This window comes from Dendrobates tinctorius, unplaced genomic scaffold, assembly GCF_039654945.1.
Source record: "Dendrobates tinctorius isolate UK_male_01 unplaced genomic scaffold, ASM3965494v1 ptg000086l, whole genome shotgun sequence".
NCBI classification, from domain to species: domain Eukaryota; kingdom Metazoa; phylum Chordata; class Amphibia; order Anura; family Dendrobatidae; genus Dendrobates; species Dendrobates tinctorius.
In genome coordinates, this window is record NW_027361754.1 from 20,132,612 (window position 1) to 20,204,700 (window position 72,089).

The window sequence follows — 72,089 nt, forward strand, 5'->3', positions numbered from 1 at the left end:
ACTTTGGACATAGAATGCAGAATTTTGGATATGGGTGAAATCTGTGGTTTGGCTTGGATACAAGGTTCAGGAAACACAATAACAAAGTACAGAATCAGTGTGTCCAGGAATAGCAGAGGTGAGTAAGTAGTCTAGTATAGCAAATCACAGTTTATTACATACTCATATACAGGGTACCGGGAAAAACATATGGGTCGCCCTCCCAGGGCTGTGGGGTACTCGGTACCGGGCCGGTCTCTCAGAAGGGAATGTCACAGCAGCGGTGACCCGGTCCGTGGCCCTGGGCGCCCAAGTAATGGGGGAATTGAAATGGTGGAATGTAGTTAATTGAATGAATAGTTTGTGACGCCACCTGTGGTGTTCGGCAAGTGAGATGTTAAGCCAACGCTGCATGCAGATCCTCTGGGACTGGTGATGTGTTGCAGCCAAGATGGTGAAGCTCCCCACAGGTGGCGCTGTAGTCCCAGGGCAGTGAAGATGTAGGGGTAAAGGAGAGGTGCAGGCAGTGTAGAAGCTGGTACCCAGATGTAGCGGTACAGGGTGTGTTGGCGCAGGAATAAATGGAGGACACCAGGGCTTGTAGTTCCAAAGCTTTACTCACAGTCTGTAGTACACACAGGTGCCTGCCTCCGTGCTGTGTCCTCCGGGTCAGGGACTCAGTCAACCTCCAGGTCAGATGGAATGCTCCCTTCCAACACTCCGCCAACATGTGCCTTTCTGAACGTCTTCTCTTATAGCTCCTTTGGTGTGAAGTACTCCTACTACTGAGTTACACTGGAGTTCCTCCTGACAGATGTTCCCAAGAACTTTCCTTGTACGGCAGACAGCTGTAGCCTGCTTCGGGGACTCCTTGCTCCTGAGTCCCGGCTCACTATCAATGTTGCTGTTGTGCCCCCAAGTCTGAGATGGAAGTAGCGCATTTACAGCCTGCTACTCCTCCGGTGTCTGCTGCAGGACCATTAGTGTCCATACAACCTAAAAGACCGGGCCCCGGCCTTGCGCTTAGAACTTCTAGGCAGGGTTCTCTCCTAACCCACGTCCTCTGTTCCCTTTTACTCCTACGTTCCGTACTAGTCTTTCCTTCTCATGGAAGATCAGATTTCTGTTCAATGTCTTTCTCTTTCTTTCCTTTCCCGTGCCAGCAGACCCAGGTCACTGAGATCTGCTGAAGCACCTCCTTCCTCCATCCCTCTCCCAGGGATCCTCTCACTCTCCTCACTCTCTGACTACTCCATGAAATCCTAAACCTTCCTGCTCTTTTATGTATTCTAACTCCACCCGCTTCCCAGCACGTTTCGTGTTCCAAGCAGGGAGCCACCAAAGGTGCTCTGCTACACTCCAAGCAGGGAGCCGCAATGTGGCTTTGCTGAACTACTGTGTTGTGTGGGATGCAAGTGTTGGAGCATAGTCAGTAGCCTCCAACCTACCTGGATGGTGGGGTACCACACCTCAGGAGGAGGTGCAGTACCTCTGTGGCAACTGAACCCTCAGGGGCGCCACACGTAAAGTTTAGGTTGTTCATCTGGATTACAGACAGTAGAAAAGAGTTTGCAGCTCAGGAACATGCACCAGCAGCGGAGTCTCATAATAGAGTCAATGGGAGCTGAGCTGCAGTGCCACAGAACAGCTTGATCAGTGAACGTGGCAGATGTCTAACTCCCACCGATATTATGCTGATGATCCATCCTAAGGATTAATCAGTATCAAAGTAGTGGACATCCTATTTATGATCCACCAACAGCAAGACATCAAGGCAATCCAAAACCTTTTGGAGTGCGCAATATGCACCCAGATTATTACTATTTATTGTTATAGTATCATTTATTCCGTGGTGCTTTACACGTGAAAAGGGATATGCATAATAAAAAACAAGTACAATAATCATGAACAATATAAGTCCTCGACTGGTACAAAAGGAGAGAGGACCCTGCCTGTAAGGGCTCACAGTCTACAAAGGTTGGTGGAGCAAGGGTTACTGCAAGTTGTAGGCTTTTCGGAAGAGACAGGTCTTCAGGCTCCTTTTTTGAAAGTTTCCATGGTAGGCTGATATGTTGGGGTAGAGCATACCATAGTAGCGGGGATGCACAGGAGAAATCTTGTATGCAATTTTGGGAAGAGGAGATCTTGTGAGGATCGGACATTGCATGCAGGTCAGTACTGGGAGACTAGGTCACAGATGTATGGAGGACACAGGTTGTTGATGGTTTTGTATGTTAGGATTTTGAACTGGAGTCTCTGGGTAATGGGAAGCCAGTTAAGGAATTGAGAGAGAGGAGAGGGCGGGGAATAGCAGGGGGACTGGTGGAGTAGTCAGGCAGCAGAGATTAGTGTAGATTGGATGGGTGCAAGAGTGTTAGAAAGGAAGCCACAGAGCAGGAGGTTGCAGTAGTCAAGGCAGGAGATGATGAATGAGGCGGGAGATTCCAATGAATATCACAGGATACAGCCTAAAGTGTACCGGGGTTATATAATGCAGGTATAAATTCACAGATGTATTTACTAGCAACACCAAGCCCAAAATGAATCAGGGATCAGATATCAGGGCATATGAAAAGGCAGAGTCAAGGTCAAAGGTCTCTGCACTCCTGATGATGCATGCAACAAAACGTCAAATGGCCGTTGCTATAGTTTATAAACATTAGGTATTCCTGTTCAAGATGCTCCACTAGCAGCGGCTTATCTTTCCTAAAAACAGATTAATTGGGCATTGAAATTCCACCTGCTTGATCCTTTTCATCAATTGTCGGGGAACCGTCAGGAGTCCCCCATATATGTCGGTTGGTCAGCCAGATTTGGCAAAATAGACCGATTTGGCTTCCTTTCATCTAAAGACTATGGGTTCCAATGTCCATAACCCCTGAAGCAGCACAATCCTACAGTCACACTGATTAGCAGAAAAAAAACTCTAAGTGGTTGTCGGCGTCCAGTGTATATATCTTCACATCACTATTGCATCCAGAAGTTATTGACTAGAGCTTGCGTGGAATCTGTCATGGTCCTACTTTTAATTTTTGCTCAGAGCAGTTAATAGTTTCCTAGAGGTGTGTATCTCTTCTCCAGTACTGGCCTATGGCATGTATTGCTTTGTTATTGGACACTTACAGTATAAGAAACAACCGCAGCTCCCACTTTTAGCTTCTGCACATACCCGAAATATGACCATGGTTTATATTCATCCCTCTTTAAATAGTATTTATTGTTTGTTTTCATTCAGTTTCCTATTGTCCGTTTCTCATAAAGAAGCATCCAGCTCAGGATTTCCTTTCACGTCAAGCCATTTGGAAGAGTAAACCAACTGGACAGTGGTCAGGAAATTGTGAGCATCAGTCTTTCTTCACCAGAAATGAAAGCATGCCTGAGAGTCAGAAATCTATTATGGGGCATATTTAACCCAATATGCTTTGTAAAAACAACTGGATCCACTGGATCTGTGATAAATCTAGAGCTTATCTTATCAAAGTGTGTATGAAGGCTGAAAACGAACTGTCAGTAGCCGAGAAAAGCCATTATTGCACCTCCCAACTCAGTAATAATGCCCCCTTCAGAAGTAATGATGCCTTCCAAGAGTCTCCTCCACCACCTTTGTGCCACTGCTAGTGATCAGCGAATGTGCTGGGATAAGGTGTTATCCTAGGGTTATAACCGAGTGTCTTGGCCGTGCTCGAATAATATGTTTGAGTCACCGTGGCTGCATGTCTCATGGCTGTTCGACAGGCTAACAAACAGGAAATCCCTGCATGTATTGCTGCTGTCGAACAGCCGTGAGACATGCAGCCCCGGGGACCAGAGTATATTCGAGCGTGACGAAGACACTCGGTTAGCGCCTTTTTCGAGCATGTGCACTCATCACTACCCACTACACAAAAAAAACAGAAAAAATGTCAATTCAGCTCTCCATTCCTGTGTTAGTAATAAACCTCCGGTGTGGACAGTCGGTGATCTGGGTGTGGAGCTTGGAGTATGCACTGGTCAAATAACTCTCAATGGTCCAAAAGAGGATGTTCTCCAGCACCAAAGGGAAGTAGTTAAAACTTAGTCTTCAATCAGATTGGATGGATAAATTAAATGTTTTTCTACCCAAAATGCATTGGTATTATGGCTTTTTTTATATGAGCACATTCTGCCAATTATTTTATTCTATATGATTATGATTTAAGGCTAAGTTTTAACTGCTTTCGATGGTGGATAGTATCTTCTTTTTGACCATTGAGAACTTTCTATTGCTGCCAAAAAAAAAAAAAAGTTCATACACGCCTTAACCGTGCAACCCAGTCTTCTTGAGCAGGCGCACTGGAACAGAAGTAATAACGCACACGTGATAGAATAAGATTGATAAGAATCTCTATAATGATATGTTATGTTCAATTAAATAATTCAGAGCATTCTATGCTTCACCTCTGCCTTAGTGTGAGGTTATTCTGCCCTCTGGACGGTCCTAAGTAACAGCTTCAAGGGAGGAGAGCCCAATACTCTAAAACGTTAGCGATGCTACTTCTCAGAAACGCAAGATTGCAAAAGAAAAATATAAGAAAGTAGTACTACTGGTCAGCGGTCACCCTCTTACAAGTGGACTGGCCCTTCTAGTTGCCCTGTTTATAGCCCATCCACCTGAAATACCAGTTTCCACCCAATTGCAGGGAGTTTAGTAATTTGCTTCAAATAAGACTCGGCGGGTATATATGTTTTTATTAGGAGTAGTAGATGTGCAGTGTATTCAAGACCCAGGTGATTTAAGTAACAACTTCCCGCCACTTGGGTCACTTGCAGAGGGAACAAACAGTAAGTGAAGCTCTAAGCCCAACACTATCCTGTAACTTGTAGGTGAACGATGCGTGCATCAAGCTATATGTTCCATGCTTTGAATAAGCAGTCAGACCGCAGGCGGGAGATGTCAAAGAAACCAGAGGCAGGCAGACGGGAGACGTCCAGGAGACTGCAGGTAGGCAAGCGGGATATGTCGAGGAGACCACAGGTAGGCAAGCAGACGGGAGACATCCAGGAGACCGCAGGTAGGCAAACGGAAGATGTCAAAGAGACCACAGGCAAGCTGACAGGAGATGTCCATGGGACCGCAGGTAGGCAAGAGGTATTCTAGAAGCCACTGGCAGGTGGGGAACGTCAAGGAGACCACAGGCAAGAAGGAGATTTCCTGGAGACTACAGGCAAGCAAGCATGAAACATCAAGGAGACCACAGGCAAGCAAGCGGGAGATGTCCAGGAGACTACAGGCAAGCAGGTGGGAGACATCCAGGTGTGGGGAGCAAGCCACAGTCTATCAACACTGAAGTTTTAAAATCAAGACACAGGTGTGTGTCTCGGTGAGCCTTGTAGCATAACAGATACTTCTCCATTTAGATTTTGACTTCTCTGTTTTAGGTGGCCGTCATGATGCATTAACCAGCATGAAGTGAATGTTACTCTTGGCAGTGGTTTCTCTCTTCCTAGTCCACCATGAATCACATTTATACCCGGCCTCTTTCCCATTGTACAGTCATGGACACTGAAATGTGTGAGGCCCATGTTTTTTTATCATCTTCTCCATGAACTTTGCGATTTCCTGGTTGAGTTATCACCAAGTCTTTGGATTGCTTTTGGCAAGAAATCACTTATGGGAAAATCCACAACTGCTCTTAGCTTTCTTTGCCATTTTAGTAGAGCTTCAGAAAAGTCTCGTCTGTGTAGGAATTCCATTTAAAGAGAACCTCTCAGAAAAATTGTACTAATCAAAATAATTATAGGTCATAGAATAACAGTAAAAATGATTCCTATCTTGTCGTAATCCAATTTGCCAGTGCTGAGAAATCAATATTTAAAATTATATGCCAATTAGCCTGGAAGTGCAATGGGGGCGTGTCTGTGTACTCTTTCGATAATTCACTTCCGTGTTAGCTTGCATGTGGCTCATAAGCCTGATTTCTCATAGGTTATGGCTTTGCACTGGGCAGTGGTGTCAATAAAGTATGGCATATGGCAACTGTGGCTACTGATTGCCCGCAGCGGTCACATGCTGGCCGCTGGCAAGCAAAGATAAGGTAAGTCTGTAACCAATGGTGATTAGTTTTTTACTGTTATCTTCACATGGATACAATCACTTTGGCTGGCGGAAAGTCCCGTCTCCCTGACCCAGACAGCTTCTGTCAGGAGAGTCAATTGCTGCTGCATCTGTAATTGCTGTTTTAGCTAATGCTGCTGCACTTGAACCAATTTCTTAACAAACTCCTCCATGCTTTCAGACTGTGTTTTCCATGCTGTGGCTGCCTTTACCTAGATCATTCAATCTTTATACTGGAATCACGCATGCTCTTTGGGATTACGCCCGCACACTCCACCTATTGTAGGGGATGCAGGCTCAGCAGTAGGAAGCATTCACACACTTACTGGATTCTTCTGTCAAAACAGTGTTATGTCTATATCATAGGTTGCACAGTACTGAAAAACAAAACCATAAACACAAAATCGCTAGCCTTCTCCAAGCGCTAACTAAACAAAATAGGCCCTGGCTACTTATGCACAACTGAGCTAGTCCCAGTTTGGTCAAACAAAACAGCTATTGTCCATAGGAATCAGTGATACTTGCAGTTTGATGCACATGGCCTGTGTAGTGTCTTCTCAAAGAAAGACCTGGATTGTTTCTTCAGCTCCAATACAATTCACTCTGGTCAGTTTCCCCAGCTGACTGGCTAAGGTGAAAACCTAGCCTGGTTATATGCAGAGCTAGCCGGGTGCAGCTAATCAGAAGCTGTAGAGCTAGGATTTAACCCTAGCCTACCTGGCTTTGCTACAGCTTTTAATGGATTTCTAATAAGGAAGACCAGTTTTTTGGATTGTCAGTGGTTGTGTAATCAATTCCTTTTTCTTCAAAGTTCAGGAGGACCACTTTAGTATCATTGTTTGATCAGCTATAAAAAAAAAAAGAGGTGAGTGGTGTCGATTTTTTTTTTTAATAATTTTTTTTACATGATTTGCAACTGTTTTTATATTTTTTCCCAGAAGTTGGAGAACTCCTTTACATAAACTAATTGGAAGTTTTGCTTTATGATGTTCTGACAGTTAAAAACTTTTTGAAGCATTTTGAATGGACACCATGAATAGCTCCTTTCACACTCCCATCCCCGCCGCTTCATCAACAGCAGGATCATCTGCACTCACTCTGTTTTCTGGCTTCACTCCGCAGTCATTCGCTCTGCAGCAGGGGAAAAAGGAAATAGTGTTCCAGCTTATGAATATGCTCAGCCAAAGATAGAAAAAGAGAGGATTGCAGGGTGCGGAGACATTCGGCGGGTCCTCCTGCTTCCTACCACACTCTGCATGAGATCTGCTTAGCCGAGCTCTTAACATCTCATTTCTTAGGATTTCAGGGCTTCTCTCACCACCCAGAAGCTTCGGGTTCATGGACATTTTTGCTGAGTAAATCTTCCATGGAGAAAAGTTAACAGCCGGTGTGTTCACTGTGGCTTTCAGCTGACACAGCCCAATGCGGAAAGAAAAATGGCCATTTTTTGTAAATGCTAAAGAGGACCAAAGGATCAATATCTGTCTTCATCACAGAGCAGCCGCCTCAAGATTTATTTCTTCTAGCCCAAGGATGTGATGATTTAATGACTAGTAGCTTATCTAGTTAGAGGGGACGATCATTCTGTATCTGCTGCATCTTCTTAGAAACTCCTGCTCTGTAGCAATCATTCAGATGTACAGATGTAGCAGAGCAGGACACCAAACCCAAACTCTGCTACACCGGATCATTTTTGAGAACAATAAAAGCAAGCTTGGCTCTGCTGCAACAACTAAATCAAACTTGGTTCTGCTACATCAGCTCATCTCTTGAGAACAAGTGCAAGCTTCACTCATCTATGGTGGTTCATCTTTCGAGAACAACAAAAGTAAGCTTTGCTCTGCTGCACCAACAAAATCAAACTTGGCAAGACTACCTTGAGTTATTTTTCAAGAACAACAAGTGCAAGCTTGACTCTGCTACACTGTGTAATCTTTCAAGAACAAAAAAACAAGCTTGGCTCTGCTTCCTCAACAAAATCAAGCTTGGCTCTGCAACCACAACAAAATCAGACATTTCTGTGCTACCTTGACTAATTTTTCGAGAACAGAAAGAAACCTGGCTCTGCTATGCCAGCTCATCTTTTAAGAAAATTTTAGATAAGAAATCAGAGTGTTCGATTCCAGCTCTATTTTATGGATCAATTTATGTTTTGTCCAATATCTCCCGGCCTAATTTCCAGTAACGTCTCGAGATTTAAGGCGTAATCGATAGTCTGACCATTGATAAGAACAACGTAATCAATAGATTTCTATCACAGACACTAGAGTCAATGAGCAGAACGTGGATTCTCACTACCTTATATAAAGGAGGATTATCATCTAGGAACCAGGAATCACCTGTACGTTGACGTGAGCGGAGCGATCTTGATATATCGTGCATGTCAGCAACTCCACCAAGCTGCTGCTCGGAGGAATCAATCCAGATTTAAGAAGTTGCTGCTTTCAAGTAATTAAAATGACAGCGCTCAGCGGTGCAACTCCTGACAAGGGCTTACTCTAATGAAGCAGAAACAACCTGCTTCCCCGATTGGTTTGGCCGAGGTTGGATCCTGCCCCTCCAGCAATGTGTCACATATACTAGTATTGATCACCCTACAGCGGCGCTCTCTTTATTCGGTGTCGGGGCTAGTGTGCACACTGCCCTGCAAATCACTGCATCAATGCCAGGAGTGAAGGAGGATGAGCTGCCTGTACGCCACATCTGGACTCTCTGAACATCCGCACTCTCCACCTGCTTCTTCTGGACACTTTATACTCAGGACATCAAACACAAGGGACCAGTAACATGATGGATCTGCTCCGAGCTCTCCTCACCATTGTCTGTGTCTATCTCCACTGGTGTAGAGGAACCAGGCTGCAGAGCGGTGAGTGCAAAGGAATATGGACAGGACTCATTATATCTATTATCTATCTATTATCTATTATATACTGTCTTTCTATTATCTATCTATTATCTATCATCTATCTATTATCTACAGTGGGTACGGAAAGTATTCAGACCCCTTTAAATTTTTCACTCTTTGTTTCATTGCAGCCATTTGGTAGATTCAAAAAAGTTCATTTTTTTTCTCATTAATGGACACTCTGCACCCCATCTTGACTGAAAAAAAATAGAAATGTAGGAATTTTTGCTAATTTTTAAAAATGAAAAACTGAACTATCACATGGTCATAAGTATTCATACCCTTTGCTCAGATTCTCATATTTAAGTCACATGCTGTCCATTTCCTTGTGATCCTCCTTGAGATGGTTCTTCTCTTTCATTGGAGTCCAGCTGTGTTTGATTAAACTGATAGGACTTGATTTGTAAAGGCACACACCTGTCTATATAAAGAGGCCAAGGTTACAATAGAATTTCTGCTGTACTCAAGGTTCAAGATCAGCTGTGGCAAAGGATGCTTAATACCACATGTGCAACCTCAGGGGTTAAATGTCAGTAGCTTGGAGGATTCCCATTCAAAATAAAACCTTTACTAGTTCATTAAAACCTGAGACATCACACAAACAGACATAATAGTGCTCGTGCGTATCAGTGCTTATTTAAAAAATGGTTCGGTCTCACCATTACTCATGGACATAGATGCCCCGGCGTATTTTTCAGAGGTCCCCTGCCGGGTATTCGGGTCCATATAGCAGCACAAGACAGCGTGTGGAAAAAGAGGTTAAAGGGTTACAGGTGTGCAGTTTTCCCTATCCTCCCTGTCGTGCCCAGGTATTACTCCTGCCCTTACAAGGACAGGCCCCAAATGGATCCTATAGTGTCACCCCCAGTCTTCAAAAGGGGTATTTTCTCCCTAGGCGTTTCCTCCCCAATAACGGGGATTCATCAGGGGAGTTATACAAATAGATATAAGGGGGTTTAAATATATTTGTCCATAAAGAAAAAGAGAAGGCCCCGCAATGGCTGGGTGCCTCAACTAGCAGAGTGACTGTCCATATCACTGCCAAAAAGTAAGTCCTCAAGGTTCCTAAGAGCACAGTGGCCTCCATAATCCTTACATAGAAAAAGTTTGGGACCACCAGAAGTCTTCCTAGACCTGGCCATCCAGTCAAACTGAGCAATCGTGGGTGAAGAACCTTGGTGAGAGAGGTAAAGAACCCCCAAATCACTGTGGCTGAGCTCCACAGATGCAGTAGGGAGATGGGAGAAAGTTCCACAAAGTCAACTATCTCTGCAGCCCTCCTTCAGTCGAGCCTTTATGGCAGAATGGCCCAACAGGAGCCTCTCCTCAGTGCAAGAAAGCCCGCATAGAGTTTGCTAATAAACACATGAAGGACTCCCTGACTATGAGAAATAAGATTTTCTGGTCTGATGAAACAAAGATAGAACTTTTTGTTGATAATTCTAAGCGGTAGGTGTGGAGAAAACCAGGCACTGCTCATCACCTGCCCAATACAATCCCCACAGTGAAACGTGGTGGTGGCAGCATCTTGCTATGAGGGTGTTTTTCAGCTGCATGGACAGGATTACTGGTTGCAATTGAAGGAAACATGAATGTGGCCAAGTACAGAGATATCATAGATGAAAAGCTCTTCCAAAGTGCTCTGGAACTCAGACTTGGCTGAAGGTTCACCTTCCAACAAGACAATGACCCTAAGTACACAGCTAAAATAACAAAGGAGTGGCTTCAGAGCAACTCTGTGACCATTATTCATTGCCCCAGCCAGACTTGGAGAGACCTGAAAATGGCTGTCCACCATCGTTCATCCAACCTGACGGAACTAGAGAGGATCTGCAAGGAAGAATGACAGAGGATCCCCAAATCTAGGTGTGAAAAACTTGTTGCATCATTCCCAAGAAGACTCATGGCTGTACTAGCTCAAAAGGGTGCTTCTACTCAATACTAAGCAAAGGGTTTGAATATTTATGACCATGGGATATTTCAGTTTTTATTTTTTAATACATTTGCAAAAATTTCTACATTTCATTTTTTTTTCAGTCAAGATGGGGTGCAGAGTGTACGTTAATGAGAAAAAAATGAACTTTTTTGAATTTACCAAATGGCTGCAATGAAACAAAGAGTGAAAAATTTATAGGGGTCTGAATACTTTCCGTGCCCACTGTATCTCTCTATTATCTATCTATTATCTATTTCTCTATTATATATCTGTTATCTATCTATTATCTATCTATCTATCTATCTCTATCTATTATCTATTATTGTCTGTCTATCAACATCTGTTTCAGTAATTACATGGCCATTATAGAGCACTCCTTGTTTGTATCATTATTAGACCATTGGACAGAGCAGAGACCCCCAGCATGGGCTCCCCCTGTAACACCTAGCATGGTGCAGCTCTTTTCCCTGGTGGGCTGTCAGCATCTGTAGAAATCCCTCTAATCCCCTTGCAAGGTGATTGATGCCTCATGCCTCAGCAATTTTATATAAACCATGCAGTTTAGCAGCAGTTTCTCATGTAATATTAGATATTTGCTGCAGGACCCCGACAAGCTCTGTCTCCAGAGCCCCCCAGTCTATACTGTGTCGTCCTAGCCAGACAGTGAAATCCTCACATCCCGGCACTTTATATTCAGGCCTTGGCCTCTTGTGAAAAGGATCTTTTATTCGCCGGCTGAACTCTTGGCCTTGGAAGAAATGTAATAATAAAATCTGCTTCCTACTTCACGGTCTGAAAAGTCATCAGTTTTGGAAAAATGTCTTCAGGGTCTTTCTATGGGAAGATCTTCCATCCGGTCACAAAGGAGCTAAACATCTTGTGCAGAAAACAGACGCCTGCAAAGACTGAGGAATCGGGAAGACCCTGCTGAAAAGTGATCTGTGCTCCTCCTGGGGTCTGCAGACCAGATGTACTACAGGGTAGGGATCCGTAATCCCTACATCAGTGGTCCCCAATCTTCAGCTGTTGTGATTTGCTGGAGGTAGGAGACGCCTGCCCCCCATATTATAGGTTACAGAAGGTGTAGCTCTAACTCTTATCACTCTAGGTGACCTCTGACCAATACGCTCTGTGATTGGCAGCTTGGTAACCTGAATGGGACGTCAATGGATTCACATCTGATGATGGCCCCTTCCGGTTTCCTGAAGAGTAACATCTGATGATGGCCCCTTCCGGTTTCCTGAAGAGTAGGACATTATCACTCAAGGTGCCAGCAGACACCACTATGGTGACTGCCCCCCGAGTGATGGGGGTTAGAACCGGTGAGTATCGCTCATTCATTTTGTAATATTCATTGCCTTAAAAAAGTCAGTTGGACAACCCCTATAAGGCCCTTATGCACAATAGATTAAAGTAAGCCAGACCCATCGATTTCGGTGAAACCTACTGTGGAGGTCTCCTGATTGTCACCCGATAGTAATGATTATTAGGGAAAAGGAAGGATTGGGCATGTAGAATTTTCAATACCTGATCCTTTGTACTCCCTGGAGATTAGCTGCTGCCAATGGTGTTTGGCCTCAGCATTCCCCACACTGTGCCGAACACATGCACACTCACAGATCCTGTGGCTGTGTCTGATCCTGGAGTTGTCCTGCCTTGTGTCTGACCCCTACTGCACTATTAAGCAGACTGGTAAGAAGTTACAGACAGATACTGGGGAGTGCGATTTCAGGATCTGACTACACAGAGTTTATTTGTTGTCTGTTTCCATGGAGACACATGGGTGTGCAAAGGAGCTGTGGAAAGAAAACAAAGATTTTTACATTGCGGGGTCACCGAGTGCTGAGGAGCAGAAGGTAGAAAAGGCACCACTGCTCTGCTGACCCCATAATTGCAGAGTCTAGACCACCTCTGGCACAACATCAGCACAAACACTGTGCCCCCTCCAGGAGCTTCATGTCTGAGCAGCTGCATGAAGCCGTACATCACCAAGCATAATGCCATGCGTTGTATGAAGTGGTGTAAAGCCACCACCACTTGACTCTGGAGCAGTGACGGATCGCACTTCTCTTCCTGCGTCTGACAGACGTATAATTTCAGACAGAGTAGCTTTGTCCCCAGTAGCGCCCCCTAATGCCGCTTGTTAATACTTTGTGACATATGGGAATGATTACTGATACTAATGTCATACATTCTCTGTCTCATTGCTTTCCATCAGTGGATGTGACGCATAGACCAGGTGGGTGTCTTTTTGCAATTTTTTGTTTAATTTTTTTTATTTTATTTACTTTTATATTTTCTCATTTTGCTCAATCTCTTCTAGTGATAAAACAATTAAAGGGAAGTTTCACAGGTTACTTCTTAAAGGAGATGCCTCATCCGAGACAATTCTTTTAAATAGGCAGAAAATGATTTCTTTGGAATACAAGGGCGGCTTGAGTCTGCCAGAATGGGAACTGGTTGTGCAGAGTTGATCTTCATTGTGATTTTTCCTGAGGAATCCTGAGTGGGAGATGTATGAGACAACGCCTTTAACTACCTCCACGTTCAGTGTCTGTCAGGTGCGAATGTTGTCAGCAGCTCATGTATTCACATAAACTGTGCTGCCGAGAATATGTACAGTGTATGAGCACCAACCGACAGTATCAATGATTGGTCGCCCCCCTACAATCCACATTTGCTCTTTTAATATCAGCGATTGATCTTCTTTACGGACCATAATCTGCTGGTGAAATCCCAACGTAAAGGAAAATGATAATCAGAAAATGACTTATTTTTCTGATCATGTTTTTGTGTTAAATGTTTTTGTTTTTTAATTTTCTACATTTTTTCTCTCAAATCACGATCTGTATTAACAATAAAAATTAGAAATCTTGCATTTTTAAACCAACCACTGCTGCTTTTTTAGACTCTAACTTCCTTTTGTTTCAGGAAACAACACATGTACTGTACATTAGCAGCAATTAACAGACCCTGATTCTATCTTTTATATTGAAATTGTATCTACTGTATATAGCTGTGTTTTCTGTCATTGTACAGGAGGAAGAGGTGAGCGGTGACATTTAGGACATAGCGACCACAATATTGTACAGTTTCACTTAGCTTTCACTAGCAGGACTTGTCAGGGAGTCACAAAAACACTGAACTTTAGGAAGGCAAAGTTTGACCAGCTTAGAGATGCCCTTAATCTGGTTGACTGGGACAATGTCCTCAGAAATAAGAATACAGATAATAAATGGGAAATATCTGAGAACATCCTAAAGAGGCACTGTAAGCGGTTTATACCTTGTGGAAATAAAAGGACAAAAAATAGGAAAAGCCCAATGTGGCTAAACAAAGAAGTAAGAGGGGCAATTAACAGTAAAAAGAAAGCATTTAAATTACTAAAGCAGGATGGCACCGTTCAAGCTCTAAAAAACTATAGGGAGAAAAATACTTTATCTAAAAAACTAATTAAAGCTGCCAAAAAGGAAACAGAGAAGCACATTGCTAAGGAGAGTAAAACTAATCCCAAACTGTTTTTCAACTATATCAATAGTAAAAGAATCATAAGTGAAAGTGTAGGCCCATTAAAAAATTGAGGAAAGAATGGTTGTAGATGACGAGGAAAAAGCTAATATATTAAACACCTTCTTCTCCACAGTATTCACGGTAGAAAATGAAATACTAGGTGAAATGCAAAGAGACAAAGAAAACCCTATATTAAGGGTCACCTCACCAATCTAACCCAAGAAAAGGTGCGAAATAAGATTAAAATAGACAAATCTCCGGGTCCGGATGGCATACACCCACGAGTACTAAGAGAACTAAGTAATGTAATAGACAAACCATTATTTCTTATATTTAGGGACTCTATAGCGACGGGGTCTGTTCCACAGGACTGGCACATAGCAAATGTGGTACCAATATTCAAAAAGGGCTCTAAAAGTGAACCTGGAAATTAAAGGCCTGTAAGTCTAACCTCTATTGTTGGTAAAATATTTGAAGGGTTTCTGAGGGATGTTATTCTGGATTATCTTAATGAGAATAACTATTTAACGCCATATCAGCACGGGTTTATGAGGAATAGCTCCTGTCAAACCAATCTAATCAGTTTTTATGAAGAGGTAAGCTATAGACTGGACCAAGGTGAGTCATTGGATGTGGTATATCTTGATTTTTCCAAAGCGTTTGATACCGTGCCACACAAGAGGATGGTACACAAAATGAGAATGCTGGGTCTGGAGGAAAATGTGTGTAAATGGGTAACTAACTGGTTTAGTGATAGAAAGTAGATGGTGGTTATAAATGGTATATTCTATAACTGGGTATCTGTGACCATTGGGGTACCGCAGGGGTCGGTGTTGGGACCTATTCTCTTCAACATATTTATTAATGATCTGGTAGAAGGTTTACACAGTAAAATATCGATATTTTCAGATGATACATAACTATATAAAGCAGTCAATACAAGAGAAGATAGTATTCTGCTACAGGTGGATCTGGATAAGTTGGAAACTTGGGCCGAAAGGTGGCAGATGCGGTTTAACAATGATAAATGTAAGGTTATACACATGGGAAGAAGGAATCAATATCAGCATTACACACTGAACGGGAAACCACTGGGTAAATCTGACATGGAGAAGAACTTGGGGATCCTAGTTAATGATAAACTTACCTGGAGCAGCCAGTGCCAGGCAGCGGCTGCCAAGGCAAACAGGATCATGGGGTGCATTAAAAGAGGTCTGGATACACATGATGAGAGCATTATACTGCCTCTGTACAAATCCCTGGTTAGAACGCACATGGAGTACTATGTACAGTTTTGGGCACCGGTGCTCAGGAAGGATATAATGGAACTAGAGCGAGTACAAAGGAGGGCAACAAAATTAATAAAGGGGACGGGGGAGCAACAATACCCAGAGAGATTAGCAAAATTAGGATTATTTAGTCTAGAAAAAGACAACTGAGGGGCGATCTAATAACCATGTATGAGTATTTAAGTGGACAATACAATTATCTCTCCGAGGATCTGTTTATACCAAGGAAGGTGATGGTCACAAGGGGACATTCTCTACGTATGGCGGAGAGAAGGTTTGTTCACCAACATAGAAGAGGATTCTTTGCTGTTAGGGCAGTGAGAATCTGGAATACCTTGCCTGAGGTGTTGGTGATGGCGAACTCAGTTGAGGGGTTCAAGAGAGGCCTGGATGTCTTCCTGGAGAGTTACAATATTGTATCTTATATTTACTAGGTTCTTTAGAAGTATGGAGATCTGGGGTTTTATTCTGACGGAATATGGGCTGATTTGGATGGACAAATGTCTTTTTTCAGCCTTCCTAACTATGTTACTATGTTATGTTACCTATTGTGAATGGTGGATTCTGTGTTATCTACTGTATATAGAGATGTTTTTAGTCATTGTACAGGAGGAGGAGGTGAGCTGTGACATTACCTATTGTGAATGGTGGATCCTGTGTTATCTACTATATATAGAGGTGTTATCAGTCATTGTACAGGAGGAGGAGGTGAGCTGTAACATCACTTATTGTGAATGGTGGATCCTGTGTTATCTACTGTATATAGAGGGGTTATCCATCATTTTACAGGAGGAGGAGGTAATCTGTGACATTACCTATTGTGAATGGTGGATTCTGTGCTCTGTACTGTATATGGAGGTGTTTTTAGTCGTTGTACAGGAGGAGGAGGTGAGCTGTGACATCTCGTAATGTGAATGCTGGATCCTGTGTTATTAGGTGTATAGACATGTTACCTGTCAATGTAATACTGTCTCTGATGACAAGGAGCCTACTGAAAAGTCTTTCTGAGAAAAAAAACAGGAAATATGAGTCTAAAATACACCCAGTGGCCAGTGTGAAAATTGCAAGACTACTAATTTTGTTTTTAATGAAGAGCGTAATAAGAAAAATAAACATTACTAAAAATGTTAAAGAAGATACATGTCACTCTGTCACCAGGCATAAAAATGAATTCTCTCTCTGTTGTAGGGCAAATTGTCTGCAAGCAAGGCACACAGAAGCCTTGCTATAAAATCATTTACTTCCATGATACGTCAAGACGGTTGTCCTTCCAGGAAGCGCAGGACGAATGTAGACGAGATGGGGGCGACCTGATGACTATAAAGTCCGAAGCCGAGCAGAAGTTCATCCAGATTCTCATCCAGAGTCTCACCGCTTCTGACGGGGATTTCTGGCTCGGCCTCCGGAGAATCGAGGATGAATCACCGAGTTCGAGCGACTGTCAGAGTCTTTACTCCTGGGTGGATGGCAGCAAGCCAACATTTTGGTAAGTCTAAACTCCCAACGTCCATCCCCAGTTCTGATATTTTTGTGGTAGTTGGACTCAATGAGATTTTGAAGAGTCCAAAACTGCAGGAAATTTCTAAACCTATGAAGGCCGACTGGTGAGCTGGAGGCACAACACAATCACGGTGCCGATGGATTGCCATGGCCTGACTCTTTGAAGCCCCCCATATGGCATGAATAACATCAGCTCTTCACACATAAAAACAAGCCCTCAAACAGCTCCAGCAGTTAATAAAATAAAAAATGGCGACAAAACCCCCACAATATTTTTTTCTACAAAATTTTCAATTTTTAAGTCACTAAAATACAAGAAATTATATTTTTTTACGCACAATGGACACCTCCAAAAAACAAAACAATGAATGAATTGGGGTTATATTCCATTATTTCACCCCATATGGGTTTTTTGTTTTTTATTCTCCAGGATATTATATAGTAACAACACGAACTCTGTCATTTAAAACTATAACTCGTCCAGTAAATTATAGGCTCTAATATGGCGATGTCAAGAAATACATAAAAAAGTTATGGACCTTGGAAGAGAGGAAGAAAAAAAAAGCAAAACAGCAAAAATAAGAAAATTGGCAGCCCCTTTCTCTATGCCGCGCACTAAACATGTAGGAAATTTGACTTAAATAACTGAATCTAAACATAAAAACTAACCATGAGAAACATGTTGTTTTTGCAGTGTGGTTTCTGCACACGTTCTAGCACAAGGTAACACTAGAAGTCAATGCCGGCTCCATCTGTTTAGAATCAGTGCCAGACCACAGCTGCACTGCTATTACTGGAACAGGCCGCGAGTGCTGTGTCGAAATATATCTAAGAAACATCCATAGGAATCTCTACAAGACTGGGGACAGTCCTAAGATATAATACATGTAAAATAATCAACATTAACATCTGATGACTAATAAAATACACTATATTGTCAGCCAAAAGCATCTTATATATAATAATATCAAAGACAATAAAACCATACACATAACACACCATACATGCATATACACATCATACATACACATGTAGTCAAAATTGTTGGTACCCCTCGTTTAATGACAGAAAAACCCACAATGGTCACAGAAATAACTTGAATCTGACAAAAGCAATAATAAGTCAAAAATCTATGCAAATGAACAAATGAAAGTCAGACATTGCTTTTCAACAATGCTTCCACAGATTTTTAAAAAAAAAATAAAACTCATGAAATAGGGCCTGGACAGAAATGAGGGTACCCCTAAAAATAATGTGACAAAAGGGACATCTTAAATCAAGGTGTGTCCACAAATTAGCATCACAGGTGTCTGCAATCTTGGAATCAGTGAGTGGACCTGTATAGAGGGCTACAGATACTCACTGTGCTGTTTGGTGACATGGTGTGTATCACACTCAACATGGACCAGAGGAAGCAAAGGAAAGAGTTGTCTCAGGAGATTAGAAAGAAAATTATAGACAAACATATTAAAGGTAAAAGTTATAAGACCATATCCAAGCAGCTTGATGTTCCTGTGACTACAGTTGCACATATTATTCAGAAATTTAAGCTCCATGGGACTGTAGCCAACCTCCCTGGACGTGGCCTCAGGAGGAAAATTGATGACAAATCAAAGAGACGGATAACACGAATGGTAACAAAAGAGCCAAGAAAAACTTCTAAACAGATTAAAGGTGAACTTCAAGCTCAAGGAACATCAGTGTCAGATCGCACAATCCGACATTGTATGAGCCAAAGTGGACTTCATGGGAGACGACCAAGGAGGACACCATTGTTGAAAAAAAATCATAAAAAATCCAGACTGGAATTTGCCAAACTACATGTTGACAAGCCACAAAGCTTCTGGGAGAATGTCCTATGGACAGATGAGACAAAAATGGATCTTTTTGGCAAGGTACATCAGCTCTATGTTCACAGACAGAAAAATGAAGCATATCAAGAAAAGAACACTGTCTCTACTGTGAAACATGGAGGAGGCTCAGTTATGTTTTTGGGCTGTTTTGCTGCATTTGGCACAGGGTGGACAGAAATGATGGTACCCTTAACTTAATATTTTGTTGCACAACCTTTTTGGGCAATCACTGCAATCAAACGATTTCTGTAACTGTCAATGAGACTTCTGCACCTCTCGACAGGTATTTTGGCCCACTCCTCAAGAGCAAACTGCTCCAGTTGTCTCGTGTTTGATGGTTGCCTTTTCCAGACTGTATGTTTCAGCTCTTTCCAAAGATGCTCAAAAAGATTTAGGTCAGGGCTCATAGAAGGCCACTTCAGAATATTCCAATGTTTTCCTCTTAGCCATTCTTCAGTGTTTTTAGCTGTGTGTTTTGGGTCATTATCCTATTGCAAGACCCATGACCTGCAACTGAGACTAAGCTTTCTGACACTGGGCAGCACATTTCTCTCTAGAATACCTTGATGGTCTTGAGATTTCATTGTACCCTGCACAGATTCTAGACACCCTGTGCCAAATGCAGCAAAACAGCCCCAAAACATAACTGAGCCTCCTCATCCCACACCATACACATAACACACCATACACACATATACACATCACACATACACATATATACACACTACATACACATAACACACCATACACACATATACACATCACACATACATCCACACACATGCATCACACATCATATACATAAACACACACCATACACACATATATACACACTACATACACACATAAATACAACCTACATACATATAACACACCATACACACATATACATATCACACATACATCCACACACGCATCCCACACCAGACACACATATACAACTCTGGCAAAAATTAAGAGACCGCTGCAAAATCTTCATTTTGTCTGATTTTTCTCTTTATGGGTATAGTTTTGACTAAAATGTAAATTGCTCTTTTATTCTATAAACTACTGACAACATGTCTTCGAATTTCCAAGCACTAAATTTTGTATTTAAAAAGAACAAAAAATTGCTGTGCTTGCAGACCTCAAATAATGCTAAGAAAACAATTTCATAATCAATTAGAAACAACAATACTAATGTTTTAACTCAGGAAGAGTTCAGAAATCAATATTTTGTGGAATAACCATGATTTTTAATCACAGCTTTCACACGTCTTGGCATGCTTTCCACAAGTCTTGCACACTGCTTTTGGGTGCCCTTATGGCACTCCTGGTACAAAAATGTAAGCAGTTTTTCTTTGTTTGATGGCATGTGACTATCCATCTTCTTCTTGATTACTTTCCAGAGGTTTTCAAGGGGGTTCAGATCTGGATATTGGGCTGGCCATGACAGGGATTTGATGTGGTGGTCCTTCATCCACAAATTCACTGACCTAGCTGTGTGGCATGGTGCATTGTCCTGCTGGAAAAAACAGTCCCCAGAGTTGGGGAACATTGCCTGAGCAGAAGGAGTCAAAAAATCGGAAGAGAGGCAGAGGTACAAAAACGGCAGTCAATAGAATGTTCAGAAATCCAGGCTGAGGTATACTATAACAATTCACAAAGTAGCACCCAGGGGAACCAAGAATATATCCAGTGGCTTGCAAGACCAGTCCCAAGGTATTTGAGGGATCAGATCATCCCTCACAGGTTCCCGGACTGATGATGTAATTAGGACCGCCCCCAGGACCAGGCCAGATGGTGATGCAGTAAGCCCTACATGACTGACAGAGGGGCGGAGCCTGAGCCCACTTGATGCTTGCGCAGGAGCCTCTTCTCTGTCACCACCCTCACCCAGGGGCAAACCACGGCGCCTCCCAGTGGTCGAGGCAGGAACAGCCGTCCCCGAGTCCGACGGCGACGCAATGGTCCGGTGCCTCCTAGTGGCCGAGACCGGAACAGCAGGCCCCGAGTCTGGCGGCGACGTGTCAGTCCGGCCCCTCCTAGTGGCCGAAGCCGGAACAGCAGGCCCTGAGTCTGACAGCGACGTGACAGTACCCCCCCTTCTAAGAGGGGCCTCCGGACCCTCAAAACCCGCCTTGTCAGGGTGAAGGAGGTGAAACCTTCTAATTAACCCCTTGGCATGGATGTCACTAGCGGGGATCCAGGACCTCTCCTCTGGGCCGTAGCCCTTCCAATGCACTAAATATTGCACGGACCCGCTCACCAAACGGGAATCAAGGATACCCTGGACTTCGCACTCCGAGGCACCCTTGACCAAAACTGGAGGAGGGGACTGGACAGGATGAATTGGGGAGCGGTACATCTTGAGGAGGGATTTGTGGAAAACATTGGGTATTTTAAAAGACTGAGGGAGCTTTAAACGAAAGGCTACCGGGTTAATTACCTCTAATATCTCATAGGGACCAATAAATATGGGACCCAGTTTGGCAGATAACATTCCGCAGCGCTTTACAGTTTCAAAACACAAGTCATAAGTAACAACGTTAATAATACAATAATTAAAGCAAAATAAGACGAAATAAGATGACCCTGCTCATGAGAGCTTACAATCTACTATGAGGTGAGGGAGATACAAAGTACAGGTGTGTGTTTACAATTGTATATTTACAATGAAGGTCCAGCCATCTTGAGGGAGTGAAGGATGGATGGAGATAGTGAATGGGCTATACACGCACACTTACACATAGAATGACTTTGATTAGGGAATGTGATAAGCTGCTCTGAACAAATGTGTTTTGAGGGAGCGCCTAAAACTGTGCAAATTGTGGTTAGTCCTAATTTCTTGGGGTAGAGCATTCCAGAGGATAGGAGCAGCACGGGAGAAGTCTTGGAGTCGGGACTGGGAGGAACGGATTAGTGCAGAGGTTAGTCGAAAGTCGTTTGCAGAGCGCAGCGATCGGCTAGGCCGATAGACAGAAATGAGATGGTACCTTAAGCTTAATGTTCTTGGTAGACAGCCAAACTTTGTCCCTAACTCCCAGGTGCGGCCCCTTGGACCGCCGTCTATTTGCGGCCGAAGCCTGTTTGACCTGGAAGCCTTTCAAGTTTGTGTTCACCTCCGACCAGATGGTCCTTAAGTGATATATGGATTTCTCTACCCCCGGGAGCTCCGACATCTTAGCCGAAAATAAACCAAAACGTGGGTGTAGACCATGATTGCAGAAGAACGGGGTGGTTTTGATGGATTCTTGGTATTGGTTATTTAAGGCGAATTCGGCTAACGGGAGATGTTCCACCCAATCGGACTGATGTTCCGAGATATAGCAGCGGAGATACTGCTCTAGGGCCTGGTTGGTGTGCTCAGTTTGACCATTGGTCTCAGGGTGGTAAGCGGAGGAGAAGGATAATTCAACGCCAATGCGTTTGCAGAATGCCTTCCAGAATTTAGAAATGAACTGGGTACCTCGGTCGGACACGATATTCACCCGAGCGCCATGCAGTCATATTACATGAATGACGAACAACTTACTCAAAGTTTCTGAATTAGGTAGTCCAGACAGGGGAATGAAATGGTACTGCTTACTGAACCTGTCCACCACCACCCAGATACATGTCTTCCCTTCTGAGGGCGGCAGGACAGTAATGAAGTCCATGGAGATGTGGGTCCATGGACTCTCTGGGGCGGGTAAGGACTGGAGCCAGCCGGCAGGCCGATTATGGGGGGACTTGGCGCGAGCACAGGTTTCGCAAGCTAGTGCGTAATCTTTACATTCCTTAACCACCGTCGGCCACCAAAAATTCCTAGTCACTAGTCTGGCGGTATTATTGACACCAGGATGGCCTGCCAGGACAGAGTCATGCGACTCCTTCAGAACTTGTAGACGAAACGGGGCTGGAATGAACAATTTCTGGGGGGGTCGTCTTGTCCGGGGCTGGTTCTGAGGACCTACGGATCTCCTCCAGAAGGTCCAGAGACACTGCCAACACAACGATCCCATTGGCCAGTATTGGAACTGGTTCCGAGTCCTCAGCCTGTGAGGGGCAGAAACTTCGAGAGAGGGCATCAGCCCTTACATTTTTAGCCCCTGGACGAAACGTGATCACAAAGTTAAACCTTGAGAAGAACAAAGTCCACCTAGCCTGCCTAGGATTCAGTCTTTTAGCTGACTCCAAGTAAGTCAGGTTCTTGTGATCTGTGATCACTGTAACCTTGTTTTTAGCACCTTCGAGGAAGTGGCGCCATTCCTCGAAGGCCCACTTTATGGCTAACAATTCCCAATTCCCTATGTCATAATTTTTCTCAGTAGGTGAGAATTTTCGGGAAAAGAAGGCACATGGAAGGAGTTGAGTGAGGGAGGCAGTGCCTTGGGAAAGCACTGCCCCTACTCCAACCTCAGAGGCATCAACCTCTACCACAAAGGGGCGGTCTAGATCAGGCTGGATTAATATTGGGTTGGCAGAAAAACAATCCTTTAAAACAGAAAATGCCTGAAGGGCCTCTGGCTTCCAATTAACCACGTCTGCCCCCTTCCGGGTCAGATCCGTGAGCAGTTTGGCGATCTCAGAGAAGCCTTTGATAAATTTACGGTAGTAGTTTGTAAACCCCAAGAATCGCTGCAGCGCTTTTATAGTTTTGGGTTGCACCCATTCTCTAATGGGTCGGATCTTGGCAGGATCCATGAGGAACCCCTTAGCAGAAATCATGTACCCGAAAAATTGTACCTCCTCAGCCATAAAAACACACTTTTCCAGCTTGGCAAATAGAGAATGTTCTCCAAGTCTCTGGAGCACATAACAGACATGTTGCGCGTGTGTAAGAACATCAGCAGAGTAGATCAGGATGTCATCTAAATAAACCACTACATATACCCCACAGATATCCCTGAAGATATCATTCATAAAGTTTTGGAACACGGCAGGTGCGTTACTTAACTCAAACGGCATAACAAGATACTCAAAATGACCAAGGGGTGTGTTAAACGCGGTTTTCCACTCATCTCCGTCTCTTATGCGGACAATATTGTAAGCTCCCCGGAGATCAAGCTTAGTGAACCAACGGGCCCCCAGTAGCTGAATAAACAGATCAGGGATGAGTGGAAGCAGATACTGATTTTTTACAGTAATAGCGTTCAGCTCACGATAATCAATATAAGGTCTGAGTCCACCATCTTTTTTTCCACAAAGGAAAACCCAGCTCCTACAGGTGAAGTGGAGGGTCTAATAAAACCTTTTTGCAAGCTGTCTGCTATGTAGTCATTCATGGCTACACGCTCTGGACCCGAGAGGTTAAATATTCTCCCCTTAGGGAGACGAGCACCTGGGACCAAGTCTATAGGGCAGTCATACTCTCTATGAGGAGGTAATTTCTCAGACTCCACTATGGAAAAAACATCCTCATAGTCCCTGAATGCATATGGTATAAAGGGGGTTTTAATTTTAATTTGGTTCACTGACAGCGACATACAGTGATTCTGACACTGTGGACTCCAGCGCACGATATCACCTAGGTGCCAGTTAATAACAGGAATAAGCTGGCACAACCATGGCATACCTAACACAACTGCATGTGATAAATTGTGAATAACAAAAAAATGACATATGTTCTGTGTGTAATGCCCCCACTGACATAGCAATTTCTGTAGTAACAAATTCCACTCCACCCTGGACAATAGATGTACTGTTATGAGTTCATTTTCCCCTTCACCATTGAGGTCTGATGAACTCCCTCTTCTGGTGAAGGAAGGTAGTGAGGCTGATTACCAAGCACCTGAGCTGGGAGAGGATGACTGGGCGACGGGGATCTCTGACTGGATATAAGGCAGCCGACGCCCTTCTGCCTCGCTGGTGATTTCTCTGTGGAATTCTAGGAGACCAGTCTGATTCCTGCTCCTCAAAAGCTAAGTTTCCTGCTTTGCCTTTTTGCATTTGTGTTTTGGTTTTAGTTTGCCTTGCTTTTCTGGATTCTGCCATTCCCTGCTGGGGTGAGCTGAATTCCTTTTTGTCGGTTTGCTCTGTCTTCAGAAAATACCTGAGTACTGACATAGTCTTTTTGAAGCCTAGCGTCTTCAGGGCCTTTTTCCCTGTCAGTCTGTTGGCTCTTATTTTGATAGGGTTTTTCGCGGATTGCAGACAGCAGCCTTCCTATCCTGTCCTGTCTAGTTAGCTTGGGCCCCATCATTTTCTCAGTCTATCTTTCTATCTGTGTTAGTGTTTTTTCTTCTTGCTTCACCGTCATTATATGTTGGGGGCTGCCTATTGCTTTGGGGTCTGCTCTGGGGCAGTTTAGATTTCCCTTTCTGTCTTTAGGCTAGGCAGTTCTCCGGCTGTGATCGAGGGGTCTAGGGCATCGTAGGAACCCCCCACGGCTACTGCTAGTTGTTGTTGATAGGTTCAGGGGTCTGCAATCCGATAGCTGCCAACTTCTCTGGTTTTCTGGACTTAGCTAGCATTTCCGTTTTTGCCTCCTACGGTGACTCATTCATAACAATGTACCATTAATTGCAGTGGTTTGAATAGGGGCATTAAGCCTAAGCAAAGGTACACCAAGATTCCTTGCAAGCAAAAAATCCATGAAGTTGCCTGCAGAACCACAATCCACATAAGCCTTCACACACAGAGATTTCTTAGAAAACGAAAGAGAGACGGGTAACAAAAGTTTAGCCGCATTTGCGGGCAATACCTGAGCCTCTGGGCCAGCACGACCAGAGCTGCCCAGAGGCCGATGTCCCAAGAATGTGGATTTCTGACGCTCAGCATTTCCCTTGAAGTCTCCAGGCTACAGCATGCTGGTATAGGAAGATGGGAGTGTTCCTTCAGGCTGTGCACTGAAGCAGGTGTTAGGCCAAGAAATCAGCTCAGGCAGGAGAAGAAGGTAAAAATAAAAGTTCAGGAGACTGCTTTTATATATGATGGACATATATACAAAAAGCAGTTTTTTGGGCCGGATATAATGTGACGGCCATCTGCGAATCTGGGCTGCAGTAGGAACAGCACCCCAAGTAACCCCAAGACCCATAACTCCTATACAGGGATCTGGAATTGTAACAAGGCCCAGGGGATAGCTGTCTGGTGGAGCAGTGGACCAGAACAGGACGGCCGCCAAGGGGTTAAAACTAAAACCCGTAATCGTGGTCAGGAGGCAGGAGTCGGAGGCCGGAGGGCAGCAGAGGTGCAAAATCAGCAGGCAGAAGAAGTGTCAAAAGTCCAGGCCAAGTTCAGTAAAACCAGAAGGGCAGCAAAGGTACAGAATCAGCAGGCGGCAGAAGGGTCAAGAATCCTAGCGAAGGTCAGCGTCAAAAATTCGGAAGAGAGGCAGAGGTACAAAGACACAGGCAATAGAATGGTCAGAAATCCAAGCTGAGGTCAGAGTTAACTATAGCAATTCATACAGTAGCACGCAGGGGAACCAAGAATATATCCGGCGGCTTACAAGACCAGTCCCAAGGTATTTGAGGGATCAGGTCATCCCTCACAGGTTCCCGGACTGATGATGTAATTAGGACTGCCCCCAGGACCAGGCCAGATGGTGATGCAGTAAGCCCTACATGACTGACAGAGGGGCGGAGCCTGCGCTCACCAGATGCCTGCGCAGTAGCCTCTTCTCTGTCACCACCCTCACCCAGGGGCAAAACACGGTGCCTCCCAGTGGCCGAGGCAGGAACAGCCGTCCCCGAGTCCGACGGCGACGCGACGGTCCGGCACCTCCTAGTGGCCGAGACCGGAACATCAGGCCCCGAGTCTGGCGGCGACGTGTCAGTCCGGCGCCTCCTAGTGGTCAAAGCCGGACCAGCAGGCCCCGAGTCTAGCGGCGACGTGACAGTCCGGCCCCTCCTAGTGGCCGAGGCCAGAACAGCAGGCCCTGAGTCTGACAGCGATGTGACACAGTCTTGCTAAAACATCCCCAGATCATCACCGATCCTCCATCAAATTTCACAGTGGGTGCAAGACAATGTTGCTTGTACGCCTCTCCAGGTCTCCGTCTAACCATTAGATGACCAGGTGTTGGGCAAAGCTGAAAATTAGACTCATCAGAAAATATTACATTACTTTTTCTAGCTTTACATGACTTGAGCACTGCCTCTATGAGTCTGTTACGAACTGTTCTTGCCGTGCATTTCACCCCAGCTGCCATTTGCCATTCCTTTTGTAGGTCACTTGATGTCATCCTGCGGTTGCTGGGTGACGTTCGAATAAGATGACAGTCATCCCGGTCAGTGGAGAGTCGTTTTCGCCCTCTGTCGGTCTGTAGCTTTGTTGTCCCCAATGTCTGGTGCTTGACCTTGTTATAATGGACTGCCATCTTAGAAATTTTAAGGATGGAGGCAACATGACACTCACTGTATCCCTCTGCTAGTAAAGCCAGAATTGAGCCCTTCTTTTCCTCACTCAAGACTTTTCTATTAAACTCCTTTGGCATAGTTAAAAGTTATTTTTTCATTCCTATTACTTTTGTGATATTACTAGCACTTGTTTTGCCATCCAGATTGTCCTATTGCAAGAGGATTGTGAACACCACAGCAGGGTTTTTTATACTTTCCTTCATTAAATAAGATTTGGTTCAGGTGATGACCTAATCAGAAGCACATTAAGTAGAAGGAGGTGTACTCTGGTTGGAATTCAACTGACACTGGAATGGAATGGCTGTCAGACATGTAGAGAAGCTGATTTTTATAAAACTGTGCAGTGGTCTCTTATTTTTTGCCAGAGTTATATACATACTACATACACATAACACACCATACACATAGTGTATACACATCACACAGCCATCCAAACACACATGCATCCCACACCATACATACACTACATACACACATATATACACACTACCTACACATAACACACACTATACACACATATACACACTACATACATATATCACAAACCATACTTGGATATACATGCACACACATGCATCATTCACTGCACACACACCACAGGACAAATATACATAACACACTGCTCTATACACACATATATACACATCACACACCATACACACATACATGCATGCACAAACATATAAACATCACACATATACTCTGCAGCATACATCCTATACAGTGGGGAAAAAAAGTATTTAGTCAGTCACCAATTGTGCAAGTTCTCCCACTTAAAAAGATGAGAGAGATCTATAATTGACATCATAGGTAGACCACAACTATGAGAGTCAAAATGAGAAAACAAATCCAGAAAATCACCTTGTTTGCAAATTATGGTGGAAAATAAGTATTTGGTCACCTAATAACATGCAAGATTTTTGGCTCTCACAAACCTGTAACTTCTTCTTTAAGAGGCTCCTCTGTCCTCCACTCATTACCTGTATCTCATTACCTGTATTAATGGTACCTGTTTGAACTTGTTATCAGTATAAAAGACACCTGTCCACAACCTCAAACAGTCACACTCTAAACTCTACTATGGTGAAGACCAAAGAGCTGTCAAAGGACACCAGAAACAAAATTGTAGCCCTGCACCAGGCTGGGAAGACTGAATCTGCAATAAGCAAGCAGCTTGGTGTAATGAAATCAACTGTGGGAGCAATAATAAGAAAATGGAAGACATACATTACCACTAGGGTGATCGGATCTCATATGGGGGGGGGAAATGTCAGAATCTTGCTCTTCTGGACCCCACAAAACGATTCCCCTTTCCAGATATTGAGAGAGCCAAAATTTGAGCTCGATCAAACGACGTTAACCCGTGCCGCTCGTCGCTCAAAGTTTGAAAAAATCCAAATTGAGGTATTTTAAGATTTAGGTATTTGTCATAGTCTGTTAGACTATAAAAAATGTGACAACAACATTGCAGAAATAGCCCTGACCAAATTTTCAAACCATTTGTGGTATTTGAATGCAGAGTTGGTGGGATTATCGTTTTTTTTGATCCCACCATTACAGACAATGAAAAGTTGTTAATGGCTAATAAATTGCTCAGTAGCACAGATGAACCATCAGAGCACGCTAACCTACATGAGTTGATAATTTTACATAGCTATCTAATCTATTCTAGAGCTTTTGTTAAAGTAGTTTTTGAAACGTCAGAATATAATGCTCGGCATTTGCTTACAACTTGCAGGACATATTGCTTTTGTTCTTCATCTTTTGTCAGAAGGTCGTTAAAGTCGGTTACTTCCTACCTCTTTTAATTTTTCTTTCCTAACTTTTGGATTTACAACCCTAGCGTGCTCTGATGGTTCATCTGTGCTACTGAGCAATTTATTAGCCATTAACAACTTTTCATTGTTTGTAATGGTGGGATCAAAAAACGATAATCCACTCTGCATTCAAATACCACAAATGGTTCGAAAATTTGGTCAGGGCTATTTCTGCAATGTTGTTGTCACATTCTTTATAGTCTAACAGACTATGCAAAATACCTAAATCTTAAAATACCTCAATTTGGATTTTTTCAAACTTTGAGCGACGAGCGGCACGGGTTAACGTCGTTTGATCGAGCTCAAATTTTGGCTCTCTCAATATCTGGAAAGGGGAATCGTTTTGTGGGGTCCAGACGGACAAAATTCCGACATCGATTTTTTGCGGTCACCCTAATGACCACTGATAATTTCCCTCGATCTGTGGCTCCACACAATATCTCACCTCGTGGGGTCAAAATGATCACAAGAACTGTAAACAAAAATCCCAGAACTACATGGGAGGACCTAGTGAATGACCTGCCTAGAGCTGGGACCACTGTAACAAAGGCTACCATCAGTAACACACTACACCGCCAGGGACTAAGATCCTGCAGTGCAAGACGTGTCTGTTATGAATGAGTCACCGAGGAGGAAAAACAAAAACAAGCTAAGCCACAGAAAACCAGAGAGGTTGGTAACTAAGCAGATTGCAGACCCCTGGTCCTATCCACACAACTAGCAGTAGCCGTGGAGCGTACCTACGATGATCCTAGACAGCCCCCAAACATGTATTGTCGGTGAGACAAGATGAAAACACAAACACAGATAGAAAAATAGGCTAAGCAAACGATGGGGCCCACACTAACTAGAAAGGACAGGAAAGGAAAGATGCTGTCTGCAATCATGCACAAAACCCTGCCAAAAAATGTCCAACACTTTCTGATAACAAAAACCCTGAAGTTGCTAGACTTCAATTCCCTATATCAGCACTCTGGTATATTCTGAAGTCAGAGCAAAAAGAGACCAATCTAATCAGGGACAAAAAGCAAACTGGCATAAACAGAGACATAAGAATGGAAATTCAGCACAGCCCCAGCAGGGGCTGGCTGACCACAAAAACTGAGTAAACCAGACCAAATCTCATGTGAAAAAATAGCAGAGCACACTTAGCTTGAGAAGGCAGGAACAGAACTGGAAACCAGAACCTCAGGGCAGGAAAATCACCGGCACAAAATTAGGGAGTCGGCTGTCTTAAATCCAGTCAGAGACTCCTGATGTCCACTCACAGTCCTCCTCCTCAGGTGGCAGGTCTCTGCCATTTAGATAAGCTTCATTACCTACTGTCACCACTAGAGGGAGCCCGGATGGAGAGCTCACAACTCCTCTGTCAACACAGCCAGCTCCACCACCCTCACCAGAAGCCAGAGGTAAACCAGAAAATGAGTTCACAACACGTGTCCCCCTGCTTAAGTCAGCACATGTCCGGGCCTGTCTGAATTTGCTAGAGAGCATTTGGATTATCCAGAAGAGTATTGGAAGAATGTCATATGGTCTGATGAAACCGAAGTAGAAATGTTTGGTAGAAACAAAACTCGTAGTGTTTGGAGGAGACAGAATGCCGAGTTGCATCCAAAGAACACCATACCTACTGTGAAGCATGAAGGTGGTAACATCATGCTTTGAGGCTGTTTCTCTGCAAAGGGACCAGGACAACTGATTCGTGTACATGAAAGAATGAATGGGGCCATGTATCATGAGATTTTGAGTGCAAACCTCCTTCCATCAGCAAGGGCATTGAAGATGAAACGTGGATGGGTCTTTCAGCATGATAATGATCCGAAGCACACCACAAGGGCAATGAAGGAGTGGCTTTGTAAGAAGCATATGAAGGTCCTGGCGTGGCCTAGCCAGTCTTCAGATCTCAACCCCATAGAAAACCTTTGAAGGTATTTGAAAGTCTGTGTTGCCCAGTGACAGGCCCAAAACATCACTGCTCTAGAGGAGATCTGCATGGAGGAATGGGCCAACATACCACAAACAGTGTGTGCCAACCTTGTGAAGACTTACAGAAACCGTTTGACCTATGCCATTGCCAGCAAAGGATATATAACTAAAAATATTGAGATGAATTTTTGTTAATGACCAAATACTTGTTTTCCACCATAATTTGCAAAATAAATCTTGCCAAATCAGACAAGGTAATTTTCTGGATTTGTTTTCTCATTTTGACTTTCGTAGTTGTGGTCTACCTATGATGTCAATTACATGCCTCTCTCATCTTTTTAAATGGGAGAACTTGCACAATTGGTGGCTGACTAAATACTTTTTTCCCCACTGTATACACACACCACAGCATACACTCATACATGCACACACATACAAATACACATCACATGGCATATACACATACCATCACATACACATGTACATGCATGCACAGACACACATACACATAGCAGACATATACTGTACAGCACATATCTATATCATTCATACATAAAAATAAATACATACATATCACACACACATATGCATCACACACCACACACATATACATATAGCACACATGTGCACATCACACAAATATTTCCTGTACAGCACACATCCTATATACACACCACAGCATACACTCATTCATGCACACACATACAAATGCACATCTCACACCATATACACATACGCACACATATACTTATCACACACACATGCACGCATATACGCATAGCAGACATAAACTGTATAGCACACATCATTCATACATACACTTACATACATGTAAACATCATACACACAGGCATCACACACCACACACATACATGCATACATATACATAACATATAACACACTTTTATACATCACACAAACATATTAACACATTTCCACCCCTCAGTGTGTCTGGGATGCAGTTACTGATGGCTCAGTCGTCCAATCTAGTTCAGGTCATGCTGAAGTTGTCAGTACTTTGATATCTCAGTCTTCCAGTTTGGCGATGGGGCGTGCAGAGTTGTCAGTGTTTTGATTGACAGCTCGGCCACCCAATCTGAGACTGGGAGACGCAGGTTGTCTCCAGGTGTTCATTTTCCCAGGTGATTGCCCGGCTTCTTAGCTGGACTGTTAGTCCCAGACCTCTGCCAGACGTAGTTTCAGCTAAGTGTGATTGGTTTTCTCTGTGCCTAGTGTTTTGTTTGTTCTTTCGTTGCCTGACCTTGGACCTCATTCTGACTCTCCCATCTGTTTAACCCCTTTGTTCTGATCCTCTATCCTCCTGGTACTTTGACCTGGGACCGTTACCTAACTATGCCTTTGTCTCTTCCCTTTGTTTATAACGTACTATCCTGGCTTTTGAACTTGGACTCCTTGACTATCCCGACTCACGGCTTGTCCGCAAGAACTGACTCAGCATCACACATATACTGTACAGCACATATTCTATACACACACAGATACATGTTAGTAGTCAGATTTCTGCCCGTACTATGCAGGAATCTAGACCCTCACATTCTGCAGTCTCCTGCTCATTGTGTACTGCAGAAGATATTGCAGAGGAGATTGCCTTGCAGCAACTCTCTCCAGAGGCTAAGTCCTTCTTTCCATCTTCTGAGCATGCTCCTGGAACGAGCCCCCATTGGTGTTCGGGAGTCAGGTGCTCAGGTCCTGCTCCTAATCCCATTGGTTCAGCTCAGAGTTCTAGAGACTTACGGAAGGTCCCGTTTGCTATAAAAAAGTGTGCATGGCTGTTCCGCCATGCGCTAGTATAGTCATACTTGCTGCTGTGTGTATGTTGATGGATGCATGATGTGATGAATGACTCATTTGAAACCCCATTCCTATGATATTACCTCTGTGTGAGGGAATGAGTTATAGCCAGTATTAGCGCCAGCGCGCCATTGCTCCACAAGCACACCTGCTAGTGTCCAACATCGCGCCTGCGTTACTGCGGTGTTATCTTGCGGCAAGTCCCACGCCGCGCTGCTGTAGCAGCTTTAGTGTGCGCTCTCAGTTGCAACACTGTGCACACGAGTGTTTACGGTAGGTCTTGGCGGATGTAGTGTCGTCATCTTGAACTACTCTGGTGACCATTTACCGCTTATGTGCCGCTGAGTCTCTGTGCCTCTAACAGGCTCAGTGCAGTTATATTTATTATTTGTATTAGCAGCTCTGTGAGTTCAACAGAGATTGCTTTTGTGCACCTGGGTGATATCTAGCCCTGTGCACACTACCGCCTAATTGCTCTGCCACCACCTAGCAGCGGTTTAAACATCTACTGCACGGTGGACCCCGAGTGGCGAACGCACTTTATTTATATTTTTTATTTAGTGCATTCCGCCACTCCTAACAATACACATTACACACAATATACTTCACATGTCATATACACTTATGCACTCGTACAGTATACTCCACATCTCATATGCACAAAGATTTAATAAGACTCTAAACAGAAAATGTGCAAAAAAATGAATCCAAGCTGAGCTGTCCCTTCTCTAATCTGTTTTTCCTTTAATCCCATGTTGTTTCCAGCAGGTGCCTCCCCCATTTGGCATCTTTTGTAGGGCACATAGACTGTTACACCCTCTTGGCTAAATCTTTCTCGGTTAAGGAATCGAAAAGATTTTAGGCCTTTCCAATCAGTAACAGTCAGGTGAATGCGGTGCCTACAGTGTTTGGATGTCTTCTGCCAAACAGTGGAATTCAAGACACACCCGACACAAGGCCTTCTTCAGAGAATTTTGGCCCCATGTGTACGTGACTGGGGAAAAAATATGAGGAGCGGAAACTAAGGGATTTCCAGGTTTTAACCAGATTATCCCAATGTACGGGACCAAAGCAGAAGATGGCAAGTGTAGTCAGACAGCCAGGGACAAGACAGGAGGAGTTGTACCTCATTGGTGGACAGGCAAAAGCCATAGAAGGCAGGAGAAAGGTGAAGTCAGGAAGGAAACCCGATCAGTAACGGACTAGTCAAAAAAGCAAAACACCTGTGTACCATACTGGAACCCTGTAGCTCAGGACGAGGGAAATGGGTAAGAGGGTCCTAAAGAGGCATAGGGGAATATATCATTGCTGATGATGAAGAGCTTTGTCATGTGTTGGCCCTTTAAGAGCCCCGGGGTGTATGTGTGACCTAGGAGACAGAAACAGATATCCTTCCCAGAAGGACAGGAGCAGTAAGGCAGCAGAGATGAGCAGAGCTCCAGGTGAGAGCGTGACACCACTGATGGTGCATTGAAGACCCATTTTGAGGACAGTGGGTAAATATATAACCTCAGAAAACCACTTTCATTTAGCTAAATATCCCAGGTCATGTAACAAGGCTTCTTAAAGGGTGAGACATTGACTTACAGGATGACTACGTCCAATAGGTGGTAGTAGAGAGCCCACTCTCTTCCTCCTGGAGCAAAGCTAATGTTCATGCCCTCTTCTCAGGGACCATTGCTTAGCCTATAATGGTGTTAGGGCTGGCGGAACGCACCAAATTATAAATAATAGTAGGTGCGTTCGCAGCCCGGGGTCCACCGTGCAGAGGTGGTACACTGCTGCTAGGTAATGGCGGAAGAATAGAGCGGCGTGAAAACAGTCACACGTGGGTTACGTCACCCAGTGTGAACAGGAGCGAACTCTGTTGACTCACAGAGCCGCACAGCTGCTGAACGCAAATACCGGAGCCTGTTTAGCTCACAGAGCCCGGCCAAAAAGCGCACAGAAAGCGGCCACAGAACTCTACCCCAAGGACACGGAGTTAGAGTTCCTCTAGGCCCTCTGAGCGCACGGTGTCGCTGCCGTCAATGCCGCTATAGACGCTGGCTACGGAGTGTGGAGCACGTGCACTGTGGCGTGCCGAGTCACTGATGGGGACTAATGCCTGACTCCGACTCTGCCCTACCTACACCTAGCCCTGGGCGCTAGCAGGCTAGGCTGCACAACACATGCGTCCAAGGGTAGGGGTTTCATAATGAGTCAGTCAGCAGAGACATTCATACGTGCATACATCACTCACTCCACATAGTCTGTAAATACAGTCTTATCCTAGCGCATAGCCGAGTGGCCATGCGAACCTTTTATAGCCGCAAGCGTCCGGGACCTTCCTGGCTTCTCGGATGGGCCAATCCGAACAGGAGCAGGACCTGAGCACGTGACCTTCGATCTCCAATGGGAGGACTTAGTCCCTGGAGAATCTTGCTGCTTTGCAGCCTGCATTGCCATAGCTGTGCCAGAGGTGGCAGCAGCAAGCAAACCCACGGAGGTGGTCTGGGCAAAGTGCCAGGACCGACGAATTTGCTGAGCAACCTCCTCTGCGGCTGGGGAGGAATGGGAGACCGCCGGGGGCAGGGCTCGGGATTCTCACTGTGCAGCAGCAGGATCCCGATGCCTAACAAATGGTATCTACACCAGCTCGGTTGTCCCCACAGGTAAAACCAGTGACCCCTCCAAGATCTACAGTAAATCTATACAATGGTAAATTATACTTCATTATATACACATATAAAACAACTGGTATCCATCTGGTAAATTCCATGTCACAAGGCTGAATTCTCCTCAAACCTTGGTGACCCCATTCTGCTGACCTCTCTGCACTTTGACATTTGCACATTACATATCACACCTGGCAGATGACGGTGAACTCCAGACATAAACTGTTTGGCTGATACCAGAGACGTAGAATCTAACGGCAGGACATTCCACACGTGTCAAATAATGAAGCGGGGTCCCGTGTGAGAGCGTGCCGACTCGGCACTACGAATGATGATCAGTGAATGCAGCGTGTATACAGCTGTGATCTCTGTTCTTGCTGGATACAGATTGTGTGGAAAATGGATAATAATGTGTCTTCTATTCTATGTTACAAGAATTGTTTGGTGTGTAAAATGTATGCAGCCATATTACTACGTGATCAAGCCTGTGGCCTCTATCAATGTTTCTGACTGGCGTACTTGATGAGTTGTGGCCATATTTCATGTGGATATCTATTAGCTTGCATACTTTTGGGGCATTTGTCTCTTCAATAAAGTTGTCCATGTCCGAGACATGGTGGATGTTGCATGGATTTTGGCATACGTGAACATGTTCCTAAGGTCGGTTTGACACATTCACGTTTTTTGGTTCCAGTAGTGACCATAATGCCTAAACCGGCAGCGGGTCTCTTAACGCGAGCTTGACAGCCTCATACACCATACATGTAAGGCAGCCAGGGTGGTAGTTGTGGCAACAAGCTGTAGTGTTCCCACACCCTGGCGCCCCACAGATGAAACATAATATCCCTTCTGCTGTACGTGCAACGTGCCCAACAGAACGCTCACATTTATTGTCAGAGTCCCCTCTGCTCCTGTCAATCCAGCTCTGGATCCACAAGCTCCATAAACAACTCCAGAGACAGTGTCCATTCCTAACAGATTAACTTTACTCATCAGCAGGGTTTTCAATAGGGGCACAGGCGGCACAGTGTGTACAGAGTGACATTCCTAAAGGGCATGTCACACTAAGAGATATCGCTAGCAATATCGCTATAACTAGTGACGTTATAGCGATATTGCTAGCGATATCTCTGTGTCTGATACTTACCTCCGACCGCTCCCCCGCTGGTTATCGCTGATCGCGCGAGAACGTTCAGGACTGTTTCTCGTCGTCAGCTTCCTGTGGCGCTTCCTGCTGTGAGGACGAGCGACGCGTGGAGCCGGGCGGGAGGACGCAGGATCGCCTGGTGTGACAGGTAAGTAGCGACCCCCGTCCCCAGCGATGTCGCTAGTGAGATCTGCCTATGTGGCAGCTCACTAGCGACCACTTAGCGATGTACCAGCGATCCTGACCGCGTCATATCGCTGGTCGGGATCGCTGGTACATCGCTAAGTGTGACAGTACCTTAAGACTTCCCTGTCTTCCTAGCAATCTCTGCTTTTCCCGGACAATCTCTGTCCTGTCTTAGCAATCTCTGCTCCATCCGGGCAATCTCTGTCCTGCCTTAGCAATCTCTGTCCCGTCCTGGCAATCACTGCTCTTTCTGGACAATCCCTGTCCCATCCATGCCTTTAGGCCCACCAGCTGCCTACCATTCCCTTGTCCAGCTTCTTGAGGAAAAGGTGCAAGGCTTGCCATCTCAGCTTCATCTGCCTCGGTCGTAGACCTCAGATCCTCTTTGGGTTGGTTCCATTTAAGCTGGTGACCGCCTGCACGCCAGACCGCCTGCACGTCACTCAGCCTAGGGCCCCTTCTTGCTGAAGAAACTCTATCCCCACAGCTGTCCGACTGTCCATGCTCGCTGCGGCATCTGCACTCCTTGCCTTGGGCAAGGTTGCCGAGCTCTGCTCACTAACCAGGAAGTGTCTTCACTGTTCTGCACTTCACTTTCTGTAACTCCTCCTATTCTGGAAAACTCCTATGCTAACATATCTACTCTAATACTCTTATTCCCTGCCTCTAGTGTACCCCACTATTCTAATCCTCACTACTATCCTATACTGTCCTTAATCTTATAAACAATACATATCAAGTGCATACACATTACAGTACACAAACACATTAACATTTATAAACGCTCTGGAACTGCACGCATTAAATGTGAACAACGTCCAAAGAGAGGGAAGCATATGACGGCCTCTGTCACTTCTTTACATACACCTATGTGGTTGTTGAGTTCAGGTCAGGAGACCCGCGGCCAGCGGTTTGTGTGCAGTATCACGGTCCATACTCGGATGTGTCAAATTGATTCTAAAGAGCTATGAAGGGTTTCAAATAGATAGGACTCCTCTCCGATAGCTTCAGGTGTTTGACCAAAGAGTGACTATGATCATGTAGAGATCGAGTGATTTCACGAGGGTCATGATGGCCCACCTGACTACTAGAACATTTCTTGTAGACTCAGGCCTTGATAAAATAAGTGGCCACTAACGCAAAAGAAATTTCCAGATGGAGCCGACTTTAGAGCCAATCAATTGGGTAATAGGGTCCAATTTATAAGAATTGATATAATCCTACAGCCTAGTCCACCTTGTTGGAGATTGATGGCCTTTGGTTCCCGGCTGTGGTCTGTAGACTTAGAATTGAGTAGATTCTTTTTTTTTTTCTTTAATTGTCTTGGCATAGGATGAAGAGGGACACGTGTATGGAATAATTCAGTTTCCCAACCACAGGGTCTAAAATATGGTGTAACCTCTTTGAGACGACCTGAAAACTACATCGAAAAGTGTTCTCCTAAATGTGGTCCTCTAGAAGAAGAATCAGTATGGGGGTTCCTTTCGCTATGAAGGACCACACAGTATGCCCATGCTTTACAAAGATAACCTATTTCTCCTGTCATGAAGGATACCATGACCATTCTTTCCCCTTAATCAGCTAGGCTTATTTTCGGCTATTTACTTTCTAAAAACATTGTCCTAGTTGCCTGATAACTCAAGGACACTTTTTCAGCATTCATCTGTTTTTGTAATTTGTGAATCTGCTAAATCATAATATCCTAGAATTCAGTCAGCCATGATAATTCATCCCCTTAGCAGAAACTCCCGGACTCCATGTTCTGGGACTGGACATTCAACCATACAGAATCAATATTAATCCAAACAGCGTTCTTGGACAAATATTATAATATTGTATTATTTTCTACGGTTACGTACACGGTGATACCAAATCTGGAAATGTTTTTTAGTTTTTTCGATTTAAATAACATTCCCAGTAAAGTAGGGTGATTAGATCTTTTATATTATTTTTTTTTCTCCCATTTTATATTAGTTCCATCTAGGGGACTTGAACCTGCGATCTCTTTTATAAAACATTGCAACAGTATAATATTGTCGTGTATTGTAAAATTACAAATCTCCTATGAAACTGAGTTATAGCCAAAAGGAATATTCCCATCTCCAAAATCCTATCCCAAAATGTAGTAGGTGTAAAAATAATAATAGCAAATAACTCAAATTACAAAATGTAGTATAGTTTTTCTGATTCTCTATGTTGCTTACCCCATGTGCAGGGCATTGCAGAAGCTTAGGTATCCATGGTTAAGCCAATAACAACTAACTAACTGTCACTGTCTGAGTGGTCGTAACCATGGATACCTAAGTCACTTCAGTGCCCTGCACATGAGGAATAAGACATTACGAATCAGAAAAACTATTTGGAGCACCTCTTGAGGCCCAGGACAGGTCAGACCCACCAGATGCTGTTGGTCCCAACACTTGTCCTGTTAACTGGCCTATTAAACCACACCGCCAAGACCTTTCTCAGAATAACGGTAACTCATTATTCAGTGAATATCCTCTACATTCGGAGCTTTGCCATAGATTCCTTCATTTTTTTTTCCAGTGAAATGATGGACATCATGTTGGCCATAGCAACCAATCACAGCACAGCTTTCATTTTACCAGAGCTGTTTGAGAAATGAAAGCTGAGCTCTGATTGATTGCTATGGACAACAAAGACAATGGATGGTTTTGGTAAACGAGGCCTAGCCAGTGTATGATCCATGCGCTCCTCAGGTGAGGGGAATGTTACTTTCCTGGCATCATTATTGCTCTTTGTAATTGTTTTTAATATATCTTTTGGCAGGAATTGGTACGCAGACGAGCCATCGTGCGGCAGCGAGGTGTGCGTGGTCATGTACTACCAGCCATTTGCTTCCCCTGGTGTTGGCGGACGGTACATGTTCCAGTGGAATGACGACCGATGCAACATGAAGAATAATTTCATCTGTAAATATTCAGAAGGTCGGAGCTTTCATCTCTTCATCAATTCTTTGATCAATGAGTCTCCCTCCATGTTTTAAGAAAACTACAACTCCCAGAATTCCCTACAGGCTTCCAAATTTAGCTGTGAATTGAAGGGGTATTCCAGCCTAACCAAATCAATGCCTATCCATTGGACCCAATGCCAGAATAATGGACTTGAGTCACCTATTATCCGCTGGTTCCATGCCTGTCGAGGTGTTAGTGAATGGTGGGGCTGGCCGGTCAGGTCTCTGATCCAGGTGACACCTGAAGGTAGCCGAGCGCTGCTCTGCATTTGGCCATCTTCATAAGGGTCACGGACTTTCATGGAGCAACAGGACGCCTCCTCTTTGATGTGGTCCTGTGACCAGGAAAGAAAGAGGGAGATGGAGGTCCAGTGGATAGGATGTAACTCACCTTTCTAAAAGTTGGCGAGAAATGGAGAACAAGATGTGAAGTTGCAGGATGGCTGTAGATGAGCAAATTAATCTGTAATTCGTTACAAATTTCCTGGAGATTTTAGAGCCTGATGAATCCCGATATTTTCACAATTTGGTTCTTACTAACGTCGGGCGGCTGCCATTTTGCTGAATTCTTTCGAGTGCTGGGAAGGGGTTAAAAAAACAAAAACACATTATACTCATCTGTCCATGGCCCTCACTTGACTTCTTATATCGCCGTAGCTTCTCCTGGTCCTCCACATCAGTTTTGGGTTCCTCCATGGGAAGAACCCAAGACGGAAGCAGAGGACCAGGGAGCTGTATCGGCGCAAGGAATCAAGGGAGGGCCACGGACAGGTGAGTAATATGTGTTTTTGAAACCCCTTTATTTCCCTCTGTTTATTATACATTGGGGGTCTGGAAACACTTTAGAGCATAATAAATGCCTTTTTACGGCGATCAGGGCATTCGATTCAGACCAAATTTATTCAAGTCAAATTTGAGCATTCCTGAAAGAAATTTTAGGGTAGTCAGTCATCTCTTGTCATAGAAGAGAAAAAGACAACCCAAAATAACTAATTTTAACCCCTTAGTGACAGAGCGAATTTACTACTTAATGACCAAAACAATTTTTACAATTCTGACCACTGTCACTTTATGAGGTTATAACTCTGGAACACTTTAATGGTTCCACTGATTCTGAGACTGTTTTTTCGTGACATATTGTGCTTCATGTTAGTGGTAAAATTTATTCGATATGACTTGCGTTTATTTCTGAAGAAAACGGAAATATGGTGAAAATTTAAAAAATTTAGCAATTTTTAAACTTTTAATTTTTATACCCTTAAATCAGAGAGATATGTCACACAAAATATGTAATAAACATCATTTCCCACATGTCTACTTTACATCAGCACAATTTGGAACCAAAATTTTTTTTGTTAGGCTGGGTTCACATCACGTTTTAGCAGCGCTTTCAACGCATAGCGTTGACGGGCTGCTAACAATATAGCAAAACGCGATCGCGTTATGCTATACCCGCTAGCGCAGATGAATCATCTGTACTAGCACAGATGATTCATCTGCGCTAGCGGTGACGGAGCTCAGACGCTGCAGGCCGCGTCCGAGGCTTCGTCAGCGAATGACAGCACATCGCGAACGCGTGCTGCTTTACGGCATGAGTCGCGATGTGCCCGACATTGGGGCTCAATGGCAGCGGTGTAACGCAGTCCGTCAACGGACTGCCTATAACGCAGTGTGACCCCGACCTTAGGAAATTATAGGGGTTAAAAGTTGACCTGCGATTTCTCATTTTTACACCATTTTTTTTAGGGACCACATCACATTTGAAGTCACTTTGAGGGGTCTATATGATAGAAAATACCCAAAAGTGACACCATTCTAAAAACTGCACCCCTGACGTAACTCAAAACCACATTCAAGAAGTTTATTAACCCTTCAGGTGCTTCACAGGAATTTTTTGAATGTTTAAAAAGAACGGGCATTACTTTTTTTCACAAAAAAATTACTTCAGGTCCAATTTTTTTTACTTTACCAAGGGTAACAGGAGAAATTGGACCATAAAAGTTATTGTGCAATTTGTCCTGAGTACGCTGATACCTTATATGTGGGGGGGAACCACTGTTTCGGCGCATGGCAGAGAGCTCGGAAGGGAAGGAGCGCCGTTTGACTTTTTCAACGCAAAATTGGCTGGAATTTAGATCGGACGCCATGTCATGTTTGGAGAGCCTCTGATGTGCCTAAACAGTGGAAACCCCCCACAAAGTGACACCATTTTGGAAACTAGACCCCCCAAAGAACTTATCTAGATATGTGGTGAGAACTTTGAACCCCCAAAGGGCTTCACAGAAGTTTATAACTTACATCCGTACAATTAAAAAATCATTTTTTCCCCAAAAATGATCTTTTCACCCCCAATTTTTATTTTCCCAAGGGAAACAGGACCCCAAAAGTTATTGTGCAATTTGTCGTGAGTACGCTGATACCCCATATGTGGGGGTAAACCACTATTTGGGTGCATGGCAGAGCTCGGAAGGGAATGAGCGCCGTTTGACTTTTTCAATGCAGAATTGGCTGGAATTGAGATCGGATGCCATGTCGTATTTGGAGAGCCCCTGATGTGCCCAAACTGTGGAAAGCCCCAAATTCTAACTCCAACCCTAACCCCAACACACCCCTAAACCTAATCCCAACCCTAACCATAACCCTAACCACAACCCTAACCCCAACATACCCCTGACCCTAATCCCAACCCTAACCATAACCCTAACCACAAGCCTAACCTAACCCTAATCCCAACCCGAACCCTAATCCAAACCCTAACCCTAGCCCAAACCCTAACTTTAGCCCCAACCCTAACCCTAACTTTAGCCCCAACTCTAACGCTAACTTTAGCCCAACTCACTTTAGCCCAACTCTAACCCTAATGGGAAAATAGAAAGACATTTTTTTATTTTATTATTTTTCCTAACTAAGGGGGTGATAAAGGGGGGTTTTATTTACTATTTTCTTTTTTGATCATTGTGATGGCGTCTATCACAGTGATCAAAATGAACCCATAGGAAAAATCTATTGTTGCCAGGCGCCAACCGGCAGATCTCGGCGGGCGCACTGCGCATGCGCCCGCCATTTTCTCCCGGAAGAAGACGCCGGCAGCCTGGGGGACTTCAAGAGGGTAGGCACGGACATCAGAGGTACCAAGGGAGTGATTTGGGGACCCTATTTCTCTCCTCTGATGTGCGATCTCATCAGAGGAGAGAGAAATTAAATGGAAAATCAGACTTTTTTTTTCTTATACCGTTAATAACGGCGATCACAACATCTGGGTCGGTAAAAACCGACCAAAATCATGTTCTCTGGGGTGAAATTCCGACGCTGAGGGGCGCTATAACCTTAAACCTTAGCACCATTAAAAAGCTGCTCTGTGATTTAAGTACCCTTAACTGCCGACGTTAAAAGGCGTGTCGGTGGCCGCTAAGGGGTTAACTGAAACATAGAATCCTAGAATGTCAGATTTGGAAGGGACCTCCAGGGTCATCGTGTCCAACCACCTGCTCAATGCAGGATTCACTAAACTTTCTGAGATGGATATTCTCATATTATAATTTGATGGCTAAGAAATGTCATCAGTTTATGATCAGAGGGGTCCAAAGACTGTGACCCCCCCCCATACATCCTGCAATGCTGATATAGCACTGGGTTCCCTATCACTGCACAGCCAGGTGGTGCTGGTAGTGTTAGATCAGCGTTGTGCCCCTTTTAGTCTCAGGATCAGTTCAAGCCCACAAACAGCAACCTTGTATGCCCTCAGAGTCCTCCTGGATGGAGAAAGAAAAATGTTGTGAAGAAGAAACGGAGAGTGGTGGTCATGGGGGATTCCCTGTAGAGAGGAACAGAGGCCGCTATCTGCAGACCGGATATAACTTCAAGAGAAATGTGCTGTCTTCCAGGTGCAAAAATTAAAGATGTGTCTGACAGGATATCAGAACTCTTCAGACCTACAGATGACTACCCATTCCTGCTACTACATGTGGGGACAAATGACACCGCAAGAAACGACCTGGAAACCATCTGCAGAGACTTTGAAGACTTAGGCAAGAAAGTGAAAGAACTGGGAGCGCAGGTGGTCTTCTCTTCCATCCTCCCAGTGGATGGCCATGGAACAAGGTGGTGGAATAAGATTCTGCAGGTGAACAACTGGCTACGTCGATGGTGCCGTCAGCAACAATTTGGATTTATGGATCACGGAGTGAATTACCTTTACGATGGACTACTTGCTAGAGATGGGGTGCACCTTACGAAGACTGGAAAACATGTATTTGGAAGTCGCCTTGCTACACTTGTAAGGAGAGTTTAAACTAGAACAACATGGGAAGGGAAGCAAAAGACCAGAAAAAGCCATACACCTGACAAATGCTATTGAGAACTCTGCTATTAGAAGTGGAAAGGAAGAACAAAGACAAAAGAATCTAATTAATAAAAATATTGGAGAAAGAGAAACCAGTCACAAACTAAAATGTTTCTATACTAATGCACAAAGCATGGGCAACAAACAAGGAGAATTGGAATTACTAACACAGGAAAAGAAATATGATGTCATTGGAATCACTGAAACTTGGTGGGATGATACAACTTATTTGCAAGAAACAGACTTGATAAACGAGGAGGAGGTGTCGCATTGTATGTTAGAAACGCGTATATCTGCACAGAGATTGAAGCTTCAGAGACTGGGAGTTCTGTGGAAACTGTTTGGGTAAGAATACAAGGACAGAACAATGGAAAGGACACCATTGTAGGCATTTACTACAGGCCGCCTGTGCAAGCTGAAGATATGGATGAACTCTTTATGCATCAAATGGCCAAGTTCTCCAAAAAATATGACATAGTTGTCATGGGAGATTTCAACTATCCAGACATTTGTTGGGAATCTCTCTCAGGCAAAACTAACAGGTCAAGGAAATTCTTATCCTCTCTTGCTGACAACTTTATCTTCCAAAAGGTAGGGGAGAAAACAAGGGGAACTGCTACCTTGGATCTAATCCTATAAACAAGGAGGAAATGGTTGAGGAGGTAAAAGTGGCTGGGACCCTAGGAGGTAGCGACCACGCTATTTTAAATTTTGGATAACTAGAGGAGGAAGACCTGTGAAGACTCAGACATCAAGGTTAGATTTCAGAAAGGCAGATTTTAAAGGATTCAGAAAGAGAATTGGAGGGATCCAATGGCTGGATATCCTTAAAGACAAAAATGTCCAGGAAGGATGGGAAATCTTGAAAAATGAAATTCTCAAAGCACAATTGTTAACAATTCCAAAAAGAGGGAAGAATAGGAAGCATTTAAGGAAGCCAGGATGGATGAACACAGAACCTAAGCACATGCTAAAAAGGAAGAAAAAAATGTTCATAAAATGGAAAGAGGGAGGCATATCTAAAGAAGAATATAATGCTGTCTGCAGAACCTGCAGGGCACAAATCAGATTATCTAAAGCTGACAATGAATTGAGGCTTGCAAGAGATGTCAAAAGCAATAATAAAGGATTTTGGGGATATGTCAAAAGTAAAAGAAAAGTCAAAGATGCTATAGGATTTTTACAGGATGAAAATGATGAAATGGTAAGACAGGATGTTGAGAAGGCCGAACTTTTAAATTCCTGTTTTGCATCTGTTTTCTCTCAGAAAGGAAATGTAACATCAACTGTTCTTCACTGTCCTATTAAGGGAATAGAAGAATCCAGGATATCTATAAACAGAAAGATAGTGAGGAAACACTTAGCTAACCTAAATGAATTCAAGTCTCCAGGTCCAGATGAATTACACCCCAGAGTACTGAAGGAGATAGCAGAAGAAATTTTTTAACCCCTCTCCATAATCTTTGAAAATTCTTGGAGAACAGGAGAAGTCCCAGAAGACTGGAGAAGAGCAAATGTTGTTCCTATCTTCAAAAAGGGGAAGAAGGTAGACCCAGGCAACTATAGGCTATAGTCTGACTTCTATACCAGGAAAGATCTTTGAACAAATTATTAAACAACATGTATGTCAGTACCTGGATAAGAATGAAGTGATTAAACAGAGTCAGCATGGGTTTGTAACTAATAAGTCATGTCAGACTAACTTAATTTCCTTCTATGACGGAATCACTGATTGGGTGGATCAAGGAAATGCTGTAGATATAGTATATCTTGACTTCAGCAAAGCATTTGACAAAGTATCTCATACAATCCTTATTGAAAAAATGACTAAGTATGGAATGGACAAGGCAACTGTTAGGTGGATTCATAACTGGCTTAGTGATCGGACCCAAAGAGTGGCCGTAAATGGCTGCACATCCAGTTGGAAGAATGTCTCAAGTGAGGTACCACAGGGCTCTGTCCTGGGCCCTGTATTGTTCAACATCTTTATCAACGATTTAGATGAAGGAATTGAGGGTAAACTGATTAAATTTGCTGATGACACAAAGCTAGGAGGGATAGCTAATACTAGACAAGAGAGAGAGAGGATTCAAAAAGATATAAATATACTGGAGAAGTGGGCAGCAACTAACAGAATGGTTTTTAGCAGGGAAAAATGCAAAGTACTACATCTGGGCAATAAAAATGAAAAAAGCATATACAGAATGGGAGGAATAGGCCTAAGCAACAGCACATGTGAAAAAGATTTGGGTATACTAATAGATCACAGACTGAATATGAGTCAACAGTGTGATGCAGCAGCAAAAAAGGCAAATGCAATTCTAGGATGTATTAACAGAAGCATACAGTCTAGATCACGTGAAGTCATTATTTCCCTCTACTCCTCTTTGGTCAGACCTCATCTGGAATATTGTGTCCAGTTTTGGGCACTACATTTTAAAAAAGACATCAACAAACTGGAGCAAGTTCAGAAAAAAGCAACCAGAATGGTGATCGGTCTGCAAACCCTGTCTTATGAGGAAAGGTTGCAGGATTTGGGATTGTTTAGTTTGCAAAAGCGAAGACTGAGAGGAGACTTAATAGCTGTCTACAAATATATAAAGGGCTGTCACATTGTAGAAGGATCAACTTTATTCTCATTTGCACAAGGAAAGACTAGAAGCAATGGGATGAAACTGAATGGGAGGAGACACAGATTAGATATTAGAAAAAACTTTTTGACAGTTAGAGTGATCAATGAGTGGAACAAGCTGCCACGAGAAGTGGTGAGTTCTCCTTCAATGGAAGTCTTCAAACAGAGGCTGGACAGACATCTGACTGGTATGATTTAGCGAATCCTGCTTTGAGCAGGGGGTTGGACCAGATGGCCCAGGAGTTCCCTTCCAACTCTACGATTCTATGATTCTATGAACACTTGCCACCATTTTTAAGTTGGAAGTAGCCCTTTAATTTTGTGGCCATTTGCACTCTCATTACATTATTATATAGAGACATAAAATTATATTAGATCTGATTTTAACATTTTTCTTTTACTTAGCAGTGAAGTCAACGAGTCCCCCATCACGAAACGGGCCGCACACCGGTAAGTAACTAAGTAGTAATGCCACGTCAGCTGCAAAAGTTGTCCAGGGTATATGGGTATATGGGAACCTACAGATTGGATACTTATTTGCTTTAGAGGGTTCATTACTAGAAAACTTAGAGTGGAGAAAATAAGTATTTGATACTCTGATGATTTTGCAAGTTTCCCCACCTATAAAGAATGGAGAGGTCTGTAATTTTCATCGTAGGTGCACTTCACCTGTGAGAGACAGAATCTAAAAATAAAACCCAGAAAATCCCATTGAATGATTTTTACATAACTAATTTGCATATTATTGCATGAAATAAGTATTTGATACAATAGAAAAACAGAACGTAATATTTGGTTTGCAATTACAGAGGTCAGACATTTCCTGTAGATCTTGACCAGGTTTGCACACACTGCAGGAGGAATTTTGGCCCGCTCCTCCATACAGATCTCCAGATCTTTCAGTTTTGGGGCCTGTCGCTGGATAATATTGAGTTTCAACTTCTTCCAAAGATTTTCTATTGGGTTTAGGTATGGAGACTGGCTAGGCCACTCCAGGACCTTGAAATGTTCTTATGGAGTCACTCCTTAGTTGCCCTGGCTCTGTGTTTTGGGTCATTGTTATGCTGGAAGACCCAGCCACGACCCTACTTAAATGCTCGTACTGAGGGAAGGAGGTTGTTGGCCAAAATCTCACTATACATGACCCCATCCATCCTAGCTTCAATATGGTGCAGTCATCCTGCACCCTTTGCAGAAAAGCACCCCAAAGTATGATGTTTCCTCACCATGCTTCACGGTTGGGACGGTGTTCTTGGGGTTGTTCTCATCCTTCATTTCCTCCAAACACAGCAAGTGGAGTTGATACCAAAAAGTTCTGTTTTGGTCTCATCTGACCACATGACCTTCTCCCATGCCTCCTTTCGATCATCCAGATGGTCATTGGTAAACGTCAAACGGGCCTGCACATGTGCTGGCATAAGCAGGGGTGATCTTGCATGCCCTGCAGGATTTTAATCCATGATGGCGCAGTGTGGTGTTACTAATGGTAATGTTTGAGACTGTGGTCCCAGCTCTCTTCAGGTCACTGACAGGTCCTCTCGTGTAGCTCTGGGCTGATTCCTGACCGTTCTCAGAATCATCCTTACCCCACAATGCAAAAGACCGAGGAAGAGTGACAGTCATATTGTGTTTCTTCCGTTCTTTAATAATTGTGCCAACAGTTGTTGCCTTGTCACCACCAAGCAGCTTGCCTATTGTCCTGTAGCCCATCCAAGCCTTGTGCAGGTCTACAATTTTGTCCCCAGTGTCCTTAGACAGTTCTTTCGTGTTGGCCATAGTGGAGAGGTTGGAGTGTAATTGACTGAGTGTGTGAGCAGGTGTCTTTTAAACAGGTAACCAGTTCAAACAGGTGCACTTAATACAGGTAACGAGTGCAGAGTAGGAGGCTTCTTCAAGAAAACTAACAGGTCTGTGAGAGCCAGAATTCTTACTGGTTGGTTGGTGATCAAATACTTATTTCAAGCAATAAAATGCAATTTAATTATGTAAAAATCATACAATGTGATTTTCTTGATTTATTTTTAGATTCTGTCACAATTAAAGTACACCTACGATAAAAATTACAGACCTCTCCATTCTTTGTAGGTGGGAAAACTTGGAAAATCGGCAATGTATCAAATTCTCATTTTCCCCAGTGTAGATGTTTGGGGTTTGTGTAATTAACAGATAACTAATACACGGTGTTGCACCTTGTGCCGGGTCTGACCAGGCAGGCGATGCCGCACACCAGGATCCTCTCCTCGCTGCTCTTATTGTAGACATACACGGTGCACATCTGTAAGACGAGATTGCTGATAGATTATTATTAAATTTTGATTATTATTATTGCATTTTGTTTAAGATGTAGAAGCCGTTGCCAGCCGACCGCCGGATGTTTCCATAAAGAACGTCAATCAGACGGCCAAAGATGCGGAAGGTGAGCGAGGGGTGTCCTGAGTCAATAAATAGGAGAAAGCTAAAGTGTAACTAAACTTTTTTAACCTTTTTGATGTAACTCAGCCCTGCACCTCTCACATGTAAAAGATAGAAAAAAGTCACTGTCATGATCTGGGGAAGTTTGGTTGCCCCCAGTTCTTCCTCAGGGAATTTATTTTATCCTGCTTTCCAGTTATGGTTTGGAACTTGCAGCTCTCTGGCGCCCCCCTTACCCTCAGGTCAGTCAGGGAACTGCACCTAGGATACGTAAGTAGTCGCCAGCAGGGCCACCTTGCTGTGTACTGGCTATTGGGTATGCTGCAGTGAGGGCGATTTAACTATTCCCGGTCTCCACTGGTGGGAAATGCACTTCAAAAATCTCCTTCCATCACTGCCTGGGTCTCCCCAAATCCCAGAACACTTTGCTGCCACCTGCTCCAGATTTTATGATGAATAATGGGTCAGGAGCCAAACCAATCAGTAGGGTTGACTTAGTTCAGAGGTCGTGGCGGTACATTTAGAGCAAGGAGAACAAAGCTAGTAAAGTATTAGATTTTACTCCAAAAAGAATAGGCAGTGTTTACAAAAGTATAAAAAGATGTTACAAAATTAGACAATTACAATACACTCACTGGCCACTTTATTAGGTACACCATGCTAGTAACGGGTTGGACCCCCTTTTGCCTTCAGAACTGCCTCAATTCTTCGTGGCAGAGATTCAACAAGGTGCTGGAAGCATTCCTCAGAGATTTTGGACCATATTGACATGATGGCATCACACAGTTGGCGCAGATTTGTCGGCTGCACATCCCTGATGCGAATCTCCCGTTCCACCACATCCCAAAGATGCTCTATTGGATTGAGATCTGGTGACTGAGGAGGCCATTTGAGTACAGTGAACTCATTGTCATGTTCAAGAAACCAATCTGAGATGATTCGAGCTTTATGACATGGCGCATTATCCTGCTGAAAGTAGCCATCAGATGTTGGGTACATTGTGGTCATAAAGGGATGGACATGGTCAGCAACAATACTCAGGTAGGCTGTGGCGTTGCAACGATGCTCAATTGGTACCAAGGGGCCCAAAGAGTGCCAAGAAAAAATTCCCCACACCATGACACCACCACCACCAGCCTGAACCGTTGATACAAGGCAGGATGGATCCATGCTTTCATGTTGTTTACGCCAAATTCTGACCCTACCATCCGAATGTCGCAGCAGAAATCGAGACTCATCAGACCAGGCAACGTTTTTCCAATCTTCTACTGTCCAATTTCGATGAGCTTGTGCAAATTGTAGCCTCAGTTTCCTGTTCTTAGCTGAGAGGAGTGGTACCCGGTGTGGTCTTCTGCTGCTGTAGCCCATCTGCCTCAAAGTTCGACGCACTGTGCGTTCAGAGATGCTCTTCTGCCTACCTTGGTTGTAACGGGTGGCAATTTGAGTCACTGTTGCCTTTCTATCAGCTCGAACCAGTCTGCCCATTCTCCTCTGAACTCTGGCATCAACAAGGCATTTCCGGCCACAGAACTGCCGCTCACTGGATTTTTTTTCTTTTTCGGACCATTCTCTGTAAACCCTAGAGATGGTTGTGCGTGAAAATCCCAGTAGATCAGCAGTTTCTGAAATACTCAGACCAGCCCTTCTGGCACCAACAATCATGCCACGTTCAAAGGCACTCAAATCACCTTTCTTCCCCATACTGATGCTCGGTTTGAACTGCAGGAGATTGTCTTGACCATGTCTACATGCCTAAATGCACTGAGTTGCCGCCATGTGATTGGCAGATTAGAAATTAAGTCTTAACACACAGTTGGACAGGTGTACCTAATAAAGTGGCCAGTGAGTGTATGTACAGACAATTATAAAACAAAAGGGATTAAAGTGAAGACTTACATAGTTCAGTTATTGGCAAGCCATGTGGGAGATGGTTGGTGGGGGGAGGGGAACCTTCCCAATTACTCAGGTCACAATGCACAGCCTCTCCTGGCTGGATCCTCGGGCAAAAGGCATCCTCCTTGTCTGGGCCTCTGAGTTTTATACCCTTGCCCAAAACTTAGGGTCTCCCCCCGGATGACCTCATGGGGTGGGCGGAGCTATGGAATGCACTCCCCTCTTCACAAGGACTGAAAACTTACAAACACCTTATTAATTTCATATCTCTGGCTGGAAACCTCGTTGAGCGACGGCGGGATTATCATCGATCTTGTTCTGAAGTCAGCTTTCCATTAAATCTAAACATGGAGTGGAAGTATAACCTGGTTAAGCAGAAATCCATTTGTTGGATTCTGCTGATGCTGGAATCTAGAAAACTCACTGGGTGGTGGTTCTACTGTTGTAGATGCCAGAAATATAAGTTTTGTGTTTTTATGGCTCTTCTGCTCCAGTAATTTTTTTGATCTTACATGAACACTGAACTAAGACAAGGAAATGGCCATGTGCTTTCACACACGGCGGAGGGGGCTGCTCAGTCACAACACATTCTTGAGGGATGGGGGAAGAGTGGTATAGAATTACGCAGGCACACTGAGGGGGCCATGCAGCTGCATGTCTGCAAGGGGCTTTGTGTGTGAACTATATACATACAGTACCTAATGGGGGTAGGGCAGCATGTGTGTGTCCCAGTAAAGCAGTGGAAAGCTCTGGAAGTATACTCAGAATACGGAATATTTATATTATCGTGACAGTTACATATACTGCATTTATTTTTTTTTACGCTAACCCCATCCAGTCTTTTTTTTTTGTGCACCCACACAGAAATAGTACCTCTAGTGAAGCCATTTAGTGTTCTCAAACAGTATGATACCCTTTTTAAGCCTTTCCGCACTGCATGATATCCCCACTGTGACCCCATCATCATGTGACATCACCAAACCTGAGACGGCTCAGACTTTCGGCTTCCCGCTCTGCAGCTGATATCAGGATATGCTACCAACTTCCCTGGACAATGGGACAGCTTCCCAAATCCAGGAACGTCCTGCTGGATCCAGCATAGTTTGGAGGTATACAGCCCCTTAAATGTCCTGTAGATCAGCTGGGAATCTGGGTCCTTAGACCCCCCTAATGGCTCAAACCACAGGTCAAGCCATCTCCTACACGAGATCACTCACAGCAATGCACAGGCTTAATAGAAAGTCACAGGACATCACTGTGCGAGTGCAGGAATTAGGCCGGGGTCACACTAACCGACGCAAAATACGGTCCGTAGTTTACAGGCGTAATACGGATGAATGGCCCCTAAACAGTGCTCCGTATGTCATCCGTAATCAAGGTGTGGTCACGTATTTTGCGCATGTAAGCATCCGTATGTAATCCGTATGGCATCCGTATGGCGAGATTTTCTCGCAGGCTTGCAAAATGGGCATATAATGGAGCCCTATGACAGGGTTTCTAACAGAAACCAAAGAATAGATATAGACACATAGAATGCATATATATATATATATGCATTCTATGTATTCTATGTGTATATATCTATTCTTTTGTTTCTTTAGTAAACCTGTCAGTGTGAGTTTACTGTATAGCGCACTGAATTGCCGGCTTTGCTAAAAGACACCTGGTGCGTATTTCTCGCAAGTCACATGTGTGGTCCGTGTGTAATCCGTATTTTTTGCGCACCCATAGACTTGCATTGGTGTACTACGGGCGTAGTACGCTGACAATCGCAGCATGCTGCGATTGGCACGGACCGTAGAATACGGACGAGAATTATACGGCTGGTGCGAGGGACCCCATAGAGAATCATTGGTCCGTGTCTAATGCGGGCATTTAGCGCCTCTCACTCCGCCATATTCCTCGCCAGTGTGACCCCGGCCTAAAGCCCTTCTTCCTGGCAGATTGAGCAATCAGTGGGAGTCTTGGGATCCAGGTATTTAAGGATCTAAAATATATACACGATATATAAAAAAAAGGTTACGTTACCCTTTAAGGTCGCTGTACAATTCAGAGCAGGACTGGACGACCATCTATTGTGTATTGGGGTGTCTTGATTTTCCTTCATAGGTAAATGTTGGGGGAAAGATGGGTTGGACATGTTAACAGTCAACATGCCGATCCTCTGCACTCAGGAGATAAACCGCCGACATGGGTCAGTCAGCATTAAGGCATGAGTAGAGTGTTTATGGGGAAGGTAGGTCAGGAAAAAAGCTATATAAAGTTCTAGATGGAGTATCTCTGGGGTATATGGAGTGCTGAATTTGGGGGGCACTCACATAGAATAACTTGTGGCATTATTTTAGAGTCCAATGTGCATTTCATCCTGATTGCCACCATCCCGGTGCTGACGCTGCTGATGATATTCCTCGGAGTATTGTGCTGCTGCATCATAGAGAGGAGGTGAGATTTACTCTTTTTTTATCTATGTCCATGTGAATATATTCTACGAATTTTTACGATGCCAAAAGAAGTCTGCAGCAAACAACCCCTTCTCCGTAGTCAAATCTGCTAATTTTGTTAAAAAACCCTGCTACCCCAAAAACAGATAAAGGAGAAAATGCAGCAAAATTGCAACAATCAGATCTGGCTACTACAGAGTATGTTGGTGCAGAAAAATGCAGATGACAATACACAGGGTGTTCGCACATGGGCGTGAATTCACACACTGCAGATTTTATGGCAGAACAACGGTCCTGATCTGCAACAATCCCATTCAGATAAACGGAACCGATTTTAAGGGCTTGTTCAGATGACCGTATTTTACAGACGTGTGCTTGGCTTGTCTGTTTTTTTTTCACATTCAGATGACACTCGTCTATTCTATCGGCGCGTAAAAAAAAAATCGGATCCCATTAGGATCATCTGTGTTGCAACAGATTTTTATGGATAGATTACAGTTATTAACCCGGGAAATTGTATTTGATCGTGTCCATTTTAACCCCTTAAGAACCAGGAGTATTTCCGTTTTTGCAACTTTTTTATTTATCAGTCCATATGGCCAAGTGAGGACTTGTTGTTTGCAGGACGAGTTGTACCTTTGAATAATACCATTGGTTTTAGCAAATAGTCTACTGGAAAACGGGGAAAAAAATCAATCCGAGTGCGGTGAAATTAAAAAAAAAATTGCTATTCCACAATTGTTTTTTGTGTCTTTTTTTTAACCATGTTCATTAAATGCTAAATCTGACCTGTCAAAAAAAAATTTTCTGAGACCCATAGCGTCTCCATTTTTCATGATCTTGGGTTGGGTGAGGGCTTAATTTTTGCGCACCGCGCTGACGTTTTTATTGATACCATTTTGGTGCAGATACGATCTTTTCATCGACCATTGTTACATTTTAATGCAATGTTGCGGCGACCAAAAAACATAATTCTGGCATTTTGAGTTTTTCGCGTTACACTGTTTACCGATCGGATTAATTATTTTTATATATTGATAAATTGGGCGATTCTGTAAGCAGCGGTACCAAATACTGTATTTCTCGGATTATAAGACGTACTTTTTTTCCAAAAAATTTTGGGGGGAAATGGGGGTGCGTCTTATAATGCGGATATACCTTACCGATACCGTTGCTGCAGGCCGCAGGCTGGGATGAGGGGGTGACAGGCGGGGCTGCGGGTGCCCGGCGGTGCAGCGGGGGGGGTCCAGTGCAGCTGCGGGTGTCTCTGGTGCTGCAGGGGCTCTGCCGACATCCGACATTTTGTGAAAGGCCAGAGCCCCCACAGCTCCATGGCTTCTTATGTGGTGGACGCCGGGAAAATGGTCTCCAGGGGCGGCGCATGCGATATATCGAGATATCGGCACTAAGATCTTGGGAGATGAGATCTCAGCTCTAACACCCACAGCAGCACCGGAGACACCCGCAGCAGAAACAGACACCCGCAGCGGTGCGTCATACATCGGAACACCCCCTCATCCCAGCCTGCGGCCTGCAGCATCACCCCACTCCAGTCTTCATGGGAGACTAGAAGCTGTGATCATCCGATCGCTTGTGCTGCACATAGCAGAAAAGCTTACTTGCTATGAGCGCCAACCACAGGGTGGCGCTCATAGCAATTCGGCAATGACAACCACAGGGTCTCCTGCAGACCCCGGATTGTCATGCCAACCCATCGGCAACTTGTGGTCATTTGACACAGGCGACGATGGGCGTGATTTGTGACGTGCTTCTGGCACGTGCACATTAAATGACACCATCAGAGACTGACAGCGGCATTTAACAAGTTAACAGCCACGGGTGAATTGCGATTCTACTAGCGGCTGTTTAGGGGCACATGTCAGCTGTTCAAATCAGCTGTCATGTGCAGGCCCTGGTGCTGAACAGGGGGAGGCGACCTATGACGGGCACTGCACGTCATTGGGTGTTAAGGGGTTAAACTGTTGATGTATAAATACATACAGATGTAAGAAACGGGACACGCCGATGGAATACGGACGACAATACGGATACATTTCGTCTGAGTTTTCTGGATGCAAATCGGATGATTTTTCATGAGCTCGTCTGAAGCATGCCAACTTGGTGACTGCAGCATTTGCAAAATACTTGTTTTATTTAGCATTACTGTATTTTACGCATTATAAGATGCACTTTTTTACCCAAAAATTTTTTGGGGAAATGGGAGTGCATCTTATAACGCATATATACTGTACCTTATCGGTATTGTTGCTGCAGGCTGGGATGAGGGGGTGCTCGGCGGTGCTGCTGGGGTCTCCGGCGGTGCTGCTGGGGTCTCCGGTTCTTTGGGGGGCTCTGCCGACATTTCATGAAAGGCCAGAGCTCCCTGCAGTTCCGTGGTCTCCTGTGCGGTGGACTCCAGGAAAATGGCCGCCAGGAGGCAGGGCATGCGCAGATGGAGATCTCGGCATCAAGATCTCGGGAGATGAGATTTCAGCACTGAAATTTCATCTCCCGAGATCTTGATGTCGAGATCTCCATCTGCACATGCGCCACCCCCCGGCGGTCATTTTCTTGGAGTCCACCGCACAGGAAACCACGGAATTGCGGGGGACTCTGGTCTTTCACGAAATGTCAGCATAGCCCCTCGCAGCACCGCCGGACATCCCCTCAGCACCACCAGGCACCCCAGCAGCACCGCCGAGGACACCCGCAGCAGCGCACTGCACATCGGACACCCCCTCATGCCTCATCCCGGCCTGCAGCATCACCCCACTCCTGCCTCCTCCAGTAGCGACTCTGAGACCCCGCTTCACCGCAGCCACCACCCCCAGTAAGCAATAAGACGTATGGATTAGAAGAAGCGCCACCATTTTATTAAAAAAAAAAAAATTTCATATTTTTCTCCTCAAAATTTGGGGGTGTGTCTTATGATCCAGAGTGTCTTATAATCCAAAAAACACGGTCATTACTAATTGTTTGATTTTCTTGAAGGAAACAACACCGAAATGAAACCTCCGTGAAGGAGCCGAGCTTCTGGTTATCTCCAAACCGGCGCAACAGCCCAAACCTGGAAATCTACAATGTCATTAAGAAGCAGACGGACGCTGATTTAGCAGGCACAAGACCAGATATCCGAAACACGTCCTTCCGAGGTCTCGCCGGAGAAACGTCACCTCCCGACAATCTCTCGGGCGATTACGATAACATCGCAGGACATCATTCGGAGAGCGGATTCATCACTCTGGCCAGCACGGAAAGCGGATTTGTCACCAATGAACTCTATGAGCTCAGCCATGACAGATACGGAAAAAGCACAGAGTCCGGCTGGGTAGAGAACGAAATCTATGGCTATTAAATCAAACACTCAATGGACTGAGGAAATCATATTTGTAAGGAAGGTTTCCATGTAAATAAAATTAGGAAGATTGCTTGTGGTGGAATAAGTACGTGATGCAGATAAAATTATACAATGGATTTTCATGGCCAAACCTTTAAAAAAACCATAATGATGCGATTTTGATTTATTTTCTCAACTTGCAAATTTATATGCAATTACTCATTTTACCACTAGATGGCGGCATTGACAAAGGAAAAAAAAATTTTTGCCCCCTGCAAATAGGTTGTAGTTCTCATTTTTTTTTTGCACGTTGTCCCCTCGGAGATCTGATCCAAACTACCTCAATGAAGTCCCCGGACATGGCAAAATTACGCAAACCCTGTCATATATTTGTTTTTTTGGTTAATATAGCAATTTGCTGACACAATTGTATGAATCCTTCTGTATGATGGAAATATAAATATGCATTTTCCTCTCTGCAAATAAGGTTGATCATAATGTTTTGCTTATGCCATTATCATATCAGCTTCATCCTGGTAATCATCTCCCTTTATTGATTTTGGAACTGGCCACTGTTTTTGGTGTCATGTTTTGCAATCCAGGATAATAGGGTCTTTATATAAATTTCCCCCTCTATGGCCTTTCTATGAGTGATGGACTTCGCAAGAATGCAGTTCCTTGGGGGCGTGGCTTTTGCACTGGTTCCCTCCCTCTAGGAGAAATAGGGGGTGGAACTCTAAAAATACTGATTATACACTGCTCAAAAAAATAAAGGGAACACTTAAACAACAGAGTATAACTCCAAGTAAATCAAACTACTGTGAAATCAAACTGTCCACTTTCGAAGCAACACAGATTGACACTCAATTTCACATGCTGTTGTGCAAATGGAATAGACAACAGATGGAAATTATTGACAATGATCAAGACACCCTCAATAAAGGAGTGGTTCTGCAGGTAGGGACCACAGACCACATCTCAGTACTAATGCTTTCTGGCTGATGTTTTGGTCACTTTTGAATGTTGGTTGTCATTTCACACTCGTGGTAGAATGAGATGGACTCTACAACCCACACAAATGGATCAGGTAGCGCAGCTCATCAAGGATGGCACATAAATGCGAGCTGTGGCAAGAAGGTTTGGTGTGTCTGTCAGCTCAGTGTCCAGAGGCTGGAGGCGCTACCAGGAGACAGGCCAGTACACCAGGAGACGTGGAGGGGGCCGTAGGTGGGCAACAACCCAGCATCAGGACTGCTACCTCAGCCTTAGTGCAAGGAGGAACAGGAGGAGCACTGCCAGAGCCCTGCAAAATGACCTCCAGCAGGCCACAAATGTGCATGTGTCTGCACAAACTGTTAGAAACCGACTCCATGAGGATGGTCTGAGTGCCCGACGTCCACAGATGGGGGTTGTGCTCACAGCCCAACACCGTGAAGGATGCTTGGCATTTGCCATAGAACACCAGGATTGGCAAAATCGCTACTGGCACCCTGTGTTCTTCACAGATGAAAGCAGGTTCACACTGCTCACATATGGCAGACGTGACAGAGTCTGGAGACGCCGTGGAGAGCGATCTGCTGCCTGCAACATCCTTCAGCATGACCAGTTTTACAGTGGGTCAGTAACAGTGTGGGGTGGCATTTCTTTGGAGGGCCGCACGGTGTTGGACTGTGAGCACAACCCCCATCTGTGAACGTCGGGCACTCAGACCATCCTCAATGAGTTGGTTTCTAACTATTTGTGCAGACACATGCACATTTGTGGCCTGCTGGAGGTAATTTTGCAGGGCTCTGGCAGTGCTCCTCCAGTTCCACCTTGCACAAAGGCTGAGGTAGCGTTCCTGCTGCTGGGTTGTTGCCCTCCTATGGCCCCCTCCATGTCTCCTGGTGTACTGGCCTGTCTCCTGGTAGTGCCTTTAGCCTCTGGACACTACGCTGACAGACACAGCAAACCTTCTTGCCACAGCTCGCATTGATATGCCATCATGGATGAGCTGCACTACCTGAGCCACTTGTGTGGGTTGTAGAGTCCGTTTCATGCTACCACGAGTGTGAAAGCACAACCAATATTCAAAAGTGATCAAAACATCAGCCAGAAAGCATTGGTACTGAGAAGTGGTCTGTTGTCCCCACCTGCATAACCACTCCTTTATTGAGTGTGTCTTGATAATTGCCAATAATTTCCATCTGTTGTCTAATTCCATTTGCACAACAGCATGTGAAATTGATTGTCAATCAGTGTTGCTTCCAACGTGGACAGTTTGATTTCACAGTAGTTTGATTTACTTGGAGTTATATTCTGTTGTTTAAGTGTTCCCTTTATTTTTATGAGCAGTGTATTTCCAAAACCCTCTTTTCATTTGCTATTGATTTGAACCCCTTCACAATGTGGTGTCAGCTGCATCTATTTATTGTGGTCCGGAGTGAGGTCAGAATTTCACAGACTAACAGTATGGAGAAGATGGAGACATTTTTTTTCTCATCCAAGAAATTTGAATCACTTTCTGGTCAGAAAGCGATTAGCATACTCATCCTGATTTTCTCAGATGAGAGAATATACGCTGTTGAGACCCTATCCTAAAAGTTCCCAATATGTCTCAGGAGATCATCAGTTCCCCCTCAACCTCTCTTCCTTCTTACAGTCTGGTTGTAAGGCTTGGTGCTGCAGCAGAAGCCTCTCCCCCTTTCCAAAATTCAGTCCAAGGAGGAAAATAAGGTAAAAGCCTTTTACTAAACTACATAAGTGCCCTCCAATCAAAAATGGAAACCATTAAAGTGAAAAAAATTAACACATGTGTTCTCTGTAAGACAATTGACTGAAGCAAAAACCTCCCAAAAGTGGTCAGAGAAATGTTAGGACCTGTCTGTTTGCAGATAAATCCTTATTATGATCTGATGTACAAAGTCCAACTTTACAGGCCCAAAGATATGAAAAGGTTTAGTCTTTGAAAATTGATTGTGAATGTTGTAAAAGCAGTGACATTTGCCACTTGGTGATGTACAGTAGTTTCCACGTCTCAGTATGTCAGTTATCCATGCCGCTGTTGTTCTTCTGGTGTTTATCTCCTGCATGTGATGTCCCGCACAGTGAACACTTGGTTACGCCACCTCTCACCCTCCTTGTAGTACAGAACGTTCCACATTAGGGTAGTTTCACATTAGCGTTTACGGCCGCAGCGTCGGGCTGTGCACGGCCGCCGCTAAGCCCCGCCCCCTGCGCGCCTCCGCCGGTAGCTACGCCTACGGGTGCATGACGCTGCATGCATCCTGCGTCCCCTATCTTTAGCACTGGGGACGCAGGCCGAGCGCAAGTATGTGTTTGGCGGCGCATGCGTCCTTTTGACGGTGCGCCAAGCGCACCAAATTGCTACAGGTTGCTACAAATTGCTACAGTGCTAAAGATAGGGGACGCAGGATGCATGCAGCATCATGTGTCCGTAGGCGGAGCTACTGGCGGAGGCGTGACAGGGGCGGGGCTTAGCGGCGGCCGTGCGCAGCCCGACGCTGCGGCCGTAAACGCTAATGTGGAACTACCCTTACCTGTCTCTCACCTCGCTCCACTTCTAGCTACCATCTTCCTTTTTGCTCTTTAGAGGGATCATGTTTCACATGCTGGGCAGCAAAAGAAAAGCAGAGGACATCAAGAATAATTAAACAACTACAAATTGTCATAAAGGGCAATACAGAAAGTGGGGAAAAGAGGTAATATCTGTGAGAAAGCAGAGCAATCATGGGGGCTGTCATCCATTATATTGCTAATCCCACTTGTAACAAGTTCTGGTGGCTTCAAAACAAAGATGCAGCACAGAGTCAGTAAAGATACTGGAAATAACAAAGAATTTCTTCTCTACTATGGGGGCATCACCTAGTGATTCAGACAAGCACAGATCATTTTCAGAAAATGAAAAACGAAAATATTCTGTGATACAACCAATTGTTCAAATCCAAATTCTCAGCTGAAATGTTTAGTACAGAACGGCGGCAGATTCATCTGGTATTCTAGCAAGAAAACATGTCCTCCGGCATAGCTCGAGACATCAGGAGACTATTACCCTGATCATCTACGACATCTTGACGCTTTACAAGTTTCTAACACTTATTTCTACAGAACTTTTGAAATGCCTAAAGCAAAATGTACCGAAACCTCTCTGAAGGCGCTGGAAGTGTTATGTTTGACGAGTGTGACCAACCTGTCAATCAGTTCTCCAAGCGATGCTACAGATCGCTTGGAAAACGCTAGCATTCTGCAAGCTAATTACGCTTGCAAAACGCTAGTTTTTCCGCGGGAATTTAAAATGCGATTTTCCCGTGGAATGGAATTCGGAATTCTCGCGGTAATTTCCGCGAGAGTTCCGCTACGTGTGAACTTAGCCTTAAAACAAAAGGCAGCGTCTGCAACGATCAGACTGATGGCTCATATCTGGGTCTGACGGAAACTATGAGGCAGGAACCCGGCCTGGCTACCTCCAGTTCTAATGTACAGTGCATTGCTGGTGGAGCAGTGCTCCTGTCGGAATCCTCACGTCCTCTTCCGACAGTTGTGTTAGCTGACTGGTGCAGTCGTTCATCTGCATTCTCCAAAAAGACTGACTGGCTGCAGTGGTCACCTGATACCTACTGGAAAGCAAGAAAACGGCGGGGGACAATATCAGCAGTACAAAGAAGCGGCCAGGGTCCAGTAGGTGAGCTGGGTTATTTTTTTATCTAAGTACTTTTTATAAAAAGTTATTTTTATGGGAAACCCCTTTATTAGGAGCCCAGTGCACCCTGCAAAGTGTACTCCTTAAAAAAGGGAAATGTGATTATGGATTGAGTATAATAAGTGTTTTGGACCTTAATGACCAGGCACTGTTCAGTACTAGTTGGTTTGATGAACCAAACTTTTTTTTTACTTGTTGACTGCTAAAAAACATTTAGGGGCGTTTTTGTTAAACATGGTGTTTTTCAATAGCTTATTATAGATATATATTTTTTTAAGATGTAAAATATATAAAAAGTTAAACAAATATATAAAAAAAATATATATCTAATATATAATTACCTTGTAATGTCTTCGCATCCTGTTCTGTCCAGATGTGTCCGGAGCCCAGAATTCCAAGCAGAGGGAGTTCACCGACCGCCATATAGAGACACCCAAGTGATGGGTGTCTCAATATGGAAACTGCTAGTGGTACCAACCTATTGCGCGGTACCACCAGCGGAACACCGTCGCACCACACACACATACACACTGTACACGCCACACACACACACACTGTATAAGCCGTACGCACCACACACACACACACACTCTGTATATGCCATATGCACCACACACACACACTGTATACACTGTACGCATCTGTCTGCGCAAAGATGGCGGTGGTCTGATTTACTGCGTCTGCATGAATTCCGCGCAGGCGCAATGAATCATTTGGTTGATCCTGGCAGCAGATGTGCAACATGTCTACAGGCAAAAGAAGCCGGTCATATTAAAGGGGTTTTCCTACTAACTAAAGTTCATTTTAAAAATTCTGTGTCTGACCGTGTACAGAGCATACCACATCTCCTGGGTAGGGGAGGAAGCAAAAGTCAAATTCTGACATTACAGCAGGGGATCACAGAAGATTCATTTTGTGAGGTAAAATATTTCACTGACTGTTTTTAAACAATATTTTACCTCACAAAATGTATCCTCTGCGATCTCCAGCTGTAATGTCAGTATTGTCTTTTGCTTCCTCCCCTGCCCAGGAGCTGTGGTATGTTCTGTACACGGTCAGACACAGGGGTGAGAGAGATAGAGCTCAAACAGGACAGCACATGAGGAGAGAACACAGCAGAGGAAGGAGAGAGACAGCAGACAAGGGGGATAGCACATGGGGTAGACTGGTCAAAAAAGAGAGCACAGACGGGAGAAGTCAGCACATGGGGAAAGAGAGAGTGGATAGGTGGGTGAGCACATGGGGGGGAGAGATTCTCAACGCTGCAAAGCCTGCCCCCATTGTGACATTACCGCCCTCCATCGGGCCTCCATCTAGTGTGTGTGTGTATATATATATATATATATATATATACGTACATAGTTGATATTGTTTATTCATTACATTTGCACATTACATTATAAAAAAAGTATTAAATTGGGTTTCCAAACTGGATCGTATCATTTGAGGTTTATAGGCTCGGATAAGGGGGCATTGTTGAACTTTTGGCATAGAGTGTTTTTTTTTCTTTTACTGTTATTTTTTTTTTTCCTTTGGGGACATTCACAAGATGGATGCAGGAGCCTTCAAGAGCATCTGTCAGTATTTTTTGCTATGTAATCTGAGAGCAGCATGATGTAGAGACAGAGACCCTTATTCCAGCAATGAGTCACTTACTGGTCTGCTTGGTGCAGTTTTCAAAGAATCCCTTTTTTCTCTGCTGTAGATGTAGCAGTGTCAGAAACCCACCCACACCACTGACTGGCAGCTTCCTGTACACTGTCAGCAAGCTACCAATCAGTGCTTGGGGGTGGGATTACACACATTAGCTGGACTGCCTGGCATGTCACACCTAGTCATGCTGTGATAATCGTCTGCTGATAAAACACTGATTGTATTGAAACTACAGCACACAGCCTAATAAGTGATACATCATTGGAATCAGGCTATCTGTCCCTACATCATGCTACACTCATATTAAATAGAAAAAAAACTGCTGACAGATTCTCTTTAAACCCAGCTCTGGACCACACACCATAAAAAGAGAACATGGTTATTAATAGGTTTAAGGGGTTATCTCACCATAGACTTCCCTGGCATTTAATGCCATTTGGTGGGGGTCTTACTGCTGAGACCCTTGTCAAATGTTATATAAGTGAAAATTCTGAGTGTCTTTAGCTGCTACCAGGGGAAACTAACTGTATACAGATTTAGAAGCCTCTCCCCTAATAAGCACACTAGGAAATGTAGAGAAAGCTGAAGGATTACAGATGCTAACAGGAGCCTGAACAACAACTAAAAGCACTTGGATCTGATACAAAATGGTTTAAAACATATTTCCATTAAGAATCCCATGGCTACAATGCTAATCAGGTTATTAATTTGAGATCGGTGAGAGTCCGACTCTAGAGACCCCCAGTACTCAATTGATTAAATGTGGCACAGCGCCATACATTGTGTTGTGGTGATGATTGGTACTACAAACCCATTTGTATGGGAGACATCTTGCAGTACCATCCCTGGCCACTACACTATGTATGGCGCTGTGCCATCAGCTGTTCAGTGATTGAAGGATCGATACTGAAAAGCGCCTTTAAGGGTATGTGCACACGTAGTTTTTAGGTGCTGCAGATTTGTAAAATCCGCAGGTAAATTTCAGGTCAAAAGACCTGCGGTTTACCTGAGGATTAGGCTGCGGTTTTGCCCTGCGGTTTATCACCTCTACAATGGAGGAGATGGTAAACCGCAGCGGAATCCGCAGAAAAGAAGTAACATGTCATTTCTTTCTGCGGATTTGAAACCGCAGCAAAATCGTGCGGAAAATTCCGCAGCATGTGCACAGCGGTTTCCATTTTACATAGAGTAACATAGTACTGTACAACGCAGCAGATTCTGCTGCGGACCCGCAGGGCCAGAAACGCTGCGGATCTGCAGCAGAATCCGCAGCGTGTGCACACACCCTAAGGTATCAGATGTCATACAGGACATTATTACATGAGAGGCGTCACATTGCACACGTCAATGGCTTAGTAGTTGAGACTTCTCCTCTTTATTGGCATGTGACTCAAAGGAAACCTCTCGTACAAAGATAATCTACGAACAATGGAATGTTCCGTGCTATCACCAAGTGCACAAACATTCTGCTGCGAGCGCACATTCCTGATATATTCCTCCTGACATCTCTGCCTGAACACATTAAATCAGACCATTTCAGACACACACTAAATCTTAATGACTAGTCCATAGCATAAAACTATATATTTCAAGATAAAACATTCTAGGTAGACTTTGCTCTATTATTCCAAAATAAATGTATGGCTGTACAGTGGACCAAACGTCGTTTAACTCTGGTCAATTAGTGTCATCTTTTGTTTGTTTTCCAGTGTAGAACCTATTTCTGCCACTATGTGGTGTAAGAGAGCGTTCTAATACTGAGATCTCAATGAAAGTACTCCCTACACAGCACTCCACATGGCTGGTGGTGGTATTGCATATAAAAGTGAGACTTATTTTCACAACTTGGGAACTTTAGTCCTATCAAAAATGATTAGATGGCAGATTATGTCTGATTATGGATCCTGGGGAAGGCAAGTTAGATATTTCTAGGCTTAGCTATAAAGTTGTTGTACTACAAAATATGAATTTTGGTAATACTGTATCACCTTGTATCTTGCATGTCCCCCAAATTGTTTTACAACATCCTGTCCATTAATTATTAAAGCTGTATTCCCATTAATGGCAACTATTGGAATGTTGGTTTCTCCGGTTGGCAAAAGATGGCTCCATGTATGAACAGACCCTTAGGGTACCGTTACACCTAGCGACTCACCAGCGATCCCGATCAGACGATACAAGGGAGAAGCAGTTGGTAGTCAGGGCCTGCGGTTGCAAATCTCTTTCATGCATGGGATGTGGATTCCACATGGATTTTTGGATCAAATCCATAGAAAAACTGCATGAAATCCAACCTGTGTGAATGTACCCCAAGACAGTGGATGACTACATCAGGGCAGTGGATGACTACATCAGGCAGATGATGGCAGTGAGCTCTTTATCTGCAGTTACATTTGGCGTCTGGACGAAATCCTGGAAATATTTTCTTCCAGCAGAGGATACACCTGTATGGATATACCATTAACACTTCAAAGAATGGCTTCCTAATCCCCTTCCCAGAATACAGACACTTCGTCCATTACTGTCTGGCCAAGACTTCAGAGCAGAAAGTAGCAGAGCAGGTCTGGTGCCATCGTAGGAATGAGTCTCTGCTCATCATCAGGGTCTGCCCGGGATTCTACTGCACTTCAGAGAGGGAGATGATGACAACGGGAGTAAAATCTGCGTGTGCGGCGAGCTTACTGAGCGCAAAGTGACCAAGCGGAAACACAACAACATATTTCCACCGGTTATATCATGAATCCCCTACACTGCTATACAGGAAAACGAAGAGATCCCAAATATAGTAAAACCAATCTTTTATTTCAAATAAGGTTAAAAAATACACAAAAAAGCAAAATGCTTTCCACCGGTGTATAACATCCAACCCCGTTGCCTCATACCAGTATATAACATCCAGCTTCATTTCCCCTGTGTATAACTTCTAGATCCATTGTTCCCCCAGTGTATAAAATCCGACCACATTGCCCCCACCCCCTTGTTAATCTCCAGACCCCCTCCTGCCTATCCTAACTTGTGACAGACCACCCGGTGGTGCAGAGCTCGCTGATACCGGTGCGGTCCTGTAAAAGAAGCAACCGGGGTAACAAGTCCGTGGCCATGACATTTCTTCCCCCTGAGGCTGTGTGCAGTGTGCACACGTTGCGGATTCTGCTGCGGAATTTTCCTCGCAGATTTGTCTAAATCCGCAGGTAAATCCGCAGGTCAAATTAACCTGCGGTTTATCTGCGATTTACTGCGGATTAGCCTGTGGTTTGACACCTGTTATGGAGCAAGTGCCAAACCGCTGCGGAATCCACACAAAGAAGTGACATGCTGCGGATTTGAATCTGCAGCAAATCCGCAACGTGTGCACTGCGTTTTTCTTTTTACATAGACTAAAATGGTACTGTACAGCGCAGCAGAAACTGCTTCGGATCCGCAGGGCCAAATCCGCTGTGGATCCGCAGCAGAATCCGCAACGTGTGCGTACACCCTGAATCTTCCCCCATCACCTTTGAGTGATATTATTGAGAAGACGAAGGATCCACAGCAATTCAGCCACAAAGTGGAGACCCTGTAATGTTACAGAGCGGGGGGCCGAGTGCTGAAGAGCAGAAGGCAGAAAAGTCTCCAACACTCTGCTGACCTCATAACTGCAGAGTCCAGACCTCCTCTGGTATAACATCAGCACAAACACTGCTCCCCAGCCGGGAGCTTCATGGCCGAGCAGCTGCATGCAGCCGTACATCACCAAGCACAATGCCGAGCATCAGATGCAGTGGTGTAAAGCTGCCATCACTGGACTCTGTAAGAGATGTCATTTGTGCAGGGACAGATCACACTTCTCTATCTGCATCTGATGGAGCAGGCTGGGTTTGGTGATTCTAGGAGGAGGTTACTCCCCTGACTGCATTATGCCCCCTGTACAGTTTGGTGGAGAAGGGATAATACTATGAGCTTCTTTTTCAGACATTGCCCTTTTCTGTTCCAGCAAGGTCCAAAAGGGCATGGTTGGGTGGGTTTGGTGTTAAAGATCTTGACTGGCTGCACATAGCCCTGACCTCAAGCTCATCCAACAAGAAGATTGCGAGTCAGGCCAGATACACTGCTCAATACTGATGTATAATCTCCTTCATGCTGTTGCTGCTTTCTAGTAAGTGTTTATATCACCCCTGGATTCACAGCTACACAGCTCAGTACTGCAGTATTGTCTCTTATGCTGCTGTTGTTGTTTCTGAACATGTGATATATAGTGACAGGAGTGCAGGAATCCCTCATGTTGGTGTGTGCTGTGTAAGGGAGGTATCACAGCAGCTTGTGTCCACCCACTAACTCAGAGGAAACTGGAAATTAGATAAACTGGTGAAAAATGAATGATACAAGCCAAATGATGACCAGAAATAGTGTTATTCCTCATGACAGCTTATGATGAAAAGTCACCAGAAATGACAGGTCCACATTACTGATGCTCATTACTCCACTACCAGCCTCCATGCAGCCACTGTGGGTATCTCTCCATGTTAGCAGCTGACCCTGAGCTCATCACCATCATGCAGCTCACACAATAATTCAGTGTCGTGGTTCAGTCACACCAATAACAAGTGAAATCTCAGTCTTTGTGAGGTTCCCGCAGAGGAATCTCCCTGGCCATAGTCCTCCTCTGCTGGCGTCAGTCTTGTTGCACAAGCAGCGATTCAGAATTCCAATCATATTTCATTCACTTCAAGGTAAATAGCGATCGATTCCCAGCTGGTGGTGGATGGTTTTTACCACTGACCCTGGACAGATTGATGCCATGTTCCTTTTGTTCCTTCGTACCGTCTTTTATCTGTCAGCACAATGATCGATAAATGATGTTTGATGTGATGCAGATATCGTCTTGTCGATATAACATTATTCCTCAAAAGTACCCGACACCCTTAACATTAAAGGAGTTGATTATCTTTCCCTAGGATAGGTCATCATTATCAGATTAATGGAGGTCCGACACCCGGCACCCCCACTGATCAGCTGTTATTGGGTATTCGTGCACAGTCACGGCCTGGTGTAAGGATATTTAGGGTTTCAGTACACAGCAGCGGTAAGAATTCACGCTGAGGACTGGATGAGGGATGGCGAGACGTGAGGTATTCATCATTACTATTATTATTATTTTGTACACCTTATGTTTATTATGCTTTTCCGTCTCTCCTGATTCTTTTTCTTTTTTTAAATCCATCATATGGTTCCAGAGATACTGTAGTTTTCATTATGTGCCATTTTTTATGGTCTCTGCCAAGGGGGCATGGCTCGTGGGATTCCTTGGGGGTGTGCATTTAGCCTGTTCTGCATAATTTCACTGTTCACCCAACCCCTTTGGTAAAAACCATAAAAATGTACATTAAATAAAAAGTATGGTGGATACAAAAAATAATTTAAAAATATAGAATACTCAGGAAAACAGCGGGAATAATATAAGAGCAAAAAATTGCTACTTTTGACCTGGTGATAGGCCCTCTTTAATATATACTGAGGATTATGGTGTCCATCACTCATTGGGTCCCATGGTAAGAGAAAAAGTACAGATGTAGCGCTTGTCAAATTGATGACACGTGCGGAACCCGAGAAGCGTAGTTCTGTAGCAAAGTACAATAACGATTGTGCTACCTGAGCAACGTTATTTCACCAAAATACCGCCACGGCGCGATGCAATGGTGGACGTCTTGCTATATGTATCTTTTACAGGATATGATCATACCCATCTCTTATACGATCGTACACAGAGGCCACAACAACAATCTTTTCACCTCTCCTGGCTTTTGAAACCCGATGGACCTGCTCAGCATGTGTGTTAGATGATAAGCGCAATCTGACCTCATCCCTACACGCCGTCCTTCACTGTTATAAACTATATGACCAGCAAAGGGAGCACTTGTATCTCAGTGGAGCAAATCACAATAGATAACCCGCGAACAAGTATTACATTGAGTATTTCTGTAAATCATTGTAATGGCCTCTTATGTGTCACACTAGGAACTGTTTGGGGGTTTTTTTTGTTTTTGTTTCGATTTTATCATTTTTTTTTATTTATTAAGCTGCAGTGAAAATGAGAAAACATATCGGGCTATTTCTGATTGCTATGGAAACGATTTGGAATTCCATGAAAAAGGGACTTGAAGTTGATACTAAAATGTATAGAGATTTATTAAATGTATATCCTAAAATTTCCACTGTTATATTTTCTTTCTTATTTAAAACTAAAAAAATAAAAAATAATAATATAATAAATCAAGATTATAAATATGCACTGTTCAAAAAAATAAAGGGAACACATAAACAACAGAATATGATGCCAAGTAAATGAAACTTCTGTGAAATCAAACTGTCCACTTAGGAAGCAACACTGATTGACAATCAATTTCACATGCTGTTGTGCAAATGGAATAGACGACAGATGGAAATTATTGGCAATTATCAAGTCCCCCTCAATAAAGGAGTGGTACTGCAGGTGGGGACCACAGACCAAATCTCAGTACTAATGCTTTCTGGCTGATGTTTTGGTAACTTTTGAATGTTGGTTGTGCTTTCACACTTGTGGTAGCATGAGACGGACTCTACAACCCACGCAAGTGGCTCAGGTAGTGCAGCTCATCCAGGATGGCACATCAATGCGAGCTGAGGCAAGAAGGTTTTCTGTGTCTGTCAGCGTAGTGTCCAGAGGCTAGAGGCGCTACCAAGAGACAGGCCAGTACACCAGGAGACGTGGAGGCGGCCGTAGGAGGGCAACAACCCAGCAACAGGACCGCTACCTCAGCCTTTATGTAAGGAGGAACAGGAGGAGCACTGCCAGAGCCCTGCAAAATGACCTCCAGCAGGCCAAAAATGTGCATGTGTCTGCAAAAACAGTTAGAAATCGACTCCATGAGGATGGTCTGAGTGCCCGACGTCCACAGATGGGGGGGTTTTGCTCAGAGCCCAACACCATGCAGGATGCTTGGCATTTGCCACTGAACACCAGGATTGGCAAATTCGCCACTTGCGCCCTGTGCTCTTCACAGATGAAAGCAGGTTCACACTGAACACATGTGTCATGGTCTGCTGAGTTTCTGGGATTAGGTGGTATTAGGGTTAACCAAGATGGCCTCACTCTGGGATTCTGGGAGGCTTCTTATAGCCTCATTGTGGGGCCATTCCCTGTCGCTTATACTCTGACCATTGGCTGAGTGTGTTTGACCCTGTTGTGCCTGTGCTACGATTACATCTGTCTGGTTCTGATTTGGCTGTGTCCCTGTTACGAGTTTTGCCTGCCCCTTTTGTACTGTGCTGCCCTTTCTGTGTATGACCCTTTGGCTGCGTCCTGACTACCCTCTGCCTGCTTCTCTTGTACTGCGCTGCCCTCTCTGTGTATGAACCCTTGGCTACGTCCTGACTATCCATTCTGTCTAATCCTTCGGTACTGTTGTGCTACCTCGTGCTTTGACCCCTACCTGATCTGGTTTACGTCCCTGTCTATGCCCCTTAGTAACTTTGTCCCGTAGTTATAGTTACCCTTCTAGGAGTTTTCCTTCAGCTCCTAGCTCTCTGGAGATTAGGCCACGCCCCCAGCAGTCACATGCTTCAGGTCCTGTTTCTCTGAAGCACGCATCTTCACTGCTGCTGCCCCGCTCCACAGGTATCTTTGGGCACAGTTTGTTTACTCAGGACATGCGCAGTGAGCAAGTGCAGTGCGGTGTTCCTGACAACATGAGACAGACGTGACAGAGTCTGGAGATGCCATGGAGAGCGATCTGCTGCCTGCAACATCCTTCAGCATGACCGGTTGGGCCGCACAGCACTCAATGTTCTCGCCAGAGTTAGCCTGACTGAAATTAGGTACTGAGATGAGATCCTCAGACCCCTTGTGAGACCATATGCTGGTGTGGTTGGCCCTGGGTTCCTCCTAATGTAGGACAATACCAGACCTCACGTGGCTGGAGTGTGTCAGCAGTTCCTGCACGATGAAAGCATTGAAGCTATGGAATGGCTCGCCCGTTCTCCAGACATGAATCCGATTGAGCACATCTGGGACATCACGTCTCGCTCCATCCACCAACGTCACGTTGCACCACAGACTGTCCAGGAGTTGGCGGATGCTTTAGTCCAGGTCTGAGAGGAGATCCCTCAGAAGACCATACGCCGCCTCATCAGGAGCATGCCCAGGCATTGTAGGGAGGTAATACAGGCACGTGAAGGCCACACACAATACTGAGCATCTTTTCCTTGTCATGAGGCATTTCCACTGAAGTTGGATCAGCCTGTAATTTGATTTTGCACTTTGATTTTGAGTATCATTCCAAATCCAGACCTCCATGGGATATTCATTTTGATTTACATTGATAATTGTTATGTTTTATTGTTCTGAACACATTCCACCATGCAATGAATAAAAATTTGCAACTGGAATATTTCATTCAGAGATATCTAGGGTGTAATATTTTAGTGTTCCCTTAATTTTTTTTAGCAGTGTATATATATATATATATATATATATATATACACACACACAAACTTTAGAATTAAAAACATTTTTTTTATACTTTAGAACCGAAAGAAACATGATTACTACACTTCCGAATGTGTCCAGAGCAGGACAAATCTTGTATATTCTCTATTTTTTCATACTTTTGGGGTTGAGAGGGGAAAGGGTCATCTCTGGTTATGGAGAGCAGCAGCATCGGACTGGAGCACCTTGGGCCCACCAGAGAAAATGATTCTTGGGGCCCACTATGTAGCTACATAGAAATAAATACAAAACCACCAATTGTGCGGTAAAACGCTCTAATATCAGGGTA

The 72,089-nt window shown here is 44.2% G+C and overlaps 1 protein-coding gene across 3 annotated transcripts; it reads left to right on the top strand.

Annotated features, from left to right (window-relative positions):
- The first annotated feature begins 7,273 nt into the window (after positions 1-7,273).
- LAYN (layilin) lies at positions 7,274-57,603 on the top strand. 3 transcript variants are annotated; one of them, XM_073585132.1, is made up of 8 exons: positions 7,274-8,918; positions 13,112-13,132; positions 16,881-17,178; positions 39,705-39,862; positions 47,268-47,312; positions 49,204-49,278; positions 53,513-53,609; positions 56,600-57,603. In XM_073585132.1, exons 1-8 carry the CDS (start codon positions 8,840-8,842, stop codon positions 56,961-56,963), a joined length of 1,137 nt encoding a protein of 378 aa, XP_073441233.1. In that variant the 5' UTR covers positions 7,274-8,839; the 3' UTR covers positions 56,964-57,603. The 3 variants fall into 3 exon arrangements, with proteins under 3 accessions (XP_073441233.1, XP_073441234.1, XP_073441235.1); XM_073585133.1 differs by having other exon boundaries at positions 47,271-47,312; XM_073585134.1 differs by lacking the exon at positions 13,112-13,132.
- Positions 57,604-72,089: the final 14,486 nt, after the last annotated feature.

Bases quoted from the DNA above. Each gene is read 5' to 3' on its own strand.
- LAYN (XM_073585132.1), top strand. From the start codon at position 8,840: ATGATGGATCTGCTCCGAGCTCTCCTCACCATTGTCTGTGTCTATCTC. The intron at 17,179-39,704 runs GTAAGTCTAAAC...ATCTTTTGGCAG, and splicing joins GGCAGCAAGCCAACATTTTG to GAATTGGTACGCAGACGAGC. The intron at 39,863-47,267 runs GTCGGAGCTTTC...TCTTTTACTTAG, and splicing joins CATCTGTAAATATTCAGAAG to CAGTGAAGTCAACGAGTCCC.